General features: G+C 38.3%; 3 protein-coding genes and 1 pseudogene across 3 annotated transcripts; all 4 read left to right on the forward strand.

Moving 5' to 3' along the window:
* The first annotated feature begins 9,292 nt into the window (after positions 1-9,292).
* On the forward strand, positions 9,293-10,231 carry LOC126084272 (olfactory receptor 4F15). Its single transcript, XM_049898707.1, has one exon. The coding sequence runs from the start codon at positions 9,293-9,295 to the stop codon at positions 10,229-10,231; it is 939 nt and encodes a 312-aa protein (XP_049754664.1).
* A 24,065-nt stretch (positions 10,232-34,296) lies between these two features.
* LOC126084201 (olfactory receptor 4F3/4F16/4F29-like) lies at positions 34,297-35,235 on the forward strand. The gene has a single exon (XM_049898521.1). The coding sequence runs from the start codon at positions 34,297-34,299 to the stop codon at positions 35,233-35,235; it is 939 nt and encodes a 312-aa protein (XP_049754478.1).
* A 10,972-nt stretch (positions 35,236-46,207) lies between these two features.
* LOC126084421 (olfactory receptor 4F15-like) lies at positions 46,208-48,412 on the forward strand (annotated as a pseudogene).
* Positions 48,413-65,421: 17,009 nt separating this feature from the next.
* LOC126084122 (olfactory receptor 4F3/4F16/4F29-like) lies at positions 65,422-66,360 on the forward strand. The gene has a single exon (XM_049898383.1). The coding sequence runs from the start codon at positions 65,422-65,424 to the stop codon at positions 66,358-66,360; it is 939 nt and encodes a 312-aa protein (XP_049754340.1).
* The last annotated feature ends 5,729 nt before the right edge of the window (positions 66,361-72,089 follow it).

The raw sequence follows: 72,089 nt of genomic DNA on the forward strand, positions 1-72,089 counted from the left end.
TTATCATAGGCTTGGCCTCTGCACTTATAAAAATCAATTTTGCAAACTTCACATAAATAGTGAAGTACTTGGTTTGTAATTTCTTCACTAGTATGACTTTTTCAGTTGGTAAATGTGATAAATCACTCTACAGGTTTTTCCCTCTGTTGGAGGTACATACCTTAAAACAGCACGTAGCTGAGTTGTATGAGAAAGATCAGGAGTGGAATCTACCAACAAACCAAAATATCGAGCTATACATATTTCACTGAAAATAGTTGATTGAACTTTATCATTATTAAGTTTATTAATTCTTCACATGTTGTTTTAGACATATAGGATGGATTGTTCTTTCCTGCATTACCATATCTTGAGATGTGACCTGCGAAAAATGGGTCAAACTCAGCAACAAGTTCAAGTAAAGGCCCCACATTTCCATTTTGTGGGGACCCAAACACTTTGCTTCTTCCTTGAAAGGATAGTCCACATTAAGAAATTGTTATAAGGACAATAAGCCATTGCAAAATGGCTCTCCAGTACTGACATTCTTCATTAATTTTTGTTTCTAGTTCATGAGTTAAGCCAAAACCACATCTTTAATTTAAATATGACAACACACAATCTCTGTGAATTGAACTGTTTTCATGTTTATCAATCATACTTGAGTTGCACCAATTGCTAAATTCATCCATAGCAAATCAAGAATTAAATGACTTAGGACTGAATAGTTTGCAAACAAAGCAATACACAAAGCCAACTGATGGAGAATAGAGTAGCCACTTCCTCTTATAATTTTCACCATTATCTTTGCGCCTTAGAAATATATTCTGGCAACAGAACTTTGCTTGTTTACCATTCAGAAATTTTTGACACGAATTTTCAAATGCTCCCCTGTGATGCTAACAGTCACTTGGCCCTCTTTAGATCCAATAATTTACATCATTTGAAGAAAAATTATTCCACAAAAGAGGATCTGTATTTCTGTTACTTATGGGGTCTGCAGAGGCAACAATTTCAGATTCACTTTCTACACCATTAGTAATTTTTTTCCTACAGCAAGAAATGGATGCATAATTTGGAACAAATTATGTTATGTTTGTAATGCTATTAGCAACTTCAGCACTAGCAGTGCTAGTACAACGATTCACACCCAATAAACTTGAGCATTCAATGGAAGAAATCTCTTCTGGTTTATTATGTTTAAAAAAGGAAGTTAATTTTGGAATTGTCTTTAGGGACTACAAAATTCTTTTCTTTTAATCTTCTGTGAGGTTTTGTTTTTGAGCTCTACTTGGTTGTTGCCGTTTCATTTTACCTGGACAGAAAATTATGTCACTTTTAAATTTGGTTCTACCATAGCAAATATATTTGAATAATCGAAAATAAATAAAATTATGAAACAAGTAAAATTTATAATATAAAATTTACATTAAAATTTGGACATTAGCACAAAAATTTATATATGAAACTAGTGAGTAAAAAAATTTGATTTGAAACATGTAATTTTTTCTTCAGGTCTGAGATCGTCAAAAGAAATAGTACTTATAAGGCAGTCCGAAATACTTTTATTCGTTTGTCCTATGACGTTTGTTGGCAGGCCCTTCTCAGATCTCCATGACTGGTTTTTGCCTTGAAAAAATACTTAAAACTTGTGCACTTACTTTCCATCCTTTTGTACTGCGTCTGCACAGTTCATACCTGATACCTGGGAGGGCAAGAGTGATCCCAAAGAGCACACTGCAAATAACAACAGTATGCTCAATCGGAAGACATACCTTGGCTCCCTTTGCACTGGACAGGACCAGATACGTCACGGGTCATGTGATTACAGTGCTGCTGGCGCGTTCTTATGTGGAACCATGAGATAGGACTGAATGTGAGTTTACACTCGGTGGATTTGAAATGAAAAGGAAAACATAATTGTTATACAAAATTTATAAAATGTACATTTTATTTCTTTGTGGGATTGTTTAACTCCCATATTCGTAGACGTACCTAATTAAAAAAAAAAAAAAAACTTTTTTTTTTTTCCTAATCAATGTTACAATAACACCACTTCTTGAGAATGAGCAAGGTTGTTTTGTGAGTCATAAAAATATCAATCAATTTCTTAAAAGAAAATCAATCTGAAGGGAAATGAAAAATAAAGTACATTTATATAATTTAACTTTTATTATCTAAGTATTCATTTAATTCATTTCCTAGAGGAATTGTTCAATTTCTTTACACAGAGATATGTAAATGTTCTGATAAAATATAAATGGAATGTTCTGATGAAAGTCTTTTGTTGTTTTCTTTAAGACAAGTTCAGAAACATTCATCGTTGCAAAACAAAAACATATTTTGCACCACAAGCAAATGTTGAATTTTGTGTCCTCTTAATGTGCCTAATACTTTGTTTATTAGCATGTATGGAGTAATGTCAAGCACTGTGTCCCACACAACAGACAATAGAAAATGAAACTCACTCGATATAAAAATGAAAACTTTTCATGTTGGATAAATATTATTTCCAGTATTTTTTGAATGTTTGCTATGTTATTATTATATTAAATTATTACCTACACTATCGACTTAAAAAAATAGATTTTGTAGTTTATTCTTTCATTTGCCTAGTTTGTTTCTGCATGGAGAAAATGGATATTTATTTGGCTTTTCCATATAATTTGCATAAATTCCCTGCAAAGTGAATATTATCAAATTCCTATCCATCATTATCTTCTCATTTATCATGACAAGATTATAAAATGGCAAAAAAAAAAAAAAAAGGCAGAGATTGGTTTTCTTAAAGATTTGTTTTACACACCCCCTATGACCCATTATCTCTGGGAGAAAATTTTCTTGACTAACTGAATTTAGTTTGGCAGTCCCAGGTCACTGTGGCATTTTTGGGTCACTAGCCTCCAGTGTAGTTAATTATTTTTCCTTTTGTGGAAACATTTTATATACCTCTGTGTCCTTGAGATAATTGTGAATAGTTACAGGGCAATAATGGGGATGGAGTTGACAACAGGGGGAAGACATTAAACTAGATAAATGTCAAGGACAAGGAAGCCTTGGGTAACAGTTTGCTTTTTGTACACATTAGCTAAGCTTTGGCATGGGGACAGGAAGGACCGAGGAGGTGGTGGTAAGAAGATACTGAACACAACAGGAGAATGAATATGAATAGTTCTGGATATAGAAAATGAGAATTAACCTTAATTTTTAACTAGAACTTGGAAATGTCTTAGAAATCCAAAGGTGCAACTAAAGATAGATTGCAATCTGGAGTCCGCACCTTGCCTTGGTTCAGGACAGGACTAGGATGCAGGCTGAGTTGATAACAGTACCTAGAGATCTTCAGGAAATTTATTAGCACTGAAAGTAAAGGCAAATATGCTTGTTGTCTTCATAACAAGCTTCTTGTCTGTTTACTTCTATCTTTAGAGAAGAGCAAAAATATAAAGAGAACAAAGTTCATTAAGTACTAGCAATAACTGCAATTTTTAAAAAATAAAACTCCAATTTTGTAGAATCAAGATGGAGAAAGAATGATTGAAAACTTACTTAGAGAAAATAATTCCAGGACTCAAAGTCATCCTAAACTAAAGTAATGTAGTGTCAACTAAAATCAGACGGGAATGGAGATAAAATACAGGAAGCTAAATATGTTATGCGTATATCCAGCAGTCAGTCTTCCTGTTCTTGTTTATGTTTTAAAAATTTTTATTAGAATTTTTTTCTAGGTCACTACAATGAAATGTTTCGTGTGAGATGGAGGTGGTTTGACAAGACTGACAAAGATAAAGGGTAGAAGATGGATCCTATGAGGAAAGGCTAAAATAATTGATGTGATTAAAAGTATAGGGAACAGACAAGTGGTATTTATTTACCAAGTTCAAGGATATTAAACGTTTATCTGAGAAAGTTGCTGACAATTTCTTTGCATCCACAGAAGAAGAATTAAGTGGACATGGACTTAATTGAAATGATGAGAGAGTTCCTTTTATGTAAGGAAGCACTGTTGGACAATTATGTTACTAAAAACAAGAAACGAAGGAAAGGCATGAATTTTCAAACCTTGTAAAGTGAGGAAGAACTGATGTGTTCTGAATGGAAAAATGGAAAAAAAAAAAGGAACTGAATCAGAACATATTTTTAGATCTCTTCCAGCTCAATGATTTTATTATTTGGGGATAATAAGCATCTGTCTTTTTTAAAAAAATTATTATATGTAAGATTCCCATGAATCTATTCCAGTTCCAGTTTCACATAGATCAAGATATTTAAATGATGATTTCAGAAATGCTAAAGATTCTAGATTTGTCACATGTCATAATTGTTTAAGTAGTCTAAACAGATGATGGCTATTATTTGTGTCTGTCATTGTAATGCCTAAGAACGATAGTTAGAATAGATCCAGCGGATTCAAAGCAGAATATCCCCTAATGACAGTGAGCTTAGTAGAGTATGTACTCTTTCCGTGGATGGTCTGGGATGCCACAAGCTGATGAAATACTCATAGCCCAGAGTGTCCTTCTAAAAGCCGTTCAGAGACTATTGCCCAGAGCCATTAGATGGATACTTAAGAAATACGAAGACCTAAGACAGGAGCTGGGTAAGTTTCCAGATCTGCTGATATTTTCTGTTTGTACTACTTCATCTTTCTCATCTCAGTTTTGTAAGGGATCCTAAAGTAGTTAAGGGAATTCTTGGGTGATTCAGATGGTTAATGCACTCGGCTGCTAAGTGAATGGTTGAAGGTTTGAGTCGATCCAGAGGGGCCTTGGAAGAAAGACCTGGTGACCTACTTCTCAAAAAAAAACTCAACCATTGAAAACTCTATGGAGCACAGTTCTGCTCTGAAGCACACAGGGTCTTCATGAGTTGGAATCGGCTCAATGGCAACTGTTTTTTTTTTAAAGAAGTAGATAAATGTTGTCTTTGACCCCATAACTTCCTCTTTTTTCAGCTCTAGCTCTCATTCCCGGGGTTTGCCCCTCTCCTGCAGAGCCCATTTGCTGTCTCCTCCAACAGCCTATCCAAGCTCATCCTCCTTGGGTAATGACTCAGGTTTAAAATGTATCACTTATTTCTTCATCATCAAAACATGCATGCATAAGAGCTAAGGAAAGCCATTGGATAACTTGCTGCAATAGTTTAATAGAGCACCTTTCCCTTAGCAATGTAAGCAAAACTATGAAAAGCAGTATGTTAACCTAAGAGAAAGTGATCCAACGCTGGGTGCTTATAGGAAATATTTTTGGGAACTGGGGTTTTTAAAACTGCCCATCTAAAAAGCTCCTTCTCACTGCCTTCTCTTCCTCTTTTATATGATCTTCCCCTTTAGTTTCCCATCTAAATGATCATATTAGTCTCCTGGTGCATTGGATACTCTAATGCCCCCTTCTCTTGCTTTTTCTTATCTTTCAATCAATTTCTTTCTGATTTTTAAATTTTATTTAACTCCCTTTCCTTTATGTCCATCCTTCCTCTACCTAAGCTCTGTCTCCCTAATTACACAGAACCTCATATATATACATATTTTCAGAATGACCCATTAAATTCTCATCTAATTTTGCTAACACTCTTCTTTATAAATTTATTAATAGATTTATCACCATTTCTTTTGCTATTCTACTTTATCATTTTTTGCTATTCAAATTTCAATTTGGAGGGAGTACCACTGTTATGGAAACCCTGGTGGAGTAGTGGTTAAGTGCTACGGCTGCTAACCAAGAGGTCAGCAGTTCAAACCCACAAGACGCTCCTTGGAAACTCTATGGGGCAGTTCTACTCTGTCCTATAGGGTCGCTAAGAGTCGGAATCAACTCAATGGCACTGGGTTGGGTTACCACTGTTATTCTCATTTTTATAATATAGTCTCATTGTTATTGCTACTTCATGGAAGGCCTTACAAAACTCAGGAGGATTTTTTTCCCCTAGTGATCAGAAGAATTTTTTTTTGGCCTAATTTTTCTTCCCATTCCTAGAGAACTATTGATCAGTTAGTTCTTGACATGGAGGTTTGGTTATAAATCATGAAAGAGTTTACATAATTCTTACTTAAAATTCTTCTGATACCCTTAGAGTCCCATTTAATATATAGTCATTTTCTTATTCCTTTAATTTATTCTATATGCTTGTATGGAATTACTACTAGTGAGAATTTCCAAAATCGATATTCATCCTTTTTGACCTTTATGTTATCTCTAAGGTATAGCATAATGCTAGACAGTTTATAGATGCTCCATAAATATCTGTTGAATAAATGAGTGAATAAGCCAATAATTCTTCCTATCAGCATAGTTTTTTAGTCTTTCTGTCAATAAAAAGAATTATGATGTATAAAATCTTCCCGCAAGTGTTTTATAAAATATTGGGGAAGATAAAACTGATGCATATTTAATAAAAAGCTACTGAAAAATTAAATATGTAGTAAGAACTGCAGATGCAAGAATTCAAAGAAAGAAAGATGTCAGTAAACTGAGGAGAGACTTTCTGAAAATGGAACTTGAACTAGAAGCAAGCAGAATGTTTGAGACTTTCGAAGTATTTGATGAATAATAGAACTTCTTCAAGTGTTTTTACTCTTTCTGGAGAAAGAAGCTCTGCATGTCACAGACCAAAATTGTATTTTCTGTCATGAACGTAGACTCCATGAAGGCATGAGTTCGTGTTAGTGATATATCCCTAACCCTGGAATACTGCCTGACATTCTGGGCACTCAGAAATATTTATTAAATTAATGAACAAAAATAATTCAGAGAACTCCTCAGGAGTCAGTTATATACTTGGCATTACTACTTGTCCAATAACTCATTTGTTGGCTGGTTGTCATAGTGTCCTTATCATTGATGGAGATTAATTGTCTAGGCTTGGTTCTACAGGTAGCTGGAATCGGAAGTCATTTATGTGTGGTTACACAGCAAAAGTCAGGACTTAACTACTGCACTCTTGGTTCCTCCTCCTTTCAGTATCTCTCCCACCTTCCTGACAGGCTATCTAAAATTCCCCTCTGTCAGACTCTTGGCTTAGTTTAAAGATTTTCTTTTTTCCCCTAACATATCTGTTCACATGAAAGAAGGCTGTGGTAGACAGAATAATGGACCCTCAAAAATATCCACATCCTAATTTCTTTACATGGCTAAAGGAATTGTGATTAAGTTAAGGATCTTCAGCTAGAAAGATTATCCTGGATTATCTGGGTCAGCCAATGTAATCGTAAGTATCCTTGTAAGAGGAAGGCAGGAGAGTGAGAGTCAGACAGGAGATGGGAAGATGGAGGCAGAGGTTGGAGTGACACACTTTGAAGAGGGAAGAATGTGCCATGAGCATAGGAATGCAGGTGGCTCTAGAACCTGAAAAGGAACCCACTGCTGTCGAGTTGGACTCATAGTGACTCTATAGGACAGAGTAGAAGTGCCCCATAGGGCTTCTAAGGCTGTAATCTTTACCGAAGCAGACGGTCCAATCTTTCTCTTATGGAGTGGCTTGTGGATTCGAGTCACACACCTTTTGGTTAGCAACCGAGCGCTTAACTACTGCACCATCAGGGATCCCTAGAAAAAAGAGAGAAACAGGTTTTCTCTTACAGCTTCCAGAAGCAACACAGCTCTACTGATACCTTGATTTTAGCCTTTAAGACCCATTTCAGACTTCTTACCTCCAGAACTGTAAGATAATACATTTGTGCTGTTAGAAGCCACTAAGTTTGTGGTAATTTGCTATACCAGCAACAGGAAATGAAACAAAAGCTATTTAATGCAAGCAACTTTCAATGGGAGTCAGGGGTTCTTGGCTCTAGTATAAACTCCGCCACCAACTACTTTTGTAAGAACATAAATTATTTCACTGGTAAAATGTGGATGTTGGACTAAATCAGGAACACTCCATTAAGCAGTGGACTTCTCGATGGTTTATCTCTGACAGTTGTTCTTTATCCTTGAGGAACTATAATCTTGCCTGACCTTCCCAAGCTGGGACCTGGTCACCATTCTTGTCTGAACTTTATAACTCAGTCATCCTTTTCCCCTCAAATATAGACACAGACACTATCTGGCTCTTTTCACCTAATTTTTCATTTCTGCCCCTCTTTTATTCACTGCAAATATACTATCAGAAAAAAAAAGAGAGAAAGAGAGAGACTGCATTTATGTGGCAGAGTTCTTACCTTTGGAGAGGCAATGAGTATAGTAGACTAGAGGAGGTGGTTATATGTCTTAGCTCATCACTCATTTTCTGCAACAAATTGAGATTTTTTTTTGAAAGTGTGTAATGGTTATACAATAAAGTGATTTCTTCCATTTTGAAACACATCAAAAGCCCTTTGTTGACTATTTTCAGTTAATAATTGAGACCCTCATTTTTTTATGACAGAATTTTCTTGTGCATATATTACTTTGTGTGATTAAATAATTAAAAGAATGAGGTGTGGGACCTTGTGATAACCTCTGACTGGCATCACAAAAACATAATATTAATATGAACTCTACTTTTTTCACTCCTGGGTCATTCTTTAATCTCATTAATTTTTTCCTTCATTCGACAAGTATGAAACACTTGTTGAGTGACTGGTGTATGTTAGCCACTATTGATGACTGTGATGGTATTGGGGGCCACCCATATGAGACAGACCTGATGCCTGTACATTTTAGTTGGAGAGATGGACATATATATAATCAGGAGAGGCAGAGTGCAATAAATGCTAACAGTGCAGTGGGAATATTGAGACCTGAGTGGATTTGGAAGATTTCAAAAGAGAGGGAGTATTTGAGCTTTGACAATTTTGTGAGTTAGAGAATAGAATGAGAGAAATTTTGAGGGTTGGAGAAAGAAAGATAAACATTTAAAATGTAATTGAGCAATATAAGTAATGGAACAGAGGCTTCAAAAAATGAATGCTGTGCATGAGTAATTGTGAGGTTTCTCACATGAATGGTTGAAATCACATCCGTTCATATGAAATCACAGTCAAAAGTATTTGAGGATGACCTTGTATGTCATCCAAGTAGAACATACTGGGGAGCAGGAAATAGGAAGTATCTGTATAATATTAGAAGAAAGCAGAATGGCACTAAGTCCAGAGACGGAATTAATTTAATACAAGTAGTTTTGAAAACCATGATGCCATGTGGGAACCAGTTGACCCCACTAAGTAGGAGTCCAGTACACATGTGTGAAGATTGACTGTGTGAAATGTTATCTCATGATAATCGTTTTCATGAACTTAAAACTCTCTTTCTTAAACACTTATGTTTGCCAAGGTAATTTGTTCTCATTTTCTTCCTTCCTTTAGGTAACATGAAAACTGATTGTGGTGTCTGAGGCAATGGATGGAATGAACCACTCTGTAGTATCAGAGTTTGTGTTCCTGGGACTCACCAATTCATGGGAGATCCAGCTTCTCCTTTTTGTTTTTTCGTTTTTGTTCTACTTTGCAAGCATGACGGGAAACCTCATCATTGTGTTCACTGTAACATTGGATGCTAATCTGCACTCCCCCATGTATTTTCTCCTAGCTAACCTCTCAGTCATTGATATGGCATTTTGCTCAATCACAGCTCCAAAAATGATCAGTGATATTTTCAAGAGGCATAAAGCCATCTCTTTTTGGGGATGCATTACCCAGATCTTCTTTAGCCATGTTGTTGGGGGCACTGAGATGGTGCTGCTCATAGCTATGGCCTTTGACAGATATGTGGCCATTTGTAAGCCTCTCCATTACCTGACCATCATGAGCCCACGGATGTGTCTATTTTTTTTAGTCACTTCCTGGACCATTGGCCTTATCCACTCTGTGATTCAACTAGTTTTTGTGGTAGATTTGCCTTTTTGTGGCCCTAATGTATTGGACAGTTTTTACTGTGACCTTCCCCGGTTCCTCAGACTTGCCTGCACAGACACCCAAGAGCTAGAGCTCATGGTCACCATCAATAGTGGGCTCATTTCTGTGGGCTCCTTTGTCTTATTGGTTGTTTCCTACATCTTTATTCTGTTCAATGTTTGGAAACATTCTTCAGGTGGTTCATCCAAGGCCCTTTCCACTCTGTCAGCTCATATTACTGTTGTGATCTTATTCTTTGGGCCACTGATGTTTTTCTACACCTGGCCTTTTGCCACATCACACCTGGATAAGTATCTTGCTATTTTTGATGCAGTTCTCACTCCTTTTCTGAATCCAGTCATCTATACATTGAGGAATAAAGAGATGAAAGTGGCAATGAAGAGACTGTGTAGTAGTCTTGGGCATTACAGAAAAATATCATAAATGGATTGACTAAGAAGACATGGGACCATAGATTTTTCTTGACGCTAGTGGCAAGAAAGACTTTATTTCAATTTCAGGAAATATGCAAGGCTTAGGCCTGTTACATGCCTAGATATTTATTACCTATTAAATTACAATATCTATTTCACCATTCAATTAGAAATGATGTTATTCTTTGAAACCCAGTACATTAGTCCATGCCCTAGGATTGTGCCATGTAATTGAGGAAATAATAATATTTTATCTTTTTTCTTTATTGGGCAGATCATTCTATTAGTAGGCAAACTATGTATTCACATTATTCTTAACTGTTTACTATCTAATTATCTTGATTTTAATTTTTTCTGTTCCCTGTTTTTTTTTTTTTTTTCATCTGTTTGCCTTCCATTGCCCCAGAATCTACACATTTTGTCTCTTTATCTGAATCCTCTATCTGGGAGTCTGGGAAATAATCAATTTTATAATTTAAAGCTGGGATGGATTACCAATACCATTTGTCTTAATCCCCTCAAGGTACCCATGCTGAAATCCAGGAATTGAAAGGTGACTGCAATTTGCTTAAGGGCGTGGAGCCAGGTATCATCAGAGAGAGCCAGAAACCAGGTCTCTGGTTGCCAGGCCAGTGCTCCTTCCCCTAAAATCAAATTTGTGTTCTGAATTGCTGCTTATTTTCCACTGTTACAGCTATTTCTTGTAGGCCTAATTTTGACCTATTTTGAAAACAGATCTTTGTCTTCTCATTTGTGTTCTTTCCTACCATTTAAGTGGCCGTTAGTATTCCACGCTTCTTTATCATTTCCAAATCCTTGTTTACCATACATTTTCTTGTTCAGGTCAGAGCTGAATATTCTACCCATTGCTTTAATTATGACGAAAATGTTTGCAATTCCATTATTAACAGTATTCTTTTATTATACTGGTATTCCCAGTGACCCCAGGTTAAATTCTACTTTTTAGGCCTGAGGTCCCTCAAATATTTACAATTGCTAAGTTTCTTGCTTTTGTGGGAAACACATGTAATTGGTGAATTGCGTAACTCTGCCTAAGACTCACTAATATCTTTATGCCTCTGTCCCAAAAAGATAAAATTTATTTGGCAAATAGAAAATGAAATATTTCCACAATATTTATGAAGGTTTTCTTTCTTCAGGGTTCATGCTGCTTGTTATTTAACATTGTTACTAAAGAACAAAAACAAATCTATCATTAAAATTTCTTCCAGTGAGATGGAGTTATGACCCTCTCTCATCGTTTCTCCCTTAGGAGAGGTAATCATTGATAGCATTCATACTGTACTATTTATGGTCCAGATTTTGTTCTAAATTCCTTGCCTTGAATTTTAAAGTGGATACACTTATTTTCCCCATTTTGCAGAGGAGAAATCTGAGGCACAGAGACATTAAATATATTTAAAGTCTATTAAGTGCTGGGCCTGGATTCAAAGTCTGGGAGCTTGGATAGAGAAACCGTTCATTTAATACATATACTATAGTGTGTCTCTGGAAATAAAAAGAATATCTCCCACACTTGAAAGTAATCCATTTTTGTAGGTCACTCCTATGGGTGACTCCATCAAAAGCCCAGCATTTATGAGTCAATCAGTTTACAAATATTTATTGTGTATGTAATACTGTGGAAACCCTGGTGGCGTAGTGGTTAAGTGCTATGGCTGCTAGCCAAAGGGCCGGCAGTTTGAATCCTCCAGGTGCTCCTTGGAAACTCTATGGGGCAGTTCTACTCTCTCCTATAGGGTCACTATGAGTCGGAATCGACCCGACGGCACTGGGTTTGGTTTTTGGCTTTTTATGTAATACTGTATAATGAAGAATTTGGCAGGTTTTTGTCCCCAGTTCCTGGGAGACAGCCTTTAAACCCTTGGGATTTCCCAAGTGATAGGAGTGTCTTTGTTATTGGTGCCTGGCCCCTCAGACCACACCTGATGGTTTGTGCTAACAAGGTGACTCATGGTGGGCACCTTCATAGCTGACGCCAACAAGATGACTTAGGATAGATGCTGACCAACCAGAAAGGTCAACAGTGTAATTAGAGGTTTGGAACTTTGAGCCATGTGGTATCAAACCTATGGAGAATTTTGAGTGGGACCTAGATCTGGAAAGGGTCCTTCTGCAGCAGACCTAGACGGTATGATAATGGCACTGCTGCTTGGACCATACTACCTGGCATTCCCTCTAGTGTTAGAACAACTGGTGGTGGGAAGAGATAACGTGTGGAGTTTATGGCAAGCACCAACTGGATTATCATACCACAAAGCTCTACAGTTTTGAAGCAACCATTTTCTTAAGGTTTACAGAGTATTTAATATACAATTATTACCAACCCATAAACCATCATATCATACCAAGGACTCCTTTTAAAGCAAAGAAGGTGTGGGACTGAGGACATAACTACTGAACCTACTGGACCTACCACATGCTACACAGCCCAGATGTTGCTTGTCTAATAAAGCAGTGGAATGACTTACTGCAGATGCAGCTGAAGCACCAGCTTGGAGATAATATCTTGAAAGTGGGGTAGCATTCTCCAGGATGCAGTGTCAAGTCACTTCTGACTCATAGCTATCCAAGGTACAACAAAATGAAACACTGCCAGGTTCTGGGCCATCCTCAAAATCATTATTATGCTTGAGCCCATTGTTGCAGACACTGTGTCAATCCACCTTGTTGAAGGACTTCATCTTTTTTGCTGTCCCTCTATTTTACCAAGCGTGATGTCCTTCTATAGGAACTTTTCCCTCCTGATAACATATCCACAGTATGTAAGACTAAGTCAAGTCATCCTTGCTTCTAAAGAGCGTTCTGGCTATGACTTATTCCAAGACAGATTTGTTTGTTCTTTTAGCAAGTCCAAGGTATATTCATTAATCCTGGCCAACATGGTAATTCAGAGGTGTCAGTTTTTTTCTGTCTTCCTTATTCATTCTCCAGCTTTCTCCTGCATATGAGGCATTTGAAAATAGCATGGCTTGAGTCAGGTGCACCTTAGTCTTCAAGGTGACGTCTCTGTTTTTAACACTTTAAAGAGGGCTTTTACAGCCAATTTGCCCAATGCAATGTGCCTTTTGATTTTTTTTCACCTTCCCCTTTTTTTTTTAATTGTGCTTTAAGTGAAAGTTTACAAATCATCTCAGCCTCTCATACAAAAACGTATATACACCTTGCTATGCATTCCTAGTTGCCCTCCCCCTAATGAGACAGCACACTCCTCCTCTCTGCCCTGTATTCCCCGTGTTCACTCAGCCAGCTCCTGTCCCCCTCTGTCTTCTCATCTCACCTCCAGACAGGAGCTGCCCACATAGTCTCATATGTCTACTTGAGCCAAGAAACTCACTTCTCACCAGTATTGTTTTCTGTCTTATAATCCAGTCCAATCCCTGTCTGAAGAGTTGGCTGGGGGAATGACTGCAGTCTTAGGCCAACAGAATGCCTGGGGACCTTGACCTCCAAGGTCCTTCTACTATCAGTCAAACCATTAAGTCTGGCCTTTTTACAAGAATTTGAAGTCTGCATCCCACTGTTCTCCTGCTCCCTCAGGGGTTCTCTGTTGTGTTCCCTGTCAGAGCAGTCATTGGTTATAGCCAGGCACCATCCAGTTCTTCTGGTGTCAGGCTGATGTCGTCTCTGCTTTATATGGCCTTCTGTTGCTCAGGCTCATAATTACCTAGTGTCTTTGGTGTTCTTCATTCTCCTTTGCTCCCGGCGGGTTGAGACCAATTGATGCATCTTAGATAGCCACTTGCTAGTGTTTAAGACCCCAGATGCAACTCACCAAAGTGGGATGCAGAATGTTTTCTTAATAAATTTTGTTACACAAATTGACCTAGATGTCCCCTGAAACCATGGTCCCCAAACCCCTGCCCCTGTTACTCTGGCCTTTGGAGCGTTTGGTTGTATTCAGGAAACTGCTTTTGGTTTAGTCCAGTTGTGCTGATCTCTCCTGTCTTGTATGTTGTCTTTCCCTTCACCTAAAGTAGTTCTTGTCTACTATCTAATTAGTGAGTCCTCCTCTCCCTCTCTCCTACCCTGAAATCATCAAAGAATATTTTTTTCTGTGTTTAAACTATTTCTGGAGTCCTTATAATAGTGGTCTCATACAATATTTGTCCTTTTGCAACTGACTAATTTCACTTAGCCTAACACCTTCCAGATTCTTCCACGTTATGAAATGTTTCACGGATTCATCATTGTTCTTATCCTTGTGTAGTATTCCATTGTGTGAATATACCGTAATTTATTTATCCATTTTTCCGTTGATGCGCACCTTGGTTGCTACATCTTTTTGCTATTGTATACAGTGCTGCAATGAACATGGGTGCGCATATATCTGTTCTTGTGAAGGCTCTTATTTCTCTAGGATATATTCCAAGGAGTGGTATTGCTGGATCGTATGGTAGTTCTATTTCTAGCTTTTTAAGGGAGTGCCAAATTGTTGTTTGTTTCCAAAAACAAGTTTGGAAGTTTCCAAAATGGTTGTGCCATTTTATATTCCCACCAGCAGTGTATAAGTGTTCCAGTCTCTCCACAACTTCTCCAACATTTACTGTTTTTGGATTAATGTCAGCCTCGTTGGAGTGAGATGGAATCTCATTGTAGTTTTGATTTGCATTTCTCTAAAGGCTAATAATCCTGCGCATTTCCTCATGTATCTGTTAGCTACCTGAATGTCTTCTTTGGTGAAGTGCTTGTTCATATCCTTTGCCCGTTTTTTAATTGGGTCGTCTTTTTCTAGTGTGGTTGAGTTTTTGCAGTATCATGTAGATTTTAGAGATCAGATGCTGATTGGAAATGTCATAGCTAAAAACTTTTTCCCAGTCTGTAGGTAATCTTTTTACTCTTTTGGTGAAATCCTTGGATGAGAGTTTTTGCAGTATCATGTAGATTTTAGAGATCAGATGCTGATTGGAAATGTCATAGCTAAAAACTTTTTCCCAGTCTGTAGGTAATCTTTTTACTCTTTTGGTGAAATCCTTGGATGAGCATAGGTGTTTAATTTTTAGGAGCTCCCAGTTACCTAGTTTCACTTCTGGTGTTTGTACATTGTTGGTAATGTTTTGCATACTGTTTATGCCATGTATTAGGGCTCCCAACATTGTCCCTATTTTTTCTTCCATGGTCTTTATCATTTTAGATTTTATATTTGGGTCTTTGATCCATCCTGAGTTCATTTTTGTGCATGGTGTGAGGTATAGGTCTTGTTTCATTTTTTTGCAGATGGATATCCAGTTATGCAAGCACCATTTGTTAAGGAGATTGCCTTTTCCCCATTTAACTGACTTTGGGCTTTTGTCAAATATCAGCTGCTCATATGTGGATGGATATATGTCTGGATTCTGAATTCTGTTCCATTGGTCTATGTATCTGTTTTTGTACCAGTACCAGTACCAGGCTGTTTTGACTACTGTGGCAGTATAGTAGGTTCTAAAATCAGGTAGAATGAGGCGTCCCACTTTGTTCTTCTTTTTCAGTAATGCTTTACTTATCCAGCTCCTCTTTACCTTCCATATGAAGTTGGTGATTTGCTTCTCCATCTCATTAAAAAATGTCGTTGGAATTTGAATGGGAATTGCATTGTTGAGGTATGTTTTTCCACTTACGTAGGTCTCTTTTGGTTTCTTGCAGTAGTGTCTTGTAGTTTTCTTTGTATAGGTCTGTTACAACTCTGGTAAGATTTATCCGTAAGTATTTTATCTTCTTGAGAGCTACTGTAAATGTTATTGATTTGGTGATTTCCTTTCAACGTTCTTTTTGTTGGTGTAGAGGACTGCAACTGATTTTTGTATGTTTATCTGGTATCCTGATACTCTGCTGAACTCTATCAGTTTCAGTAGTTTTCATGAGGATTCTTTAAGGTTTTCTGTGTATAAGATTGTGTCATCTGCAAATAGAGATTCTTTTACTTCTTCTTAACCAATCTGGATGCCCCTTATTTCTTTATCTAGCCTGATTGCTCTGGCTTGGACCTCCAGGACAATGTTGAATAAGAGTGGCAATAAAGGGCACCCTTGTCTGGTTCCCGGTCTCAAGAGGAATCCTTTCAGACTCACTCCATTTAGGATAATGTTGACCGCTGGCTTTGTATAAACGCCCTTTATAATGTTTAGGAATTTTCCTTTTCTTCTTATTTTGCTGAAAGTTTTTATCTTGAATGAGTGTTGAACTTTGTCAAATGCCTTTTCTGCATCACTTGATAAGACCATGTAGTTCTTGTCTTTTTTTTAAAATTTATGTATATGATGGATTACGTTAATTGTTTTTCTACTGTTGAACCATCACTGAATACCTGGTATGAATCCCACCTTGTCACGGTGACTTATTTTTTTGATATGTTGTTGAATTCTATTGACTAGAATTTTGTTGAGGATTTTTGCATATAAGTTCATGAGGGATATAGGTCTGTAATTTTCTTTTTTTTGTGGTGTCTTTAGCTGGTTTTGGTATTAGGGATATGGGGGCTCCATAGAATGAGTTTGGGAGTATTCTGTCCTTTTCTATGCTCTGAAATACCTTTAGTAGCAGTGGTGTTAAATCTTCTCTGAAAGTTTGGTAGAACTCTGCAATGAAGCAGCCAGAGCCCAGGATTTGTTGTTGTTGTTGTAAGTTTTTAAATTACCTCTGTTTGTGTTAGTTTAGGGAGGTAGTGTGTTTCTAGAAATTCATCCATTTCTTCTAGGTTTTCAAATTTGTTAGAGTACAATTTTTTGTAATAATCTGACATGATTCTTTTAATTTCAGTTGGGTCTGTTGTGATATCGCCCATCTCATTTCTTACTGAGGTTATTTGCTTCCTCTACTGTTGCTCTTTTGTCAGTTTGGCCAATGTTTTATAAATTTTGTTAGTTTTTTCAAAGAACCAGCTTTTGATCTTGTTAACTCTTTGAATTGTTTTTCTGTTCTCTATTTTCATTTCATTTAATTCTGCTCTAATTTTAATTATTTGCTTTCTTCTGGTACCTGAGGGGTTCTTTAGTTACTCTTTAGTTACTCTCTTCCTATTTATTCAAGTCGTAGGGATAATTCTTTGATTTTGGACCTTTCTTCTTTTTGGATGTGTGCATTTATTGGTAAGCTTTAGCTGTGTCCCAAAGGTTCTGATAGGAAGTGTTTTCATTCTCATTGGGTTCTATGAATTTCTTTAGTCCATCCTTAATGTCTTCTATAACCCAGTCTTTTTGGAGCAGGGTATTGTTCAGTTTCCAAGTGTTTGATTTCTTTTCCCTTGTTTTTCTGTTATTGGTTTCTGCTTTTATGGTCTCATGGTCAGAGAAGATGCTTTGTAATATTTTGATGTTTTGGATTCTGCTAAGGCTTGCTTTATTACCTAATATGTGGTCTGTTCTATAGAATGTTCCATGTAAACTAGAAAAGAAAGTATACTTGGCTGCTGTTGGGTGGAGTGTTCTGTATATGTCTATGAGGTCAGGCTGTTTGATTGTGTCATTTAGATCTTCTGTGTTTTTATTGAGCTTCTTCCTGGATGTTCTGTCCTTCACCAAAAGTGCTGCGTTGAAGTCTCCTACTATAATTGTAGAGCTGTTTCTCTCACTTTTCAATGTTGTTAGAGTTTGTTTTATATATCTTGCAGCCCTGTCATTGGGTGTGTAAATATTTAATATGGTTATACCCTCTTGGTATATTGTCCCTGTAATCATTATATAGTGTCCTTCCTTGTTCTTTGTGGCAGATTTAACTTTAAAATCTATTTTGTCAGAAATTAGTATTGGCCACACCTGCTCTTTTTTTGATTGTTGTTTGCTTGATATATTTTTTCCATCCTTTGAGTTTTAGTTTGTTTGTGTTTCTAAGTCTAAGGTGTGTCACTTGTAGGCAGCATATAGATGGATCATTTTCTTTTTTTATCCTTCTGCCACTCTCTGTCTCTTTATTGGTGCATTTTGTTCATTTACATTCAGTGTAATTATGGATAGGTATGAATTTTTTATGAATTTAGTGCTGTCATTTTGATTTCTTTTTTGTGTCTTTTTGGCAGTTTCTTTTTCCCACTTAGTTTTTTGTGTTGAGTAGTTTATCTTTATATTATTGTCTTTTCCTCTTATTCATTGTTGTTGATTTTTTTTTCTGCTGAGTCTATTTTTTTTTGTATTTTACTTTGATAAGCAGGATTGTTAGTTTCCTTTGTGGTGACCTTAATGTTTTAAAAAAAATTATTTTTCTAAATTTAAACCTAACTTTTATTTCTTTATATTGCCTTGGCTTCCTCTGCATATAGAAGATCTATGACTACATTTCTTAGTCAGTCTTTATTGTCTTAATGTTGTCTTCTTTTACGTAATGACATTGTTTTTCCCTGGTTTGAGTGTTTTTTTATCTTGATTTATGTTTGTGATTTCCCCATCTGAGTTGACATCTGGTTGCTCTGTCCCATGTTCTAGTCTTGGGTTGATATCTGATACTATTGATTTTCTAACCATGGAACTCCCTTTAGTATTTCTTGTAGTTTTGGTTTGGTTTTTGCAAGTTCCCTGAACTTCTGTTTATTTGGAAATGTCCTAATTTCCCCTTCATATTGGAGAGACAGTTTTGCTGGATATATGATTCTTGGCTGGCAATTTTTTTCCTTCAATGCTTTATATAAGTCATCCCATTGCCTTTTTGCTTGCATGGTATCTGCTGAGTAGTCTGAGCTTATTCTTTTTGACTTTTCTTTGTAGGTGACTTTTTGTTTATCCCTAGCTGCTCTTAAAATTCTCTCTTTATCTTTGGTTGTGGTAAGTTTGGTTATAATATGTTTGGGTGAATTTCTTTTAAGATCTACTTTATGTGAAGTTCGATGAGCATCTTGATCGATAGCATCTCATATTTCACAATATCAGGGAAGTTTTCTGCCAACAAATCTTCAACAATTCTCTGTATTTTCTTTTATCCCTCCCTGTTCTGGTACTCCGATCACTTGTGGGTTATTTCTCTTTATAAGGTCCTACATGATTCTTAGGGTTTCTTCATTTTTTAAATATTACTTTATTTAATTCTTCTTCAAATATATTGGTGCCAAGTGTTTAATCTTCATTCTCACTAATCCTGGCTTCTACTTCCACAATTCTGCTCCTCTGACTTTCGATTGAGTTGTCTAATTCTGTAATTTTATTGTTAATATTCTTTATTTCAGTCTCTCTATGGATTCTTACAGCTTATTTAATTTTTCATTATGTTCTTGAATAACATTTTTTATTTCTTTAACTGCTTCAACTCTGTCTTCTTTGGCTTGTTCTGCATATTGTCTGATCTCCTTCCTGATCTCGTTCCTGATGTCTTGAAGAATTCTGTATACTAATCTTTTGTATTCCTCATCTGGTAATTTCAGGAAGGCACCTTCATCCAGAAGATTCCTTGATTCTTTGAGAGCTTGTTGAAGTGACCACAGTCTGCTTCTTTACGTGATTTGATATTGACTGTTGTCTCTGAGCCATCTATATGTTATTGTGTTAGTTTATTTTCTGTTCACTTACTGTATCCTAGCTTCTTGCTTTGTTTTGTTTTTATATGCCCAAATAGGTTACTTGAGTGATCTAGCTTGGTTATTTTCGCCTTTGAAGCTCTAATGTGCTGTGAACAGAAGGCTAGAGCTGTTATCAAGTATATGAACCTAGAAGTTCATTCACTTTTCTTGAATGGTTTCAGCTCTGGTGTCCAGGTAGTTGGTCATCAAGTGTGTGGTACAGGCTCTGTCCTACAGTTTCAGAGGAGCAGGGGAGATTGGTGTAGGTACAGGCATCTGGTTGCAGCAGGGGATCATGCTCTGAACAAGGCAGTGTGCTGACAAATGTCCCTTGAGTGTCTGTAAGGAAAGTGTGTCCCTGTTCCCTAGAGCACACAGGTGGATTGGTTCTACAGATGGACCATGAGCACCCAGTGCTTTTGGTCGTAAGGACTGGGAGGTACCAGTTATCTTTGGACCCCTGTCACAGGTGACTAGGTGACCTGGGTGGAGCCACGAGTCCTTAGGCCCCTGATGTGGGTAGGTGAGGACCCTGTTTAATAGGCAAAGGAGTGTCAAACATCAAACACCCACCTCTCCACTGCACAGCTGAAATAGTTTCAGTCTGCCAACAAGGGCCTGTTCTCCTGAAATAGGCACACACAAGTCCATGCAGGGGGGAAAGGTATTGAAAGTCTATGGACCGTTTATGTTGGGACAGGAGCTGCTTCTGTTCTGACCTCCTCCGGTTAGTGGAGCTGGCAAATTATCTTTTCCCTCAATTGCAAATTTATTTCTTCTCCAGGCTCTCAACAGGGCCTACCTCAGGACTAGGGAAATCAACAGCCACTGAAGCCAGCTTGGGGGCTGGGGGTGCAGTAAAATATACACAAGAACTTAACTTTTGCTGAAAGCGCCGTTCTTCTCTGGTTCTGGAGGTGTGAGTAGGCTGTTTGACTGGCTGTCTCTTCCTGAGGAAACTGCATCTAGAGTGGTACTGCCAGCCAGTCGCAGTTTCTCCAGGGAATGGTGCCTGTGGGTTCCTGGTGATTCAGGTCTGGCAACTTCTCTGCCTCTGAACCATCTCTCCCCACCCCCCCCCCACTCAGTCTGTTTTCTAACTTTGCTTTTGATGTTCAGGGCTCCCAGCTTGTCGTAAATATAATCATTACACTTGTTTTCTTGGGTCTTTGTTGTACGGGGGATCACTGGAAGCATTTGACTACTCTGCCATCCTTGCCCTGCCTCTTGCTTCCTATTATTGCAAACTTAGATTTACTAGGTTTGGAGGGCCTAGTGTTCCAGGAAGCACAGCTGAAACTGGCCCCTGACTACTTTGAACTTCACATATCACTGAGCCAATGGGCTGGAAAAGTCTTGCCCTTGATTTGTGAGACCTGGTGCACAAGAAAGAATGATAACTCACAAGCCACATGTTCAAATATTTGAAAGTTATAAATTCAGCTAACAAAATCTTAAGTAAAGTATATTCTATCCCTCTAAATTGGTACACATGTGTGATATCTCTATGTCTATCAACTATTTGGCTATCTTGTTTTAAAAATCTTGGAAATACAGTTTTGTGAACTTAGGAATATTTGGAAAGTAAATCCAGAATATCGGGGACTCAGAATATGATCTAGAAGAAGTGGTGTAGGCTCTAGGTGTGCACATCTCTTTGTTCCTTTGAAATCTTTACCCCATTGTTAAGGGCATGACTGGAGAAGGGATAATTTATGGCTCTCTTCAAGAAGGGGATCAGGAGAGAACACTATCTTTCTTGGGTCAAAGATCACTACTGCTTGCTGGGGGTCACAGATCCCAATTACCAGGGGAAATTGTGTTTCTGCTGCACAATAGGGAGAAGGAGTATTAAGTCCAGAACTTGAGGGATTGACTGACATGATTCTAAGTACTCTTCTGCCCAACAATTCTTGTCAATAGAAAAACAGTAAAAGCTCAATATACAAAGGGTCATCTCAGGACTAATATCCTATAAGAATGAAGTCTTGGCCTCCCCACTAGGTAGAGTACCCCGTCCTTGTAGGTAATGATGGATGATAAGATGAAGTGAGGAAAGCTCCGTATCAACATAATCCTCATGTCTATCTACCGAAATGGGTTTATGACAGCTATATCTTGTGTTAATTATTTTGTTTCCCCACCCCCCACCTAATTGACATGAAGAACTTTTATGGTGGCTAATATTTTGGGTTTAGATCATTCTGGAATGGTACAGTAACTAGTTACTCTTGTATAATGCTCAGTTTCTTATACTCCAAGTACTATCTCTCCTGTCTTATTCATCTCTTGGATAAAAGACAAGAGTAGATATAGAGAGTAAAATGATAACTTCTGTTTTCCCCTACAGTCCCACTCAACCATTCTTCATCCAAATTTGTGCCTTAGGAATCTAACATGAATGGGCTGCATAATAGGCTTCCTTATCCTCAGTTTTCTGGTTGATTTGCACAATGTCGAACTCTAGAAGAAATAAAAATGGGGGATGATGGTGAGGAAGGTGGGATCATTTATGTTCATCCCTTCTCTGCAGGATCACAGTGGGCTGGCTGTGTTCTTCTGCAGTGGCTCTCTCGACTAAGCTTTTTGTTTCTAGGTTTTTACAACTGTCCTCTGTCCTGGGAGTGGTAGACTCCCCCTGCTGTTACAAGCCTGGGATAATGCTCCAGACTTTATTCTCCTTCACACTGCCCAGCTTTGTAAATAATCTTATTATTAAGGTCTTATCTTTTTTTTTTTTTTTTTTTATCAATTTACCTAGGTTGAGTGTCCTGTCAGCATCCTGGGTGATACAAGTGTACAAAGTTTATAGTCAAAATCCCTGTTTTCTTGTCTAGCAATCCCACTGCCCCTAAGTACTTACTGAAAAAAGCTTATTGTTTATTTTGATTCGTATGCATTCATAAGCTCAGAAACATACTGCACCTGCACTTTTGCTGTCCAATGTTTCACTCAACAGTATATTTTAGTTATAAAGAGTTTGAAAATGCTTTATGGTGGCTTCAGAGAATTGGAGTGTATGAATGCAACATCAATACTTAAATTTATCATCAATTGGTAAATACTTCAACAGTTTCAGTTTAAGGTCCATTTACTGGAGTGAACTTGTATAAAGCTAAATGTTTTGTGCACAACTGTAATTACTCAATATATGACTGTTTAAAAATTAAGTATTTGTGTATTTTGCCCTACTGTTTAACTACACAAAAGTTAAGCATTTTGGCATCTAGAGATGATTAATACGACTACAACAAAATTATTTTAGTTTTACGTGTTTATTTTCAAATATTACTCCCAATATTTGTAAAATGGCCAGCAAAATGGGACAAAGATATTAAACAGGAAATAGTCCACTCTTATTTTCCTCTCTAGTGCCTTACTAAGAGTTTTTAAAACCTTTGGTTGTTTTGGTCAAACGAAACAAGCGTCTAGGGGCAAAGTCCCTTGACTGCCGAGTTCCTTCTAAACACATGTGTTTCCAGTATCCACTGGTCACTGTCCTGTAGAGCTGTTAACTGGCTTCATTTCCTTCAGTTGCAAGATTCTTTGTGATGCTTTGTGTTAGAGAACAGCAGCAAACCTCAAACTCCGTGAAGATGCTCTACTGTTTATACAGGTAAAATGGAAGGATGGAAATAAAATTAACAATAGGAAGAGTAACTGTAGTGTCATACATGCTTTTGTTATTGGAATTGCTTTGGCCATGAATTGTTTCCTAAAGTGCTTGAGTGTTATCCTCAAGCAGAGCAGACAGCCTCTGGGGTGAGAAATTGAACAGTATAGGAGAATAATTGTGAAAAAGGGCATTGACATACTGGAAAATGTTAACAGACCTTGACTTTTAACTAAAACAATACTTCATCTATGGTAATGTGAAAGGCATTAGAAAATGTCAAATGGCTTTGTAATATTTTGGATTCAATACAGGCTGCGATTAATCATTCTGTTATCGTAACTATATGATTCATTTTCACTCTGTCACTTGATAAACAGGCAAGACACATTGATGACACATGAAAATAAAAAAAAAAAAAAAAACAAGGGTTATTGTATTTTTCTTTCTGTTAGCTTTTCAAGATGACTCCAAAAGAGATGAGGCATGAACTGATCATCTTCTGTGAAAAGGGAAGCAAATTTGTTAGAAACTCATCAAGTGGGTATGATACAGAAGCATCTTATAGAAGCTTAAATAGAATAAAAAGACTTGGAGATAAAAAAAAATCTGAAATAAATATATAAATTCCAGTGTAATGTCATTTTGATATAGGATGTGGAAAATTAAAAACAAAACAAAACTTCTGGGAGATCAAATTAGTTCCCCTACTCTCTTTGGGGCTTTCAACTTTGAGAGTTTTTGTATTAATTTTGTCTCTAAAGTGTAAGCAGAATGTAGAAGGGTTTGAAGAAGTTTGAAGAACACGAATATTTTTTTGGCCAGGGTAGGTGGATGAGACAAAGATCGTAAGAGGCACTATAAAAGGTATTTAGTTTGTTGATTCTTGTAAAGAGAATGCTAAGGGGTGCCCTAGTTTGTTGAGTTTATGTACATAAAAAGTTGAAAATTGCATTAAAAATTACTTATATTGCATACTGTTATAAAAAAATAAATGAAGAGGTGGTCTTAAATTAGGGGAGACAGAATTTTACTTGGATATGAAATTTTTTTTTTTTTTTTTTTTTTATGAAGAAGATTTCGTGACGATTTGAGATAAAATACAGGAAGTTTGAGCTCAGGGAGGTGAAAAATTCTCAATCTTCCTAGACTGAGGAAGAAATTTCTATGAAGTGAATGGTTTAGATTAATACCTTGCTCATCCTGGGAGCTGACTGCTTGATGATTCTATTATGTGGAACCTCAATTACCAGTATTTCCTCCATCTATAAAGGAGTAAATGTGTGGAAGTGTTTCAGGTGATTGATCAATATTACATGGATCGAGAAAATAGGTTAAGCATCATAGAACACAATGAACTAGGCCTTGACTTATACATCATGGATATTTAATTAGTTTGACAAATTACGGACATAATTACATTGTTTAAGAAAAACTATTCCAAACATTCTTTTTTGAGCACAGCCAATCTATGAAAAGGTGTTTTCAGAATATAATCAGCCAGGAGTTTTTCCCTGTGGGCATTTGATAACTTCCAGGTGAGTAAACACCATGTACTTGTCTCCAAGTAGAAACCCTTCTATGACTGCTGCTTAGGCACCTTCTATGTGTCAAATGAATTTAAATCTTTGATGACATAAGCTATGTGAGTTTCTATATTGTCTGACACTTGGTTGTATATTTCTCTTCTTTTTAGTGTAGCTACAACAAAATCTATTCTTGTTTCTGCCTACTTTCTTTTTCAAGTACCCATTTCTCAGTAACTAAAGAATACACAGGAGCCTTGGTGGCACAGTGGTTAAGAGCTCGGCTGTTAACCAAAAAGCAGCAGCTCGAAACCACCAGTTGCTCCTTTGAAACCCTGTGGGATAGTCCTCTCTGTCCTATGGGGTTGCTATGAGTTGAAATTGACTCAATGGCAAAGAATTTGATTTTTGTTTAAAGAGTACTCAAGGAGCCCTGGTGTCATAATGGTTAAGCACTAGGCTGCTAACCCAAAGTTTGGTGGTTCAAACCCGCCCAGTGACTCCCTGGAAAAAAGACCTTGTGACCTGCTCCTGTAAAGGTTATAGCCTAGAAAACCCTATGGTTCTGCTCTGTCATGTGAGGTCACTATGAGATGAAAACTGAGTTGATGGCACCCAACAAGTGCAAAGAATACTTAGTGTGGTCCTAAGAGATTCCATATTTGTATCAACTTCCTCTTTAAATTAACTTTTCTCAAGTTTCCCTTTCGTGGATAGGGATCGACGACACAAAAGGCAAATTTACAGCTAGGAGTATATAACTGATACTTACTGAAAACCTCTGCCAAGAGCTTTAGAACCTAAAAGACACCTCCAGACATAGTACTATAATTTATTTATATTTATAGAATTTCTGGATCTAGAAAGTAATGCAAATTTTATCTCCTAAATAACCTCTCCATCACCCATTTGTCAGTTTGTTGTACTGTGGTGTCATGCATGTTTGTATGATGCTGGAAGCTATGCCACCATTATTTCAAATACCAGCAGGGTAACCCATGGTGGACAGGTTTCAGTGGAGCTTTCAGACTAAGAGAAAGAAGAAAGGCCTGGTGAACTTCTTCTGAATATCATCTAATGAAAACCCTGTGGGTCACAGCAAAGTATTGTCTGATATAATGCTGGAAGATGAGCCCCCTAAGTTGGAAAGCACTACACAGTGGACGGAATAATGGACTCAAACATGCCAGTGATCTTGAAGATGTTGCAAGACGGAGCAACATTTCCTTATGTTGCACATGGCGGTCACTATGAGTTGGAGCAGACTCCAGGCAGTTAAAAATCACAGCAACCTCTTCCAAAAAAAACTGTTGCTGTCAAGTGATTCCCACTCATAGCGACCTTGTGGGACAGAGTAGAACTCCCCCATACAGTTTCCAAGGCTGTAATCATTGGAGAGACTACCGCAAAAGATTTCCACATCTTTCTCTTGAGAAGAGGCTAAAAGGTTTGACCCCTTAGCAGCTGAGCGTTTAGCCACTGTGCCGCCAGAGCTCATAAACAACCTCTGACTTAATTTAAAATATTGTCTTTCTCTTCATCATTATACACATACTTTTCTCATTTCTTCTTTCTTTTCAGTTTTTCATTTTAATCACTTTTATTTTTCTTTCTCTCCATTTCTTCTTCTCTTTCACAATCCCCTATTTCCTATTTTTTCTTCATTCATCAGGCATAGTTTCATAATTTCAGTCATCTTCTAGTTACATCTTCTCCTATTTTTGTTGAATTGTGATATTATAAATATAGTATTTGCTAAACCTGTCACTATTTTAGAGAGCCCTGGTAGTGCAGTAGCTGAGAACTACAGCTGCTAACAAAAAGGTTGGCAGTTTGAATCCACCAGCTTCCCCTGGGAAACCCTATGGGGTAGTTCTACACTGTCGTATAGGGCAGTTATGAGTCAGAATTGACTCAACAGCAAGAGGGTTTTTTCACTATTTTAAGGACCCTGGTGACACAGTGATTAAGCGCTTGTCTGCTAACTGAAAGATTGGCAGTTTGAACCCACCAGCTGCTCTTCGGGAAAAGATGTGACAGTCGACTTTCTTAAAGATGTACAGCCTTGGAAAACTTGTGGGGAAATTCTAATTTGTCCTATAGGGTTGCTAAGAGTTGGAAATGACTTGGTGGTGATGAATTGGGTTTGGTTTTATCACTATTTCAACAGCAATCTAATTTTTATATCTTAGAAAAAAAAATTAGAGGCTACCTTTATTATGTGTGGATCATAATTTCCACACAGTCGAATCCTTTAACCAATTTTTGATAATGTAACATTTCTGGTGTGTTCCCCCTTCCCTTGTTTTTTGTTCTTGGCATTGTGTTAGCAGCTAAGTTTATAAAAAGGATAAGACACATTTCCTTCCTGGAAGCTATATACATGCAAAACTAACCATAATGTTATTTAATAAGTACTGCGTTGGGCATGAATAAAGTGCTATGCATAGGGACATAAAAGAGGAAGGTGTGGATTTTTCTTATGGAGGGAAGTGGGAGTAGGCAAGGGAAATCTAAACATTATAGCATGTAATTTAACTCTATCTTGAGGAATGGATTTTGTTTCTCTTTAGAGACAGAAGAGAAGCAGGTAGATGTGGTAGGAGGAGAAGAAGGGCAAGTATGTTTAAAAACATACAGCCTGTGTAGTGTGCAGCTTTTTCAGGTAATAAACAGTTTTTTTCTGGGTCATGTGGTACAAGAAATGGAGTAGGAGAAATATTGGAAATTAGTTCAGAGAGAACCAGATTCCAAATGGCTTTGAATGCTCTCTATTAGAAGCTTGCAGTCATGTGGAGGCAAAAAGGGCTCATTAAACTATTAATGCTGTCTTAGGTGTGTTTGCATGTGGATAGATGTTTGTTGGAACAGAAAAAAAGCAGAAGGTGAGAATCCCGATGAGGCTTTGCAGTAGCCCTAATGAGGGCCGATGGGAGCAGGGACAGTAAGAAGAGAAAGGAGCAGGGACATGGCACGTGCATTAAATTAAAAAAAAGCATTGTGACATATATCAATGGTTTTAAAAAGTACCAAAATAATATGATTGACACTGTGCATTTTAATTCCAGTTTAACACATGAACATTTGTCATTTGTCTTAATCAGAACTTTAAATATTTTGTAGTAAATTATTACAAATACAATTGAAATCACTGTTTCTATGAAATGCCTCTTTTCCTCCCCAAAGAAAGTCACTGTTCTGAAGTTGCTGGGTATCATTCCTGCTCAACTTTACATTTGTTTTCTGTATACGTATGTATTTATAAATGATACATAATAACTCGATTTTTGAAAAATTTATAAAAATTACAATATATTATTTTATAATTTAATATCTTTCACTTGATATTACATTTTTGAGATTTACCCATGACGAGAAATGTAAATCCAGTTCACTCAATTACTTTCCAAAGAATTCATTCTATTCCATTAATGATAACTTATTTATCTGTTCCTTTATTGTGGACAGATAGATTAATTCCATTATCAGATGCATTTCAGTGGAAAAATGTACTGGATTTGATGACATACATTATTTCACATTCTCATAATAGTTCTGTGAGACATTAATGATTTCCATTTTACAAATGGAAAAAAGGGGCTAACAGATGAAACGCATGTTACCAAAGACCACATATATTGGGTGGCAGGATACGATACATGGTTTTTCAGGTACTGAAATCTATATTCATTTGATTGTACTGTGGAGCTTCTTTGAAAATAGAAAAAAAATAATTGCTAGAAAAAGTGAGTGTGAAAATAAAGATGAATTCAAAGAATGACACAATTATGCACAAGAGTCTATCTTTAGTATCAAATGCCAAATGAGTCTAGAGTCTCTGCATTCGCATCGAGATTGATGGTAAGATCAGTATACCCACCACTAACGTGCTTGAAATGGTAGGCTCAGGCTATTTACTGAGGGCCTGTTACGTATCCAGCACTCTGCTTGGCACTCTGGAGGTTATAAAAAATATGATAGATGGAATTGTTCTATGACTCATTGGGTGCTAATGTTTTCTTTGTTCCTCTTACTCTCCTGTGCTGAGTTTCTTTTGTTTGTGGTTTTGTTTTGTTTTTGTAGGTTTTGTTTTTATTGAGACTTTGTTTTTCTCCTTTATTTTGATGAGTAGGTTTGTTAACTTTGTGGTTGTTTACCTTAAAATTTACCCTCATCTTCCTAGGTTTGAACCAGCCTATGTTTACTTGGTATCATCTTGCCTTCTTCTCCATTAGAAAGTTCTATACCTACACCGTTTATTCCCTCTTTTATTGTTCTGACATTGTCATTTACAGATTAGCCTCTCTGGTTTCCTGTTGCAATTCTATTAGTTTTGGATAGTCCTTGAGAGTTCATTTCCTAGGTTGGTATCTGGCTGGTATAATCTTGCATCCTAGATTCAGACTGTGGTCTGATGTTGTTTGTTCTCAGACTGAAGGACTCCCTTTAATCATTCCTGTAGGTTTGGTTTTAACATATCCCCTTAATTTCTGTTTATCTGGAAGTGTCCTAATTTCATCATCATATTTGAACGAAAGTTTTTCAGGATATATGACTCTTGGTTGGCAATGTTTTTCTTTCAAGGTTTTATGTATGTCATTCCATCGCCTTCTTGCATGCATGGTTTCTTCCAAATAATCAGAGTTTACTCTTACTGTCTCTCCCCTGTATCTGATTTTTTGTTTTTCTTGAGCTGCTCGCAGGATTTTTTTCTTTGTCTTTGGTTTTAGCGAGTGTGATTATGATATACCTTGATGTTTTCTTTTGGGATCTATCCTATATGGGGTTTGCTGAGCTTCTTGGATGGTCACCTTTTCCTCATTCATGATATTCGGAAAGTTTTCTGTCAGCAGTTCTTCAGTGATCCTTTCTGTGTTTTCTGTTTCCTCTTCCTGTTCTGGAACTCTGATAACTTGCAAATTTTTGCTTTTGACTGTATCCCACATAATTCTCAGGGTTTCCTCATTATTCTTTGTTCTTGTTTTCTGATTTCCACTCTAACAGTGTTGTATACAAGTGTTTGTCTTCACTTTCACTGTTCCTGTCTGAAATCTTGTTTATCTTTTGAATTTCTAATTGTTTCTTTTGTATGATTTCTAGCTGTGAATTTATTTTGGCATTTTGTTCCTCTACTATTTTCCTGAATCCTTCTATTTTTTGTCTGTATTTTCCATGAATTTGTCTGCCTTTTCCATAAATTTTTTATTTTCCCTCATTTTTGTCTGTGTTTTGCTTCAACTCTTGGATAGCTCTGAATATTAGAGACTCGAATTTCCTGTCAGGTAGTTCTAGTGCCTTTTCTTCTACTGGAAAGTCATCTGGTGTCTTACCTTGGACAGCTACTGGAACCATCCTTTCCTATTTTTTTTTTTTAATATGTTTTGATATTGTCTGCTATCTTTGGGACATTCAGTAGTTATTTTCTTCATTTCTTGATTGTAGATTTGTTTTGTCTTGGTTTTTCGTTTTATTTGGTTACGTCTGAGCAGGTGGGCTGTGTGTTCTTTGTTGTTTGCTCATCTGTTGTCACAATACTTTCCATCTCCTTGTACAATGGGTGGGGCCAATCACTCAGTTATGGTGCAGCAGGGCAGGTCCAGCTAAAGGGGAGGGGCTGGGATGGTTTTTTTTGTGGCACACACTAGGGCTGACAGGGTAGGCCAGGAATCAGTGTTGGGCAGGTTCTGGGAGGCAATGCCTGTGCTGCTTAGAGGTGTGATGTTCAGCACAAGGTGCAGGTAGGCAGGAAAGAGGAGGGAGGTTGTGATGTGTGGAGCTAGTATGGGTATGTGAAAGAGGAGATAGAAACAGAGGCCAAAAACAAACAAAGGAAAACAAACAAGAAAACCCAAAAAAAGAGTGTAAAGGGAGATCGCCATTGGAGTGGAGAGATGAGAACCAAAGAAATGGAGAGAAGCAAAAAGGAAAAAGAAAAAGAAAAGGGAAAAAGAACAAAAAAAACTAGGTAAAAATTTGGAAAAGAAAAGCCCCCAGGAGTCCCACCAGCACAGCTGCAAAGACCAGGAAAGTCTCCCAGGTTGCAGTATAGCCTGGTTAGAGGGGGTATAGATGTCACACAGCACCAGGTATTCAGGAGGCAGAAAAAGAAGGTAAGTATAGACAGATGAGAACTGAAAAAATGAAGAAAGACAGAAAGGGAAAAAGATAGAAGGAAAAAGAAAAAAAAGCAAGCAAACAAAAAATGCCCCCAGGGATCCTGCCTATGCAGATGCACAGATTGGGCAACTGGCTCCTAGGCTGTGCAGTGCAGCCCCTCTAGAAGGGGCTCCCAAGTGCAAAAAGAGAAAGAAAACAAACAAAACAGAACAAAGCAAAACAAAACAAGCAAAAAAAAAAAAAAAAAGAAAGAAAGAAAACCGCAGGGATCCCACCAGTGTGGTGTTGTGGACTGGGGGAGTGGATCCCCAGTTGAGCAGGGCTTCACAGCCTTTCAAGAAGAAGCAAATATGGCATAAGGATCCAGGTGTTCAAGAGAAAGGAGGGAGAGGTGGTTGGAGGCATGGAAGAAACCAAAGGAGATGGAAAGAAGCAGTACCAGTTCAGGGACCCAGCCAGTCTGGATGGGGTGAATCCAAGGGGCCAGAGGTGGAAGCAGTTGCCTCCTGGCCAAGAGACTGTGGCTGTTGGGAAGCAGAGGAGGCTGAATGGGGAGGGGAAGAAGGGTGGGATTTAGGACAGCATGTATTCCTTGTTACTGGGTGCTCTGTCTCCTGCTAGTAACTTTGTGAAGCTGCTTTCCTGTACTCCCTGTCCGCCAATCTGTGATGTGGGTGGGGTGAATCCAAGTGGCACTGATGCCGTACTTCCCTGCTGGCTGAGCCAACACAGCCAGACAGGAAGCTCAGAGGTAGAGCAGTGGGGAGAGGATGAAGGATGGGAAAGCATATATCACTGGTTACCCAGTGTTGTCTCCTGCTGGGAGCTCCATGAAGCTGCTTTCCCATGCTCCCTGTCAGCTGATCTCCAACAGGAGTCCTGGTTGGCAAATCCATGCTGTGTTAGCTGATAAGGAACCTCGGCACATATGCCTCCTCACTCTCAGTCCTCTGTCAGTTTCTTATTTTATTCAGTGTTTGGCTGAGTTCTTTATCTCTTTATTTGACTCTTCAGGTTCCAGGACTGTCTCAGTTTTGCTTTGTTTTTAGGGTCTTTTCTGTGGAGGGATGGCATGGTACTTCTGTCTATGGTGCCATGTTGGCTGGAAGTCTCTATGACTCATTTGGGTTAAAAATGAAACACTAGAAACAGAAAGAAACTTGAGCTGGAGTAGTTAAGAGTGTTTGCCTGAAGGAGATGAAACTTGAATACGGTCTACAGTGAGGAGACTTCCATGTGGTTAGCTGGAACTTCTTCAGAGATTTCAGTTCCCTCTGAAGAAATAAAGGTGGGGTGGAGCAGAACCAACTGTCATTTTTCTGGTACGTGTCTGTTCAGAAGACAATTTGCTCCAAAAAGGAGTATTCACCTAAACAACTAGTATAAAACCAAATATTTTAGCAAATTGACAAATTTCTCAGGAATGCAGAGGTACATTTATTAATTGATGGAGAGTTGTCAGGCACAGTTAATCATGGAGACTAAACAGCAGTCATCAGTATGTCAATATATGACTGTCATTAGCTATAAAAGGGGCTCATCTTTCTTGAACAATTTCTATCATCCCTCTGCCACAAGTTTTTGTTCAGAGTGAATCTTCTGGGTATAATAGGTAAATGAAAGAAAGTAGGAACCTGGGAAGAGTATTGATCTCGTACTGGTCCCTGGGTGGTGCAAGTGGTTTGTATTTGACTACTAACCTAAAGGTTGGTGGTTCAAACCCACCCACTGCCACCACAGAAGAAAGGACAGGTGATCTGCTTCCATAAAGTTCAGTGCCAAGAAAACCCTATGGAGTAGTTCTACTCTGTAACTCATGGGATTGCCACAAGTCAGAATCAACTCGACGGTAATGTGTTTACTAATTTGGGAGCCTGTGGACATAGGTTCTAATACTAGTTCTAATGTTAAATAAATTTTTGGTCTTTGTCAAGTAACTTAACATATTCAGGTATTTACTGCAAGGAATTGGTTCCCATGATTATGGCAGATGTCAAGTCCGACATTCGTGGGGCAGGCCTGATGGCTAGAAACTCAGGCAGGATTTGATGTTATGACCTTGAAGCAGAAATTCTTCCCTGGGAAACCTCAATTTCTGCTCTGAGGGCTTTGAACTGATTGGATAGGACCCCACTCACATTATCAATGATAATTGCCTTTATTCGAGGTCAACTTATTGGAGATTTTAACCTCAGCTATAAAATATCTACACAGCAAACAACAAGATTAGTGTTTCATTAAACAATTGGGTACTATATCTGCTCCAAAAGACCTCTTTAAAGTGTTAAAAAGGAAAGATGTCACCTTGAAGACTAAGGCGTGCCTGACCCAAGCCATGGTGTTTTCGATCACCTCATATGCATGTGCAATTTGGGCATTGAATAAGGAAGGCTGAAGAAAAATTGATGCCTTTGAATTATGGTGTTGATGAAGAGTTTTGAATATACCATGGACTGCCAAAACCAAACTAAACAAAACAAATCTGTCTTGGAAGAAATACAACCAGAATATTCCTTGAAAGCCAGAATGGAGAGACTCACATAGTCTCACATAGTTTGGACATGTCAGGAGGGACCAGTCTCTGGAGAAGGACATCATGCTTTGTAAAGTTGAGTGTCAGTGAAACAGAGGAAGACTCTCAACAAGATGCACTGACACAGTGGCTGTAACAATGGGATCAAACATAGCAAGGATTGTGATGATGGCACAGGACAGGGCAGTGTTTTGTTCTGTTGTACATAAGGTTGTTATATCCTAGATATTTTGGAGGGCTGGTGGCACAGTGGTTACAAGCTTGGCTGCTAACCAAATGGTCCCCAGTTCAAATTCACTAATTTCTCCTTGGAAACCTCATGGGGCAGTTCTAATCTGTCCTATAGGGTTGCTATGAGTCGGAATGGATTTGTTGACAATGATTTATATTCTAGATGCTTTAAGGTATTTTAGCCTTATGTTATACATAAGACACAAGAAATTGACCATCACAGGTGTTAAATGCAGAGTCAACTTGGTGGTAGAGAGAAGCTCCACATGGCAGCCACCAACTTTTATGTGTGATCACAATGTTAGAGTCCATAAGTATGTTAGGCTGAATATAATGCCTCAGGGTAGATGTTGTTATTAGGTGCTGTCGAGTTGGTTCTGACTCGTAGCAATCCTATGTAAAACAGACAGAAACACTGCTTGGTCCTGCACCACTCTTACTATGCTTGGCCCCATTGTTGCAATCACACTGGAGGTAGGCTTTCATGATTTTGACCTTTATCCTTCTAGTTAATATAATTCTCATAATTTATATTTCTATTCTCCTCTTTTAGGTAGTTCTGCTCGCAAAGCAAATGGATGGAACAAATCACTCTGTGGTGTCAGAGTTTGTGTTCCTGGGACTGTCCAATTCCTGGGAGAAACAACTTGTCCTCTTTGTGTTCTTCTCCATGTTTTATGTGGCAAGCCTGATGGGAAACTCCCTCATTATGCTCACTGTGAATTCTGACCCTCACTTACACTCCCCCATGTACTTCCTGTTGGCCAATCTCTCCTTCATTGACCTGGGTGTCTCTTTTGTCGCTTCCCCCAAGATGATTTATGACCTTTTCAGAAAGCGCAAAGTCATCTCCTTTAGTGGCTGCATTGCTCAGATCTTCTTTATCCACATCATTGGTGGTGCAGAGATGGTGCTGCTCATAGCCATGGCCTTTGACAGATATGTGGCCATTTGTAAGCCTCTCCACTACCTGACCATCATGAGCCCACGAATATGCATCTCCTTTTTATTGTCAGCCTGGACGATTGGCCTTATTCACTCTGTGGTTCAATTGGCTTTTGTAGTAAACTTACCCTTCTGTGGCCCCAATGTGTTGGACAGCTTTTACTGTGACCTTCCTCGCTTCATCAAACTGGCCTGCACAGACATCTACTGGCTGGAATTCATGGTCATGGCCAACAGTGGATTCATCTCTGTGGGTTCCTTCTTCATACTGATCATTTCCTATATCGTCATCATTGTCACTGTTCAGAAACACTCTTCAGCTGGTTTATCCAAGGCTCTGTCCACACTTTTAGCTCATATTACTGTGGTAGTTTTGTTCTTTGGTCCTTTCATATTCTTCTATACATGGCCGTCTTCATCCACACACTTGGATAAATTTCTGGCCATCTTTGATGCAGTTCTCACCTCCTTCCTAAATCCAATCATCTACACATTAAGGAATCAAGAAATGAAGGTAGCAATGTGGAGAGCATGCAGACAGCTAGTGAGTTACAGGAAGATCTCTTAAGTTATGGACTGTATTGTGAAGACTCCTCATTGACTACTGAAGCTGTATTGTTGTTGGTCAAACTCGCAGAGAAGCTTCTCTTTGCCCTACATTTTTTTGATTATCTTCACAATGTTGTCAAGCCTTTTGCTTCTTTCACTTAGGAATGAGTGACATTCACTTCCAAAATTTGAGAAGCAGTTCTGTGTAAAATATTTATGAACCAAAGATGATAATAATTCTGTGCTTTAATTCCTAAGGAATAATAGTTGTAAGAAGTAATTAATAGAAATACAAAAGAAGGCAGGTTTCTTTAAGGCCTTCAGAACAGGGCGACATCTCCCTCTCTCTTTTCTTAAATAGCCATCTGTGTCACAAGCAGAAATTCCTGGTAACACTAAATGGAGAATTTGCTAATAGAGTATTGAACTCAATCCTTTAACTGTAATCTTCTGCTTGTCCTACCCCACCCCACTTTGGGTCTCTTCCAGGGCTGTGCAAGGAGGGCAGAACCCTTAAGAGCTCAGACATAGGAGTCTAATGAGTACATACCTTGATACAAACCGTGTGAGGTGTTCTTGGAATACAAAGGAAAACTAGGAACACTCCATGGTCTTTTCCTCTAATCACCAGTATGCTACTTAAACCCATTACATTTTCCTTTTTCCTGCTCTTTCCTCCTCTTCCTTCTTCCTTACCCTTACTTCCTTCCTTCCTTCATAATAAGGAAATAGTTAGTAGACTTTTCTATTTCCCTCTGCTGTTTCAGATTTCATTTCCTTTCCTTCTTCCCATTTCTTTTCTCCTTTCATTCTTCCCTCCTTCCCCTTCATCCCCTCTAAACTCCCTGTATTCCTACCCTTTTTATAGTTATTAACACTGGCAATCAGCAGGCTTCTTCTAATGGACTTGTGTGTGTTGGTCACAAGGCCTCAGTTGTGGAGTGCAAGTGAGGGGGAGTGGCTAAGTAGTAAGGGGAGAGTCACGTAAAGCAGTGGCTTACACACTTTGTGACAGTGACCCACAGTAAGGCATATAGTGTATTATCTCCCTCCCCACAAACTTACAAAACCTGAACAAAGTTTCACATAAAAATACTGGTCTTTATAAAACTTTCCCTTCTTTTTTTTGCTTTCCTTTTCTCTTTCCTTCACTTCTTAATAACTCTGGTCACCACTCATTCAACTGAAGGCACTGTTGGGCAAGTACATAAATTATATACTGTTTCTTTTTGCTTTATGGTGGGTAAAAAGACAAGCAAGTTAGAAAACAGTTTCTAACTTAGAGAAAATGAATTTGTCGGGCTAAATGACTGAGGGGCTCAGTAGGTAAAAGCAAATGTTGAACTCCATGAAAAATTCCCTGCATTACATACTTATGATGGAATATTCTGTTTCTCAACTCGAAGCAGCCCTTCTGCATTTGCTATGGTCTACTCAATCTCTCTGGTCTCCTTCTCCATTTTATTATTTTTCTGAATTAAGAGTCTGATCCTGAGAAAGCAAATCAAGAGAGTTATCAGCAGTGATTGGCCACTTGTATGATGTGGTAGTGTAAGTATTATAGCTGTCTGAGGGCAGGAATTGTGGTAGCATAGCTACCTATTAACTGAGTGACAATATAATAACATAATAAACATAGCAGAAGAAATTTTATCTCTTTCATAGGTAATTAACTATTTTATTTAAATAATAAAGTACATAAAGTCAGATAAAGCTCAAAATATTATTTTGTGAGCTACAGAATCTCTGCTAACTAGGAAGATTACACAGAAGGTAAAGAATAACATTTACTGCCTCTAATTAAGAGCAGGATAAAAACACTAAGATATATGTGTTATGCTATTATAACAGAGGGAAACCAAGTCTTGATTTAATATGATTTTTGGCACCAAAGCATTCCTAAGATTTTAGTAAAATAAACCCATTAAATTTTGCCAAAATTTTAACACATTTCATTAGTTCTTTTCAAATTCATTATTCGAAGTTACTATAAACCAAAACCAGTTTTTGTTGATTCTGATTCATGGTGATCCCATATATATTAGAGTAGAACAGTACTCTATAGGATTTTGAATGATTAATTTTTTGGAAGTAGAATACCAGGTCTTTATTTCAAGATGCCTCTGAGTGAACTCAAACTGCCAACCTTTCATTTAGCCTCCAAGGACATTAAATGCTTGCACCACCCAGGGACACTAAACCAAAGCGAATAGAATTTTCTTCCTGAAAATCTTCTATAGCTTTCTATATCCATCCATTTTTCTCTTTCAGTATCCACTCCCACATTCTGCAGTAACCAGGCTTTTTATCTTAAGATAAGTCTATTCTTTTTTCTTTGATAGAAAAACCAGATCCTATTACTTTGCATACTTAGTCATATTTTTTGGCTACTACTGGGTACTGGGTGTTAATGCTAGTTTACAGACAATGTTCCTCTGCTTTCATAAGGTTTTCACTGGCTAATGCTTTTCAGAAGTAGACTTTCGGGTCCTTCTTCCTAGTCTGTCTTAGTCTGGAAGCTCAACTGAAACCTGTCCTCCATGTGTGACCCTGCTGGTATCTGAATACCAGTGGCATAGCTTCCAGCATCACAGCAACACACAAGCCCTCACAGTACGACAAACTAGCAGTGGAACATTGTCTGATATAGTGCTGGAAGATGAGCCCCCCAGGTTGGAAGGCACTCAAAAGATGACTGGAGAAGAGCAGCCTCCTCAAAGTAGAGCCGACCTTAACGACGTGGATGGAGTAAAGCTTTTGGAACCTTCATTTGCTGATGTGGCATGACTCAAAATGAGAAGAAACCTCTACAAACATCCGTTAATAATCGGAACCTGGAATGTACAAAGTATGAATCTAGGAAAATTGGAAATGGTCAAAAATGAAATGGAACACATAAACATCGATATCCTAGGCATTAGTGAGCTGAAATGGACTGGCATTGGCCATTTTGAATAGAACAATCATATAGTCTACTATGCTAGGAATGACAACTCGAAGAGGAATGGTGTTGCATTCATTGTCGAAAAGAATGTTTCAAGATCTATCCTGAAGTACAACGCTGTCAGTGATAGGATAATATCCATACGCCTATAAAGAAGACCAGTTAATTCGACTATTATTCAAATTTACGCACCAACCACTAGGGCCAAAGATGAAGAAATAGAAGATTTTTATCAGCTACTGTAGTCTGAAATTGATCGAACATGCAATCAAGATGCATTGATAATTACTGGCGATTGGAATGTGAAAGTTGGAAACAAAGAAGAAGCATCAGTAGTTGGAAAATATGGCATTGGTGATTGAAACAATGCTGGAGATCGAATGATAGAATTTTGCAAGACCAATGACTTCTTCATTGCAAATACCTTCTTTCACCAACATAAACAGCGACTATACACATGGACCTCCCCAGATGGAACACACAGAAATCAAATTGACTACACCTGTGGAAAGATACGATGGAGAAGCTCAATATCATCAGTCAGAAAAAGGCCAGGGGCCGACTGTGGAAGAGACCATCAATTGCTCATATGCAAGTTCAAGCTGAAACTGAAGAAAATCAGAGCAAGTCCACAACAGTCAAAATATGATCTTGAGTATATGCCACCTGAATTCAGAGACCATCTGAAAAATAGATTTGACACATTGAACACTAGTGGCCGCAGACCAGACGAGTTGTGGAATGACATCAAGGACATCATCCATGAAGAAAGCAAGAGGTCACTGAAAAGACAGAAAAGAAAGAAAAGACCAAGATGGATGTCAGAGGAGACTCTGAAACTTGCTCTTGAGCATCCAGCAGCTAAAACAAAAGGAAGAATTGATGAAGTAAGAGAACTGAACAGAAGATTTCGAAGGGCCTCTGGAGAAGACAAAGTAAAGTATTATAATGACATGTGCAAAGAGCTGGAGATGGAAAACCAAAAGGGAAGAACACGCTTGGCGTTTCTCAAGCTGAAAGAACTGAAGAAAAAAATTCAAGCCTCGAGCTGCAATAATGAAGGATTCCATGGGGAAAATATTAAACGATGCAGGAAGCATCAAAAGAAGATGGAAGAAATACACAAAGTCATTATACCAAAAAGAATTAGTTGATATTCAACCATTTCAAGAGGTGGCATATGATCAGGAACCGGTGGTACTGAAGGAAGAAATCCAAGCTGCTCTGAAGGCATTGGCAAAAAACAAGGCTCCAGGAACTGATGGAATATCAATTGAGATGTTTCAACAAACAGATGCAGCGCTGGAGGTGCTCACGCGTCTATGCCAAGAAATATGGAAGACAGCTTCCTGGCCAACTGACTTGAAGAGATACATATTTATGCCTATTCCCAAGAAAGGTGATCCAACCGAATGTGAAATTATAGAACAATATCATTAATATCACAGGCAAGCAAAATTTTTCTGAAGATCATTCAAAAACAGCTGTAGCAGTATATCCACAGGGCACAGCCAGAAATTCAGGGTGGTTTCAGAAGAGAACGTGGAACCAGGGGTATCACAGCTGATTTCACATGGATCCTGGCTGAAAGCAGAGAATACCAGAAGGATGTTTACCTGTGTTTTACTGACTATGCAAAGGCATTCAGCTGTGTAGATCATAACAAACTATGGATAACACTGTGAAGAATGGGAATTCCAGAAGACTTAATTGTGCTCATGAAGGACCTTTACATAGATCAAGAGGCAGTTGTTCGGACAGAACAAGGGGATACTGATTGGTTTAAAGTCAGGAAAGGTGTGAGTTAGAGTTGTATTCTTTCACCATACCTATTTAATCTGTATGCTGAACAAATAATACAAGAAGCTGGACTATATGAAGAAGAATGGGGCATCAGGATTGGAGGAAGACTCATTAACAACCTGTGTTATGCAGATGACACAACCTTGCTTGCTGAAAGTGAAGAGGACTTGAAGCACTTACTAATGAAGATCAAAGACCACAGACTCAACATAAAGAAAACAAAAATCCTCACAAGTGGACCAATGAGCAACATCATGATAAACGGAGAAAAGATTGAAGTTGTCAAGGATTTCATTTTACTTGGATCCACAATCAACAGCCATGGAAGCAGCAGTCAAAAAATCAAAAGACACATTGCATTGGGTAAATCTGCTGCAAAGGACCTCTTCAAAGTGTTGAAGAGAAAAGATGTCACCCTGAAGACTGAGGTGCCCCTGACCCAAGCCATGGTATTTTCAATAGCATCATATGCATATGAAAGCTGGACAATGAATAAGGAAGACCGAAGAAGAGTTGACACCTTTGAATTGTGGTTTTGGCGAAGAATATCAAATATACCATGTACTGCCAAAAGAACAAACAAATCTGTTAGAGGAAGTACAACCAGAATACTCCTTAGAAGGAACAATGGTGAGACTGCATCTTACATTCTTTGGACATGTTGTCAGGAGGGATCAGTCCCTGGAGAAGGACATCATGCTTGGCAGAGTACAGGGTTACCGGAAAAGAGGAAGACCCTCAACAAGGTAGATTGACACAGTGGCTGCAACAATGAGCTCAAGCAGAACAATGATTGTAAGGATGGTGCACTACCAGGCAGTGTTTTGTTCTGTTGTGCATAGGGTCACTACGAGTCGGAACCCACCTGACGGCACCTAAAAACAAAAAAACAACATTAATTCTAGTATAGTCTAAATCACCTATATTAATCAGGACTTAACTAATGTAACTAGCTTGACAGATCAGATGTCGTTTGAACTAAAATGAATGATATTTTGAGAAGTGTAAAAATAGAGAAAGATAATTTCTGGTTGAAGTTCCAGAAGCAGATAAGTCATTTTGTCATAAGAATAGTCTTCTTTACCAAATCAATATCATTTACAGTAGCCCCCAAGAAGATAAAATACTTAGGAATAAACCTTACCAGAGATGTAAAAGACTTATACAAAGTAAACTAGAAAACATTTCTGCAAGAAACCAAAAGAGACCTACATAAGTGGAAAAACATACCTTGGTCATGGACAGGAAGACTTAACATTATAAAAATGTCTGTTTTACCAAAAGCGATCTACAGATTTAATATAATCCCCATTCAAATTCCAACAACATTTTTTAATGAGATGGAGAAACAAATCACCAACTTCGTATGGAAGGAAAGAGGCCCCGGATAAGTGAAGCATTACTGAAAAAGAACAAAGTGGGAGTCTCCTTACTCTACCTGATTTTAGAAACTGTTATACCACCACAATAGTCAAAACAGCCTGGTACTGGTACAACAACAGACACATAGACCAATGGAAAAGAAATGAGAATCCAGACATAAATCCATCCACCTATGAGCGGTTGAAATTTGACAAAGGCTCCAAAACAGTTAAATGGGGGAAAAGATAGTCTTTTTAACAAATGGTATTGGCATAACTGGATAGCCATCTGCAAAAAAAATGAAGCTAGACCCATACCTCACTCCATGCACAAAAACGAGCTCAAAATGGATCAAAGACCTAAATATAAAATCTAAAACGATAAAGATCATGGAAGAAAAGATAGGGACAATGTTCGGAGCCCTAATATATGGCATAAACAGTAAACATTAACAGTGCAGAAGAAAAACTAGATAACTGGGAGCTCCTGAAAATCAAACACCTATGCTCATCCAAAGACTTCCAAAAGAGTAAAAAGATTACCTACAGACTGAGAAAAAGTTTTTAACTATGACATTTCTGATCAGCATCTGATCTCTAAAATCTACATGATACTGCAAAAACTCGACTACAAAAAGACAAATAACCCAAATAAAAAATGGACAAAAGATATGAATAGGCATTTCAGTAAAGAAGACATTCAGGTAGCTAACAGATACATGAGGAAATGATCACGATCATTAGCCATTAGAAAAATGCAAATCAAAACTACAGTGAGATTTCGTCTCACTGCAACAAGGCTGGCATTGATGAAAAAAACACAAAATAATAAATTTTCAAGAGGCTGTGGAAAGATTGGAACATTTACACACTGCTAGTGGGAATGTAAAATGGTACAACCACTTCAGAAATCGGTTGTGTGCGTCCTTCAAAAGTTAGAAATAGAACTACCATATGATCCAGTAATACCACTCCTTGGAATATATCCCAGAAAAATAAGAGGCTTTACACAAACAGATATATGCACACCCATGTTTATTGCGGCACTGTTTACGATAGCAAAAAGATGGAAGCAACCAAGGTGCCCATCGACAGATGAATGGATAAATATATTATGGTATATTCACACAATGGAATACTAAGGATTGATAAAGAACAGTGATGAATCTGTGAAACATTTCATAACACGGAGGAACCTGGAAGGCATTATGCTGAGTGAAATTAGTCAGTTGCAAAAGGACAACTATTATATAAGACCACTATTATAAGAACTCGAGAAATAGTTCAAACAGAGAAGAAAATATTCTTTGATGGTTACGAGGGGGGAGGGAGGGAGGGGGAATTCACTAATTAGATAGTAGATAAGAACTACTTTAAGTGACAGGAAAGACAACAAAATAATACAGGGGAGGTCAGCACAACTGGACTAAACCAAAAGCAAAGAAGTTTCCTGAATAAACTGAATGCTTCGATGGCCAGTGTAGGATGGGCAGGGGTTTGGGGACCATGTTTTCAGGGGACATCTAAGTCAATTTGGCATAATAAAATGTATTAAGAAAACATTCTGCATCCCACTTTGGAGAGTGACGTCTGGGGTCTTAAATGCTAGCAAGCAGCCATCTAAGATGCATCAGTTGGTCTCAACCCGCCTAGATCAAAGGAGGATGAAGAACACCAAGGACACAATGTAATTAGGAGCACAAGAGACAGAAAGGGCCACATAAACCAGAGACTACATCAGCCTGAGACCAGAAGAACTAGATGGTGCCTGTCTACAACCAATAACTGCCCTGACAGGGAACACAACAGAGAACCCCTGATGGAGCAGTAGAGCAGTGGGATGCAGACCCCAAATTCTCATAAAAAGACCAGACTTAATGGTCTGACTGAGACTAGAAAGAACCCAGTGATCATGGCCTCCAGACCATCTGTTGGCCTAGGACAGGAACCATTCCCAAAGCCACTCTTCAGGCATGGATTGGACTGGACAATGGGTTGGAGAGGGATGCTGGTGAGGAGTGAGCTTCTCGGATCAAGTGGACATTTGAGATTACATTGGCACCTCCTGTCTAGAGGGAGTTAGAAGCTGGTGAAATGGACAGGAAAAGAGGGAGTGGAGGGAAGGAGCATGCTGTTTCATCAGGGGGAGAGTAACTGGGAGTATGTAGCAAGGTGTATATCAGTTTTTGTGTGAGAGACTGGCTTGACTTGTAAACTTTCACTGAAAGCAATAAAAATTATAAACAAAAAAAAAATCCACTCTAGCTGTGTATGGGAATAAAAAAATAGAGAGGTATAATATAACATATGTGTCTTGCAATATGTGACAAAAACAATTATAAAGCAGAGCACAGTATGTGAAGATGTCCAGCACCAGTATTAATTTAACTGAAGCACCATTTCATCGAGTTTGTGTGTTTTTAGCCTGGGTGTCCTGTTTAGTTCAGGTTAAGTGAAGTTGAATAGTGACTAAGAAAAATTGAAGGTGAGAATGATGTTCTTGATTTTCCAAGCATGTAAACGCATTACCACATGTATTGATATTCCAATATCATTACTGTGCAGTTGTTAGATGCAAAGACATTGCTGTTCACATAAAAATAAAGACCTAGAACAAAAGAGCTATTGACGTATATCAAATATATCAAAATCTAAAGTTTAATATACCAAGCCATTATGCCTCTATCAATATTTCAAAAAAATAGTAGAACACATAAAAACTGATTTCTTTATATTATTTTAAATATTTAGCATTTTATAATAATTCCGTATTAGAGAAAGAGAATATATTTTTTAAAGTTTCACCTAGTTAATAAAATTACACTTCGTAAAATACAGTAGTATAAAAATATAGTTAATATGTTGCATTTATTGCTTGAAATAATTATACCAAATTATTGTTTTCCTGGTTCTTGTTTGTTAAACTGAGATTAAACTTTCTTAAAAGTGAAAAAAAAAAAAAAAAAGAATAGTCTTCTTTGTTTGTCTAGTATATGTGGTTGGTTATTACTCCTCCAGGGAGAGAGAATGGTTAACATGGATCATACTGATATAGTAACTTAACATCAAATGCTATTCATCTGTGGTTTTCTATCGAGTACACCATCTGTATCAGTTCATTCCTGTTAGCAAGGCCACATGTCAACTCATTTAATGTCATATATAACTACAGCATTAGAGGCCAGAAGGATGTTATTTAATTTTTGTGAAATTTTTAAGTGATATTTGACTCTCATAATTTACTTTTTATATAGGGTATTAATATAACACTATTAATATGAGTTATCTCATTTTCTTCCTTTAGCTAACATTAGAGTGAACCTACCAAATAAGCCACTGAAGACAGCCAACCATCCATTAGTGTCTGAATTTGTGTTCCCGTTGTTGTTAGGTGCCATCAAATCGGCTCCGACTCATACCAACCCTAGGTAAAACAGAAGGAAACACTGCCCTGTCCTGTACCACACTCACAGTTGTTGTTAAGCTTGAGCTTATTGTTGCAGCCACTGTGTCAATCCATCTCGTCGAGGGTCTTCCTCTTTTTCGCTGACCCTCTGATTTACCAAGCATTATGTCCTTCTCCTGGGACTGGTCCTCATGATACCATGTCCAAAGTATACGAGACAAAGTCTCACCATCATTGCTTCCAAGGCACATTTTTGCTGTACTGTTTATTATTCTGGCCGTTCCTGGTATATTCAATATTCGTTGCCAACACCATAATTCAAAGACATCAAGTCTGTTTTGGTCTTCCTTATTCACTGTCCAGATTTTGTAATCATATGAGGCAATTGAAATACCATAGCTTGGGTGGTGGCGCCTTAGTCTTCAAAGTTACATCCTTGCTTTTTATCACTTTAAAGATGCTTTTTTGCAGCAGATTTTCCAAATGCAATACATCATTTCATTTCTTGACTGCTGCTTCTAAGCGGATCCAGATAAAATGAAGTCCTTGAGAGCTTCAATATTTTCTCCATTTATCATGATGTTGTAAATCGGTCCAGTAGGATTTTTGTTTTCTTTATGTGGAGGTACAATCCATACTGAAGGCTGTAGTTTTTGATCTTCATCAGTAAGTACATCAAGTCTTCTTCATTTTCAGCAAGTAAGGATTTGTTATATATATATCGTAGGTTGTTAATGACTCTTTTCCAATACTGGTGCAGCGTTCTTCTTGATATAGGCCAACTTCTTGGATTATTTGCCCAACATACAGATTGAATAAGTATGGTAAAAGGAAACAGCCTTCGCACAGCTTTCTTGGCTTTAAAACACACAGTAAACGCTTGTACTGTTCGAACAACTGCCTCCTGATCTATGTATAGGTTCCTTATGAACACACTTAAGTGTTCTGGTATTCCCATTCTTCGCAATATTATCCATAATTTGCTATGATTCATGCAGTTGAATGCCTTTGCATATTCAATAAAACACAGGTAAACATGTTTCTGGTATTCTCTGCTTTCATCCAAAATTCATTTGACATAAGCGATAATATCTCTTGTTCTATGTCTTCTTCTGAATCCGGCTTGAATTTCTGGCAGTTACCTGTCGATATACTGCTGCAACCTCTTTTGAATGATTTTCAGCATAATTTTACTTGTGTGTAATATTAATGATATTGTTTGATGATGTTCACATTCTGTTGGATCACCTTTCTCTGGAATGGGCTCAAATATGGATTTCCAGTCAGCTGACCAGGCATCTGTCTTCCAAATTTCTTGGCATAGACTCAAGAGCACCTCTAGTGCTGCATCCATTTGTTGAAACATCTCAATTGGATTTTTGTCAATCCTAGAGCCTTGTTTACACTAATGTCTTCAGTGCAGCTTGGACTTCTTCCTTCAGTACCATTGGTTCTTGATCATAGGTTACCTCCTGAAATGGTTGAATGTCGACCGGTTATTTTTGGTGCCGTGGCTCTGTGTATTTCTTCCATCTTCTTTTGATGATTCCTGCATCATTCAATATTTTTCCCTGTAGAATCCTTCAACATTGCAACTAGAAGCTTGAATTTTTTCTTCAATTCTTTCAGCTTGAGAAATGCCGAGAGTGTTCTACCCTTTTGATTTTCTAACCCCAGGTCTTTCACATTTCCTCCTAATATTTTATTTTGTCTTCTTGTGCCCTCCGGCCTTGTTCTGACTGATGATATTGAGCTTCTGCATCATCTCTTTCTACAGACGTAGTCAATTTGATTCCTGTGTATTCCATTCAGCGAGGTCCATGTGTATAGTTGCCATTTATGTTGTTGAAAAAAGATATTTCCAATGAAGAAATCATCATTCTTGGAAAATTCTATCATGAGATCGCCAGTGTCATCTCTATCACCAAGGCTGTATTTTCCAACAACTGGTCCTTCTTTGTTTCCAGTGTTTGCATTCCAATCACTGGTAATTATCAATGTTACCTCGTTGCATGTTTGATCAATTTGAAGCTTCAGAAGTTGATAAAAACCTTGAATTTTTCATCTTTGACCTTAGTGGTTGGTTGATAAATTTGAATAATAGTTGTGTTAAATAGTCTTCCTTGTAGGCATATGGCTATTTTCCTATCACTGACAGCGTTGTACTTCAGGATAGATCTTGTAATATTCTTTTTGACAATGTATGCGACACCATTTCTCTTCAATTTATCATTCCTGGCACCGTAGACTACCTGATCGTCCCATTCAAAATGGCCAATACCTGTCCATTTCAGCTCACTAATGCCTAGGATATTGATCTTTATGCATTTCATTTCTTCTTTGATGGCTTCCAATTTTCCTAGATTCATGCTTTGTATATTGTACGTTTTGATTATTAATGGGTGTTTGCAGGTGTTTCTTCTCATTTTGAGTCATGTCACATCAGAAAATGAAGATCCTGAAAGCTTGACTCCCTCAAGTCATTAAGGTTGGTTATGCTTTGAGTAGGCATCTCTTCCCCAGTCGTATTTTCAGTGTCTTCCAACATCTGGGTCTCATTTTCCCACGTTATATTAGACAATGTTCTACTGCTATTCATAAGGTTTTCACTGACCAATTTTTTCAGAATTAGACCACCATGTTCTTTTTCCTAGTCTATCTTAGTCTGGAAGCTCCACTGAAACCTGCCCACCAATGGTGACCCTACTGTTAATTGAAATACTGGTGGCAAAGCTTCCAGTATTACAGCAACATGCAAGCTATCACAGTGTGACAAACTGCCAGATGCATGTTAGTTGCGGTCCTGGAACTCTCCAACTTCTGGGAGATCTAGTCACTTCTTTTTTGCTTTTCTTCTTTTTTCTATATGTCCATTATGATGGGAAACTTCCTCATGGTGGTCACTGTGACTGATAACTCTTACAGTCCTCCATGTGTTTTTTACTGGCCAACCTTTCTATCATTGACATATTTTGCTCAATTGCAGCACCCAGGATGATCTTTTTCAGAAGAGAAAAGTCATCTCCTTTGGGGGTTGTATAGCTCATATCTTCTTTAGCCATGCTTTTGGGGGCACTAAGGTGGTGTTGCTCATAGCCATGGTGTTTGACAGATATGTGGCCAATTGTAAGCCTTTCCATTACCTGATCATCTTGAACCCACAAATGTGTCTATTTTTTTAGTCACTTTCTGGATCTTTGGCCTTATCCACTCAGTGGTCCAACTAGTTTTTGTGGTAGATTTGCCTTTTTGTGACTCTAGTGTATCAGACAGTTTTTACTGTGACCTCCCCCAGCTCCTCAGACTTGCCTGCAAAGTGCTCAAGAGCTAGATTTCATGGTCACCATCAATAGTGGACTCATATCTATGGGCTCCTTTGTCTTATTCTTTACTTCCTACATCTTAACTCTGTTCACTTTTGGAAACATTCTTCAGGTGGTTCATCCAAGGTCCTTTCCATTCTGTCAACTCGTATTACTGTTGTGGTGGTGTTCTTTGGGCCACTGATGCTTTTCTACACCTGGCTTCTGCCACACCACACCTGGATAAGTATCTTGCTATTTTTGATGCAGTTCTCACTCCTTTTCTGAATCCAGCCATCTACACATTGAGGAATAAAGAGATGAAAGTGGCAATGAAGAGACTGTGTGGTTGTCCTGTGCATTACAAAAAGATCTCATGAAAGGATTGACTATGAAGATATGGAACTATAGATCCTCCCTCATGCTCGTGGCAGAAAAGACATAAATTTCAGTTTCAGGAAACACTCAAGACGTAAAAAAAAAAAAAATTTTTTTTTTTTTAGTTTTTGACTTAGGTCATGTTATATGCCTAGATGGATAGATATCTATTTAATAGATGTTAGACATCTATTATCTACTAAATTATGATATTTATTTCATCATTCAATTAGAAATGATGTTATTCTTTGACATTCAGTACATCAAAGAGTTACAAACCAAACCATGTGTTCTTAGTAACACTTTTAACTAGCCCATGCCATAGGAGAATCAGAAAAAAACAAACTCATTGCTGTTGAGTCAATTCTAACTCATAGCGACCCCATAGGAGAGTGCCCTGTGATTAAGGAAATGATAACATTTTATCTTTTTTTCCTGTATTGGGCAGATCTTTCTATTGGTAGGCAAACTATGTATTCACATTATTCTTAGTCTGTTTACTACCTAAATATCCTGATTTTAATTTTCTTTTGTTCTCTATGGGTTGTTTTCTCTATCTTTTAGCCTTCCATTGTCCCTGAATCTACGTATTTTGCCTCTTTATCTGAGTCCTCTGTCTGGGAGTCTGTGAAATTGTTAATCAATTTTATAATTTAAAGCTAGGATGGATCACCAATATCATTTGTCTTAATGCCCTCAAGGTACACATACTACAATCCAGGAATTGAGGGATGACTACAATTTGCCCAAGGGCACAGGCTAGTTACCATTAGAGAGAGGCAGACCCTAGAAACCAGGTGTCTTGTTGCCAGTCCAGTGCTCTTTCCCTTTCAAATCAATTTTGTGCTCTGAATTTCTGTTTGTTTTCCACTTTTCCAGGGATTTCTTGTAGGCCTAGTTTTGACTCTAGAAAAACAGATCTTCATCCTCTAATTAGCATTTCACACTTCATTATTATTTCTAAATTATTGTCTACTAGATATTTTCTTCAGGACCTACCAAAGCTGAATTTTCTACACGTTTCTTTAGTTATGACGAAAATGTTTACAATTCCATTATTAAACAGTATTCTTTCACTACAGTGGTATTCACGGTGACCCTGCTTAAATTCTACTTTATACGCCTGAAGTCCCTCAAATACTTAAAAAAAAAAAAAACAACTTCTTGCTTTCATGGGGAACACGTATAATTGGGGAATTGTGTGACTCTACTTACATGAGAGGCTCTGGTGGCGCAGTGGTTAAGAGATCGGGTACTCCTTGGAAACCCTATGGGGCAGTTCTGCCTAAGTAAGACTCACTAATGTCTTCATGCCTCTTTCCCAGAAGGATATAATTTAAATGCTTTGGCAAATAGAAAATGAAATACTTCCAAAATATTTATGAAAATTTTCTTTCTCCAGTGTTCGTGCAGCTTGTTGTTTAACATTGTCACTAAAGAACAAAAATAAACCTGTCATTAAAATTTCTTCCAATGAGGTGATGGAGTTATGATTATCTCTCATCATTTCTCCCTTAGGAGAGGTAATAATTGATAGCACTCATATTGTCCATTTTATGGTCCAGATATTGTTCTAAGTTCTTTGCCTTGAATTTTGGAATGGATACTCTTATCATCCCCATTTTACAGAGGAGAAATCTGAGGCACAGAGACATTAAATACATTTAAGGACTACTTTTTGACTCAAAAACTGGCAGCTTGGATCAGGAATCTGTTCTTTTAATACTTGCTGTATACTGCATTTCACCTGAAAATCCCTTTTTGTAGGCCACTCCTCTGGGTGACTCCCTTAGAAGCTCAGCACTTGTGGGTCAGTTTGCAAATATTTATTGTGTATGTAATACTGTGTAATGAAGAATTTGGCTGGCTTTTGTCCCCACTTCCTGGAGGTAGCCACTAAGCCCTTTGGATCTCCTGAGCGATAGGAGTGTCTTTGTTATTCCTGCTGGGCCTCTCAGATCACACCTGATAGTTTATGCTAACAAGGTGACTCATGGTGGGCACCTCCACAATTTATGCTAACAGGATAACTTAGGATAGAGGCTGGCGAACCAGAAAGACCAACCATGTAATTAGACGTTTGGAGCTTAGAACCACGTAGTATAAGCACTATGGGGAATTTTGAGTGTGGCCCATATCTGGAAAGTGTTCTTTTTCTGTATGAAAATGGCCCTGTTGCTTGGACCATACTACCTGGCATTACCTGTGGTTTTAGAACAACTGAATGTGGTAGGAGATAAGATGTGGAGTTTATGAAAAGCGCCAATGGGATAATCATATAGCAAACCTCTACAGTTCTGGGGCAACCATCTTCCTTAGCTTTACAGAGTATTTAATATACCAATACTGCCATCCCATATAACTACACATGAAACCAAAGACTCATTTTAAAGCAAAAGAGTTGTGTTAGTGAGCATATGACTACGAATCTAGTGGACCTATCACATATTACACAACCCAGATGCTGCTGGTCTAATAAAGCAATGGACTGACTTACTGCAGGTGCAGCTGAAGCACCAGCTTGGAGAAAATATCTTGAGAGTGGGCGCCACTGTCTAGGATGCAGAATCTACTCTAAATCAAAAACTATTTTATGGCACTATTTTACACAGCATACATGGATCTAGGAACCAAAGGATGGTTGTGGAATTTGAGTTTTCCGTCCATGCAACTTGGGCACTGTGGGAAATTCTGATTTCCACAATAAGATGAAATATTTCTAGCAGGGGTACAGAAAGGGTCGGGTTAAATTTTAGTCCAAGGCTATTTCCCAGGATATTCAGGCTTCTTTTTGCCCAGGGAAAATAGGCAAGAAGGGGAATTATCATCCTGGCAGGGGTAATTGATTGATCATTAGGAGGAAGTAAGGCTGCTGTTACACGGTGTGAGTAGAGAGGATACTGTTCTCTACCCAGTGGATCCACATGGGTGACTTTTAGTACCCCATGAGTGGAAGTTGACTCAGTGGCAACGAGTTTGGTGTTTTGTTTTCACTTAACCAGTTTTGATGGTAAATAGACAAGTGCAGCAGCCATGGCCTGATAAGGGAATATTAAACATGGTTTTGGAGTGATCATGGCTGAGGGTTAGATTGCTTTACCAGGTGAGCTATCCAATGTAGACAGTTGTGGTTGGGGAATCTAGAATGTATACTAGAGAATGGGTAGTAGTATCAGTTGTGGTCTCAAGACCCACTTCAGGGGCAGGTGTTGTAATTCATCCCCGTAGCTTTCCTCTGATAAGATTTCCCTAGGATAAGAGGTGCACCACAGTCCTGAAGGAGCTGCTCTCAGAAGGCCAATGAAGCTAGTAATTGCAAGTGGTTTAAGGGGTGGATGTCATGCATGCTCTGCTGTGCTACTTTCTTCACAATAGAAAGATTTATCCCTCCAAATGCTGAGAGCTGTTGGCTGACATTAATCATCAGTCAGCCTTCTTTGGGAATTGCCTTGGCTAAAGAGAGCTGCCTTACCCAAGGCCATGCCCCCTTTCAGTGATGGTTTGCATCCAATGATTGGTTACAACCCAACCGAAGACGATTCTAAGGGGTCGTCCCAGGGTTAGAGCTCCCTACAGGATTGGCTGAGGTTCTTGTAAATGTACTGCTTCTTCACTTCTCCCTCTGTGAAATGCTGCTTAATTCTCCAAATAGTACTGATCGTGACGTTGTTGTGGCTAGGTGCTGTTGAGTCTGTTCCAACTCACAGAGACCCTATGTACAACAGAACAAAATACTATCTGGTTCTGTACCATCCTCACTATCGTTGTTATGTTTGAGCCCGTTGTTGCAGCCACTTTGTCAATCCATCTTGTTGAAGGTCTTTGTCTTTTATGCTGACCCTCTCTTTACCAAGCATGATGTCCTTCTCCAGGGACTGATCCCTTCTGATAACTTGTCCAAAATATGTGAGATGTAGTCTCGCCATCTGTGTTAGTCATCTAGTGCTACTATAACAGAAATACCACAAGTGGGCAGCTTTAACAAAGAGAAATTTATTCTCTTACAGCCTAGTAGGTTAGAAGTCCAAATTCAGGGCATTGTCTCCAGGGAAAGTCTTTCTTTCTCTGTCGACTCTGGAGGAGGGTCCTTGTCCTCAATTCTTGCCCTGGTCGAGGAGTTTCTCAGGTGCAGAGACCCTGGATTCAAAGGGCGTGATCTGCTCCCAGTGCTGCTTTTTTGGTAGTATGAGGCCCCCAACTCTCTGCTTACTTTCTTTTCTTTTTATCTCTTCAGATATAAAAGGTGGTGCAGGCCACACCTCAGGGAAACTCCCTTTACATTGGATCAGAGATGTGACCTGGTAAGGGTGTTTCAATCCCACCCTAATCCTCTTTAACATAAAATTAGAATCACAAAATGGAGGACACCCACAGAATACTGGGAATCATGGCCTAACCAACTTGATACATGCAGTTTTGGGGGGACGTAATTCAATCCATGACACCGTCCTTACTTCTAAGGAGCATTTCGGTTGTACTTTTTCTAAAACAGTTGTTTGTTCTTTTGGCAGTCTGTGGTATATTCATTATTCTTTGTCAACACCATAATTCAAAGGCATCAATTCTTCTTCAGCCTTCCTTATTCATTGACCAGCTTTCACATGCATATGAGGCAATTGAAAACACCATGGCTTGGTTCAGGTGCACCCTGCTTAGTCTTCAAGGTGACATCTTTGCTTTTCAATATTTTAAAGAGGTCTTTTGCAGCAGATTTGCCCAATGCAATAAGTCTTTTGATTTTTTGACTGCTGCTTCCATGGATGTTGATTGTGGATCTAAGTAAAATGAAATCCAGAGGACTCCAATCTTTTCTTCATTTATCATGACTTTGCTGATAGCACCACGTAATAAACTTCCTGTATACTCTTCTCAGTCTCAGAGTCTATTTCCCAACGATCCCAACATTTGACATAACTTTCCCGATCCCTCTCATATTATTTTCAGGGAACAGTCTCGAGGATTTTGGTATCACACAGAATATCACGTTGGCCCATTACACTGATGAAATTATGCTATTTAAATATCGTGAGCTAAAAGTAGCAAGTACCCTAGCTGTCTTAGTAAGACCTTTGTGTGTCTTATGATTAGAGATGAATCCTGCAGAAGTTAAGGGGTCTACAACATTAGTGAAGTCTATGAATGGTTCGGAGCATCTCAGGATACCTATTCTAAAGTTGCTGCACCTTACAACACCCACCATAGAGAAAGAGGTCCAATTCTTGATAAATTTATTTGAATTGTGGGGGCAACACTTACCATGCCTGTTTGTTGCCACAAATATTTGTTAATTTACAAGGCTATAAGTTTTGAATTGAATCTGGAACAAGAAAAGCCCAGTAGCCAGTTGCAAAGAAGAAATAACCTGCATGAGCAGTTGGCTCAGACACCCATGGTCTCCTACTGCATCACCTCTTCTGTCTCTTCCAACATGTGCAATTCTTGATCACCAAAAACAGTGGAGGAGAAAACATAGGCTAGTTTAAGAAAGAATTTGCATGTTATGTTGGCAGGAGCTGGAAGTGAATAGCCACTGTATTAAACTCAATTCGAAAATTGCTCTAAAGGATGGTGGTGAAGGAAAACCCTGCTAATGGAAAGAACTTCAGAAAATACTTTCAGTTGTACATTTCTTTTGGAAAATGTGATAGCTTTAGATACAGACGTATGCTACTCCTTGGGCAAGGCTACTGGTTTGGTTGATTGATCAGATCCTAAGAAAAACAAGACTCTCAAATTATTGACACGGAGTTCTGGGGAGGCCTGTGTAGCTGGACTTCTCAAAAAGGGCACAGAGAATAGAGATATTCATGCCAATGTAAAAGCCCATTAGAGGTTATTCACAGTACACGGATAAGATGATGCCCCCCTGTGGATATCAGGCAACCTCTTTACCCACCTATCCTAGCACTGCTAAATAGGTCTACAAAAAATGGGTATGGCAGTATAGATAAAGTCTCCCCATAAAGGATCAACAAAAAGATTTCCTCTCATGGAGGTGATCAGGCTACCACCACTCCTGAATGCCTAAGCTGCCAAAATAAAAATGAATGCTCAGCCCCATTTGGTAACATACATCACCATATTTTGAGGGCCCTAGCCTAGCTGTCTACCGTGTGAATAGAGTTAAAGCCTTCTATTATGGAGGGTTTTGAGACTTCTCTTCATATATATATATATATGTGTATATATATATATATATATATGTATTCTGGATGTTTAACTGTCTTTCCTACCTATAGTGATCTGCGAGAACCACCATTCATGGGCATAGAGAATGCCTTTCTTGCCATATCTATTGCTATTATATCACATATGATATTGCCTTTGGACATATTTTTATAGGAAATAAAGTGTAACGGTAGGCTCACATCCACACACTTCCCTGTACTTCCTCATGCTCCATCACTCAGAAACAACTAACTTGATAGAGTGATGGAATGGTCTGCTGAATGCTCAGTTTTTGTACAAACTGTGAGAGAAACCCATAGTATGTTTGGGATGCTGTCCTATTGGATGCGGTATATACCTTAAACCAGTTGCAATACATTGTATCATCTCTCACATAGCCACAGTGCGTGAATCCAAGGTGGACGAAGTCACACTATCAGGCCAAATAATCTGTGGGGAAAAATTTTGCTTCCTATTCGTGCAAACTGAGATTTAGTAGGTTTGGAGGTCCTGGTGTTCCAGGGAGCACAGCCCAGACTAGCCCCTGACTACTTTGAACTTCACATGTCACTGAACCAACAGGCATGAAAGACCTGTCCCTGAAATTTGTGGGGCCTGGTCACCGGTAAAAATGTAAGCTCACAAGCCATATGATGAAATATTTGAAAGTTAAAAATTAAGCTGTCAAAATCTTAATAGAGTGTGTTCTATCTCTCTAAACTGGTACTTATGTGTAATAACTATATACCATCTATCTGTCTATCAAGTTATAAAAATCTTAGAAATACAGACTTGTGGACTTGGGAATATTTGGAAAGTAATTCCTGGATCCCACTGGAAACCCTGGTGGCCTAGTGGTTAAGTACTATGGCTGCTAACCAAAAGGTCAGCAGTTCAAATCTGCCATGTGCTCCTTGGAAATTCTGTGGGGCAGTTCTATTCTGTCCTATAAGGTTGTTATGAGGCCGACTCAACTGCAAAGGGTTTTTTTTTTGGGGGGGGGCGACTTAGAATATGGTCTAGAAGGCATCATAGGCTGTAGGTGTGTATGTCTCTTTGATCCCTTGAAATCTTTACCCCGTGGTGAAGGCCATGACTGGTGAAGGGCTAATTTAGTGTTTTTTTCCCACTCAAAGAAGTGGCTCAGAGCAGAGAACCCTCTTGCTTGGGTCAAAGATCAGTAGTGCTTGCTGGGGTCACAGATTCCAATTAGCAGGGGAAATTGGGTTTCTGCTACACCATAGGGAGAATGAGTATTACCTCCAGAGCTCAGGGGATTAACTGGGGTGAGTCGAAGTACTTTTCTGCCCAACAATTCTTGTCAATGGAAAATAGAAACAGCTCAATAAAAAAAGAGTCATCTCAGGACTAATATCGTGTAAGAATGAAGTCTCGGTCTCCCCACTAGGTAGAGTACCCTGTCTGTGAAGAATGATGGAGGATAAGATGAAGTGAAGGAAATTCTGTTATCAATATAAGCTTCATGTCTATCTACAAAAATGGGGTTATGACAGCTATGTTTTGTGTTAATTAATTATTTTTGTCTTCCTCTGCCTCCCTTCCCCTGTGTAATTGACATGAAGAACACTGGTGGTGGCTAATATTTTGGGTTTAGATCATTATGCAACAGTACAGTAGCTAGTTACTCTTCTATAATGCTCAATTTCTTCTACTCCAAACAGTATCTCTGCTGTCTATTCATCTCCTGGATAAAAGACAAGAGTAGATATAGAGAGTAAAAGGATAACTTCTGTTTGTCCCTATGGTCTCATTCAACCATTCTGTACCCAAACTTAAGCTTTAGGATTCAGACTTTAATGGGCAGCATTAATAGGCATCCTTGTCCTCAGTTTTCTGACTGATTTGGTCAATGTGGCACACTAGCAAGAAATCGAAACAAGGGATGATGATGAGGAAGATGAGGTCATTTATGTTCTTCCTTTCTCTGTAGGATCACAGTGGGCTGGCTGTGTTCTTCTGCAGTGGCCCTCTCCACTCAGCTCTTCATTTCTCGGTTTTTACAACTGTCCTCTCTCCTATGAGTGGTAGACTCCTCCTGCTGTTACTAACCCAGGATAGTCCTCCAGCCTTTGTTCTCTGTCACACTGCCCCAGGTTTGTAAATATTCTCATTGTTAAGCTCTTCTCTTTATCTAATTTGAGTGTCCTGGCAGCATTTTAGCTGGTACAAGTATACAAAGTTTACACTTTTTCTCGCCTAACCCCAGTACTTATTGAAAAAGTTTTTTGTTTATTTCTTTTTATACACTTGTATTTAAAAGCTTAGAAACATACTACTCATGCTCTTTTGCTATCCTATGTTTCACTCACCAGTATACTTTAACTATAGAGTCTGAAAATGCTTTATAGTGGCTTCAGAGAATTTGGGTGTATGGGCGTAACATAAATAATTTATCATCAATTGGTAAATACTTCAGTAATTTCAGTTTTAAGGTCTACTCACTGGGGTGAACGATGAAGCTAAATCTTCATGTACAACCATAATTCCTCAATACACCATTGATCAAAAATGAAGTATTTGTGTGCTTTTTCCTACTATTTAACTATGTAAAAGTTAAACATATTGACTTCTAGAGATGATAAATATGAGTGTGACATTATTATTTTTATTTGTCCATTTTAAAATATTACTTCTAATATTTGTAAAATGGCAAACAAAATGGCACAAAGATATTAAACAGAAAATATTCCACTCTCATTTTCCTCTTCCTCTCTAGTGCCTTATTATGAGCTTTTAGAACCTTTGATTGTTTTGGTCAAACCATGCAGGTCTCTAGGGCCAAAGTCTCTGGACCTCAGAGCTCCTTCTAAACTCATGTCTTTGCAATATCGCTTGGTCGTTGTCCTGGAGAGCTGTTAATTGGCTTCATTTCCTTCAATTGCAAGATTCTTTCCGACAGTTTGTGTTAAGAGAACGCAGGCAAACCTCATACTCCATGAAGATGCTCTACTCTTTATACAGGTAAAATGGAAGGATGGAAATAAAATTAACAATAGGAAGAGTACATGCTTCTGTTGTTGGAACTGCCATGGACAAGGATCATCTCCTAATGGGCTTTAGTGTTATCCTGAAGCAGGACAGACAGCCGATGTGGTAAGGAATTGAATAGTATAGGAGAATAATTGTGAAAAATTGCTAGAAAATGTTAGCTGACCTTGGCTTTTAACTAAAACAATACCTTTTCTATGGTAATGTGAGACATTAGAAAATGTCAAACGACTTTGTAATGTTTTGGATTCAGTACAGGCTGCGATTAATCACTCTGTTACTGGTAATGATTATATGATTGATTCTCACTCTGCCACTTGGTAAATAGGCAAGACACATTGATGGCACATAAAAATAAAAAAATGAAAAAATAAGGGTTATTGTATTTTTCCGTTACCTTTTCAAGGCAACTCCAAAAGAGATGAGGCACAAACTGATCATTTCCTGTGAAAAGGGAAGTAAATTTTATTAGAAAGTCATCAGGTGGGTAAGCTGGAGAAACACAGAATCCTGAATAGAAGTAAAAGGCCTAGAGATAAAAAAATCTGAAAAAAATACATAAATTCCAATATCATATGTAAAACCAAAAACAAAACAAAACATCCAGGAGACAATATCGGTCCCCCTGCTCTCTTGGGTGCTTTAGACTTGGAGAGTTTTTGTATTAATTTTGTGTTTAAATGTAAGTAGAATGAAGAAAGTTTTGAAGAAGGTTGAGAAATGCATTTTTTTTTTTTTTTTGGCTGGTGGTAGGTGGATGAGAAGGAAATATAAAAGATATTTGTTGATTCTTGTAAAAAGAATGCTAAGTGGTGCCTTAGTTTGTTGAGTTTATGTACATAAAAAGTTATTTGGAAGGAATATTGGAAATTATTTGTATTAATACAGCCACAAAAATAAAAGAAGACGTGGTCTTAAATTAGAGGAGGCAGGATTTTACTTGAATATAAAGAAGGCTTTGTGACAATTTGAAAGATAAGATGCAGGAGATTTGAGCTGAGGGAGGTGTTAAATTTTCCAATCTTAGATTGAGGAAGAAATTTCTGTGAAGTAAACGGTTGAGATTAATATCTTGTTCAAACTAGGAGATGACTGATGATTCTATTATGTGGAACCTCAATTACCAATATTTGTTTCATCTGCAAAGGAATAATTGTGTGGAAGTCTTTCAGAGGATTGATCAATACTATAGGGATCAAGAAAATGAACTAAACACAATAGAACATGAAGAGCTCGGCCTTGTGTTATACACCATGGATAGTCAATTAGTTTAAAAAATGATGGACATAATTATTTTGTTCAAGACAACCTATTCTAAAACTTTCTTTTTTGAGCACAGTCAATCTATGAGAAGGTTTTTTTCAGAACATAGTCAGCAAGGGGTTTTTCCCTGTGTGTAATTGATAACTTCCAGGTGAATAAACATCATATCCCAGTTTCCAAGTAGAAATCCCTCTGTGACTGTTGCTTGGGCTTGAGCGCACCTACTATGCATCGAGTGTATTTAAAACTTTGATGACCTAAGCTACATGAGTTTCTATATTGTCTGAGACCTGGCTGTATATTTCTGTTCATTTTAGTATAAAGCAAAAAAACTCATTGCCATTCATTGGATTTCAACTCATAGTAGCCGTACAGGACAGAGTAGAACTGCCCCGTAAGGCTTCCAAGGAGTGGCTGGTGGATTCAAACTGTTAACCTTTTGGTTAGCAGTTGAGCTCTTAACCACTGTGTAACCAGCTAGTACAAAAATTATTCTTGATTGTACCTACTTTATTTTTCTAGTACCGGTTTTTGGGTAACTAAAGGATACTCAGGAGCCCTGGTGGCATTGTGGTTAAGAGATTGGCTGCTAACTGAAAGGTTGGCAGCTCGAATCCACCAGTTGCTCCTTGGAAATCCTATGAGGGTAGTTTTACTTTGTCCTATAGGGTCACTCTGAGTCAGAATCAACTCAATGGCAACGGGTTTGTTTTTTGTTTAAAGAATATTCAAGGAGCCCTGGTAGTACAACAGTTAAGCACTAGGCAACTAACATGAAGGTTGGTGGTTTGCTCACCCAGTGGCCCCCTGGGAGCAAGACTTGGTGATCTGCTCCCATAAAGATTACAGTCTAGAAAACCCTATGGTTCTACTCTGTCACATGGAGTCAGTATGAGTCAAAAATCGACCTGATGGCACCCAAAGACAAAAACAAAGAATACTCAGTATGGTCTTAAAAGGTTCCATGTTTATACTTCTTTCCTCGTTAAAATCACTTTTCTCAAACTTCCAGTTCCTATGTCGTGGATAAAGACATGAGATGCAAAAAGCAAATCAATTCACAGTGAAGACTATATAATGGTAAAGACTTACTGAGATCCTCTGACAAGAGCTTTTGCACTTAAAAGACACCTGCAGGCAAAGTACTGTAATCTGTTTATAGAATTTCTAAAGAGTGAATCTAGGATGTAAATCAAATTTTATCTTCTAAACAACCTCTCCACCACCCATTTGTCAGTTTGCTGTACTGTGGTAGCATGTGTGCATCTATGATGCTGGAAGATATACTACCTTTATTTCAAATACCAGCAGGGTCACCTGTGGCAGACAGGTTTCAGTGGAGCTTTCAGACTGAGACAGACTAAGAAAAAAGGCCTGGTGAACTTCTGAATATCATCCAATGAAAACCCTGTGGATCACAACAAAATATTGTCTGATATGGTGCTGAAAGATGAGCTCCATACGTTGGAAGACACTACACAATGGCTGCAACAATGGACTCAAACATGCCAATAATCTTGGTGATGATGAAAGATGGGGCAACATTTTGTTGTGTTGTACATGGGGGTCACTAAGAGTTGGAGCCAACTCCAGGCAGCTAAAAACAACAAACTCTTCCAAGAAAACCTTTGTATCTAGTTAATTTCCACTCATAGTGACCCTGTAGGACAGAGTAGAGCTGTCCCATAAGGTTTCCAAGGCTGTAATCTTTGGCAAGATCACCACAAAAGACTGCCACAACTTTCTCCTAATGAGAGGCCGGTGGGTTGGAATCCCGGATTTTTCACTTAGCAGCTGAGCACTTAGCCACCTTGCCACCAGAACTCCTAAACAACCTCTTACTTACTTGAAAATATTGTCTTTCTCTTTGTCATTATACACATAATTTCCTCATTTTTTCTTTCTTTTCAGTTTTTCATTTTAATTGCTTTTATTTTTTTCTTTCTCCCCAATTCTTCTTCTCTTTCACAGTCCCCTGTTTTCTCTTTACAACTCTACCCAGTTTCTTCATTCATCAGGCGTAGTTTTATAAATTCAGTCATCTTCTAGTTTCACCCTGTCCTATTTTTTTTGAAGTGTGATATTATAAATGCATTGTTTGCTACACCTAATCTATTTTGGAAACCCTGGTGGCCTAATAGTTAAGTGCTACAGCTGCTAACCAAAAGGTCGGCAGTTCAAACCTACCAGGTTTTCCTTGGAAATTCTTTGGGGCAGTTCTAGTCTCTTCTATAGGGTCTCTATGAGTTGGAATTGGCTCGTCAGGATTGGGTTGGGTAATCACTATTTTAGAGGGAGGGCTGGTGGCGCAAAGGCTAAGAGCTGTGGTTGCTAACCAAAAGGTCAGCTGTTGGAACCCATCAGCTGCTCCTTGGTAACTCTATGGGGTAGTTCTACTCTGTCCTGTAGGGTCACAATGAGTCAGAATCAACGGGAAAGCAAAGGGGTTTTTATCACTATTTTAAGAAGCCTAGTGGCACGGTGGCTAATTAAACACTTGGGTGCTAACTGAAAGATTGGCAATTTGAACACACCAGCTGCTCCTCAGGAAAAGATATGGTAGCCTACTTCCTTAAAGATTTACAGTCTTACCACATGAAGCAATTCTACTCTGTCCTATAGTGTTGCTATGAGTGAGAATCGACTTGACTGCAATGGGTTTGGTTTGGTTTTATCACTGTTTCAATAGCAATCTGATTTTTATATATTACCAAACCAAAGCCAAACCCAGTGCCATCAAGTCGATTCCGACTTATAGCGACCCTATATCTTAGAGGCTACTTTATTATGTCTGGATCATGATTTACACACAATTGAACCCTTTAACCAATTTTGATGAATGTACCATTTTTTGTATATCCCCCTCCCCTTGTTTTTTGTTCTTAGCATTGTGTTAGCAGCTGAGTTTATAAAGATGGATAGTACACTGTTCCTTTCCTAGAGCTATATACATATAAAACTAACTGTAATGTTACGTGATAAGTACTACTTTGGGAATGAATAAAGTACTATGAACAGGAGCATAGAAGAGGAAGGTGTGGATTCTTCTTATGGAGGGAAGTGGGAGTAGGGAAGGGAAATCTAAGCATTATATGTGTTATTGATTGTGTGCTTACATGGCTAGGATATGATTCCCAGTATTAAGTGATTTCCCACAATTTTGTCACCTGATGTGATTTTCCTATGTGTTATAAATCCTACCTCTATGACGTTATTGAGTCAGGATTCAAGACAGTTATGTTAATGAGGCAGGACTCAATCGACAAGATTAGGTTGTGTCTTAAATCAATCTCTTTTGAGATATGAAAGAGAGAAGCAAGCAGAGAGGCTTGGAGACCTCATACCACCAAAACAAGAGCCAGGAGAATAGAGTGTCCTCTGGACCCAGGGTTCCTGTGCTGAGAAGCAACTCAACCTGGGAAGATTGATGACAAAGATTTTCTTCCAGAGCCAATAGAGGGAGAAAGCCTTCCCCGGAGCTGGTGCCCTGAATTCGGACTTCTAGCCTCCTGGACTGTGAGAGAATACATTTCTCTTTGTTAAAGCCATCCACTTGTGGTATTTCTGTTACAGCAGCATTAGATAACTAAGACAGCAGGTAATTTAACTCCATCTTGAAGAATGGATATCATTTCTCTTCCAGAAAGAGAAGAGCAGTAGGTAGATGTGGTAGAAGGGGAAGAAGGATGATTATGTATAAAAGCACAGAACCTGTGTAGTGTGCAGCATTTTCAGGTAGTTAACAGGTTTTTCTGGGTCACGTGATACAAGAAATGGAGTAAGAGAATTGTTGAAAAGTAGTTCAGAAAGAACTAGATTCCAAATGGGTTTGAATGCTGTGCTAGAAGCTTGTAGTCATGTGGAGGAAAAAGAACCCTTTAAAATATTAACAATACCTCAGATCTGTTTGCATGTGGATATATGTTTGTTGGAATAGAAAAAAAGTAGGAGAGAATCCTGATGAGCAGCCTTAATGAGGGCTGATGAGAGCAGGGAGAGTGAGAAGAGAAAGGAGCAGGTACATGGCATGTGCATTAAATTAACAAAAGCATTGTGACATGTAATAGTGATTTCAAAAAAGTGCCACTATGATTGATACTGTGCACTTTATTTTCAGATTTAACACATGAACATTTTTCTTTCATTTTAACCAGAACTTTAAGTGCTTTGTAGTAAATTATTACAGATACAATTGAAATCACTGTTCCTATCAAATTCCCCACTGTCCTTCCCCAAAGAAAAAGTCACTATTCTGAAGTTTTTGGGTCTCATTCCTGTTCAACTTTGCATACATTTACTACATATATTTATGAATAATAACTATTCTTTTAATAATTAAAAATTATAATATATAATATAATTTTATAATTTGATATTTTTCATTCGATATTACATTTTCGAGATTTATCCATGATGAGAAATGTAAATCCCGTTCACTCAGATTGCTTTCCAAATAATTCATTCCAATAAATTAATACATGATAATTTATTTATCTATCCCTTTACTGTGGACAGACAGGTTAATTCCATTACCGGGTGCATTTCAGAGGAAGAATTTTCTGGATTTAATTAAATACACTCTTTCACATTCTCATAATAGCTCTGTAAGACATTAACCATTTCCATTTACAGATGGGAAGAATGGCTGACAGACCAAATAAATGGCTGTTGCCCAACACCACCAAGTATTGGGTGACAGGATGTGACATATGGTTTTTCATTATACCATGCAGCTTCTTTAAAAATAATTGCTAGCAGTTGCTGCAAGTGTGAAAAGAGAGATGGATTCAAAGAATGACACAGTCACACACAGTATCAAATTCTGGATGAGTCTAGAGTCTCTGCATCCACAGTGAAATTGATGATAAGATCAGTATACCGTGGTTCCAATGGTAGATTCAAGCTGTTTACTGAGGACCTGTTATATACTCTGCTTTGCACTCTGGAGGTTATAAAGAAATATGATAGATGGAATAACTCTATGATTCATTTGGGTTAAAAATGAAACAATAGAAAGAGGAAACAATTTGAGTTGGAGTGGTTAAGAGTGACTTCCTGAAGGAGGTGAAACTTGAATACGGACCACATTGAGGAAACTCCCGTGTGGTTAACTGGAACTTCTTTGGAGATTTCAGTTCTATCTGGAGAAATAAAGGTTGAGTGGAACAGATGCAGCTGGCATTTTCTGGTATGAGTTTGTTCTGGAGACCATTTGCTCCAAAAAGGGGGATTCACCCAAACAATTGGTATAAAAAGCAAAATGTTTTAGCAAAGTGCCAGGTTTCTCAGGAAAACTGATTTACACTGATTAATTGACAGATGTCAGGGACCTTAATCATGAAGGCTAAGCAGTCATTGATATGTCAATATATGACAGTCATTCTCTCTATAAGAGGGCTCATCTTTCTTGAACAATTTCTGTCATCACTCTGCCACTCATTTTTGTTCAGACTGAATCTTCGGGGAATTACAGGTAAATGAAAGAAAGAAGGAAATTGGGAAGTGTATTGATCTTATAAAAGTCCTTGGGTGGCACAAATGGCTTGTACTTGTCTACTAACCTAAAGGTTGGCAGTTCAAACCCACCCACTGGTGCCGCAGAAGAAAATCCAGGTGATCTGCTTTCATAAAGATCACTGCCAAGAAAACCCCATGGAGAAGTTCTACTCTGTAACTCAAGGGGTTGCCACAAGTCAGAATCTACTTGATGGCAATGGGTTTACTAATCTTGGAGTCAGTGGACCTGAGTTCTAATACTAGCTCTAACATTAAATAAATTTATGGTCCTGGTTATGTTATTTAACATTACTTGGGAATTGCCTCACATGATTGTGGGTGTTGCAAGTCTGACATTTGTATGGTAGGCTTGTAGGCTAGAAAATCAGACAGGCCTTGATGTATAAATTCTTCTCTGGAAAACCTCAATTTCTGCTTAATACCTTCAACAGATTGGATGACAACTCACGTTATCAATGGTAATTGCCTTTGTTCAAAGTCAGCTGATTGATGATTTTAACCACATCTACAAAATACCATCACAGCAACAACAATACTAGTACTTCATTAAATAATTGGGTACAATAACCTGGAAGTTTCAGGGTGTTATAGGCTTATGTTATATACGTAAGGTCTCCTTTAGTCAGCACCAACTCAATGGCAACTAACAACAACAGACAGATAAATTGACACAACAAATTAACCATCACAGGTATTAAATGCAGAGTTAACTGGGTGGTAGAGAGGAGCTCCACATGGCAGCCACCAACTTCTCTGGGTGATCAAATATTAGGGTCCATGAGCATACACAGATGTAATGCCAGAGTGCAGATGTTGTTGTTAGTGGCTGTCAGTTTGGTTCCAACTCATGGTGACTCTATGTACAAGAGAAGGAAACACTGCCCAGTCCTGCACCATTCTCACAATTGTTGCTATGTTTGAGCCCATTACTGCAGCCACTGTCGAGATAGGCTTTCATAATTTTTACTTTTGTTCTTCTAGTATATTAATATAATTCTTATAATTTATATTTCTTTCTATCTCCCTCTTTCAGGTAGCACTGCTGGCAAAGCCAATGGATGGAGCAAATTACTCCATGGTGTCAGAGTTTGTGTTTCTGGGACTCTCCAATTTCTGGGAGATCCAACTTGCCCTCTTTGTGTTCTCCTCCATGTTTTATGTGGCAAGCTTGGTGGGAAACTCCCTCATTATACTCACTGTGACTTCCGATCCTCACTTACACTCCCCCATGTACTTCCTGTTGGCCAATCTCTCCTTCATTGACCTGGGTGTCTCTTCTGTCTCTTCTCCCAAGATGATTTATGACCTTTTCAGAAAGCACAGAGTCATCTCCTTTAGTGGCTGCATTGCTCAGATCTTCTTCATCCATGTCATTGGTGGTGTGGAAATGGTGCTGCTCATAGCCATGGCCTTTGACAGATATGTGGCCATTTGTAAGCCTCTCCATTACCTGACCATCATGAGCCCACAAATATGCATCTCTTTTTTAGTGTCAGCCTGGACAATTGGCCTTATCCACTCTGTGGTTCAATTGGTTTTTGTAGTAAACTTACCCTTCTTTGGCCCCAATGTGTTGGACAGCTTTTACTGTGACCTTCCTCGCTTCATCAAACTGGCCTGCACAGACACCTACCGGCTGGAGTTCATGGTCACAGCCAACAGTGGATTCATCTCTGTGGGTGCCTTCTTTATACTCATCATTTCCTATATCTTCATCATTCTCACTGTTCAGAAACACTCTTCAGCTGGTTTATCCAAGGCTCTGTCCACACTTTCAGCTCATATCTCTGTGGTAGTTTTGTTTTTTGGTCCTTTGATATTCTTCTATACATGGCCTTCAACGTCCACACACCTGGATAAGTTTCTGGCCATCTTTGATGCAGTTCTCACCCCTTTCCTGAATCCAATCATTTACACATTCAGGAATCAAGAAATGAAGGTGGCAATGTGGAGAGTATGCAGACAGCTAGTGAGTTACAGGAAGATCTCTTAAGGGATGGACTGTATTATGAGGACTCCTCATTGACTACTGGAGTTCTATTGCTGATGGTCAAACTCACAGAGAAGCTTCTCTTTGCCCTACATTGGGTTGATTACCTTGACACTGTTATGAAGTCGTTTGCTGCTTTCACTTAGGAATGAGTGACATTCACTTCTAAAATTTGAGAAGGAGTTCCATAGGAAGTGTTTATGAACCAAAGATGATAATAATCCTGTGCCTTAATTCTCATGGAATAATACTTATAAGAAGTAATTAGTAGAAATACAAAAGAGGACAGGCTTCTTTAAGGCCTTCAGAACAGGGAGACCTCTCCCTCTCTTTCTCTTTTCTTAGACAGCCATTTGTTTCACAGCAGAAATTCCCAGCAGTCCTGAATGGAGAATTTGCTAATAGAGTATTGAACTGAATCCTTTAACTGTAATCCGCTGCTTGCCCTACCCCACCCCACTTTGGGTCTCTTCCAGGGCTGTGCAAGGAGGGCAGAACCTTTAAGAGCTCACACATAGGAGTCCAATGAGTACATACCTTGATACAAACCATGTGAGATGTTCTTGGAATACAAAGGAGAACTAGAAACACTCCATGGTCTTTTCGTCTGATCAGCAGTATGCTACTTAAACCTATTACATTTTCCTTTTCCTCCTCTTCCTGTTCCTTCTTTCTTACCCTGAGTTAGGAGGCTTTTCTATTTCCCTCCACCAATTCGGATTTCATTCCTTTTCCTTCTTCCCATTCCCCCTTTCGGTTTTTCCCTTTCCCTGTTATCTCCTTTCCCTTCTTCCTCTCTAACCTCCCTGTATTCCTGCCCTTTTAAATTGCTCTATCATAGTTGTTAATGCTGTCTATTGGAAGGCTCTTTGTTCTAATGGACTTGCGTGTGTTGGTAACAAGGCCTCAGTCGTGATGTGTGAGTGAGGGGAGAGTGGCTAAGTGGTAAGTGGAGAGTCACATAAAATAGTGGCTTTCACACTTTGTGACAGTGACCCACAGTAAGGAATATAGTATGTATCTCCTTCCTGGAAAACATACTCAACCTGAACACAATTTCATATAACAATACTGGTCTTTATGAAATTTTCTCTTCATTTTTATTTTTCCTTTACTTTTCTTCATCTTTCCTTCTCTCCTTAAAAACTCTGGTCTCCACGCATTCAATGGAAGGTACTGTTGGGCAAGTGCGTGAATTATATCTTGTTTCTCTTTGCTTTAGTGTAGGTAAAGTGATAAGCAGGTTAGAAACCAGTCAGTTGCTAACTTAGAGAAAATGCATTTGTTGGGCTAGATGATTGAGGGGCTCAGTAGGTAAAAGCAAATGTTGAATTCCTTGATAAATGCCCTGCAGGACATACTGATGATGCAATGTTCTGTTTATTCGTACTAAGCAGCAACTCTGCATTCGCTATGGTCTATTCAACCTCTTTGGTTTTCTTATCCATTTCATTATTTTTCTGAATTTAGAGTCTGGTCTTGGGAAAACAAATCAAAAGAATTATCAGAAATGACTTTTCACTTGAATGAAATGGTAGTGTAATATTACAGGTGTCTGAGAGCAATGGTTATGGCATAATTACCTCTTAACTTGAGGGACAATACAATATCTTAAAATAAACATAAAAAATAAACATAGCAGAAGGAATTTTATCTCGTTCATAGATAATTTATTTTATTAAAAAAATAAAGCACAAAATATAATTCATGTGAGCTCCAGAATCTCTGATAACTAGGAAGATTACATTGAAGGTAATGACTGGCATTTATTTCTTCTTATTAAGACCAGAATAAGTACACCAAGGTAAATATGTCATGCTATTACAACAGAGATAAAACCCAGTCTTGATTTAATATGATTCTTGGCACTGAAGCATCCCTAAGATTTTAATAAAATAAAACCATCACAGCTAAGTTGTATAAATTTTGTCAAAATTTTACTGCATTTCATTGCTTCTTTTGAAATTCATCCCTTGAAGCTACTGTCAACCAAAAACAGTTGCTGTCGAGCTGATCCTGATTCATGGCAACCTCATGGGTATCAGGGTAGAACTGTACTCTACAGGGTTTTCAATGAGTAATTTTCCAGAAGTAAATTGCCAGGTCTTTTTTTTCCTTTTGAGGCACCTCTGTGAACTTGAACTGCCAACCTTTTGTTTAGGATCCAAGTGCATTAACTGTTGGCGCCATCCAGGGGCTCTGCTGTTGTTTGCTTCCATGGAGTTGGTTCCAACTCATAGCAATCCTGTGTAAAACACCAACTCTAAGCCAAGAAAAATAGAATTTTCTTCCTGAAAACTTTCTATAACTCTCTGTATCTATTCATTTTTCTCTTTTACTCTCTACTCCTACGTTCTGCAATAACCAGACACTTTGTCTTAGGATAAAACTTCTGCTTTTTTTTCCCCTTTGATAAGCAAAACCAGATACTATTACCTTACATACTCAGTCATATTTCTTGGCTACTATTACTTCTAGTTTAGTCTCCATCAATTATATTAATTATGACTTTTACCTAAATCAGCTAACTTCTATTTTACACAGAACTTGAAGGTTGGCAATTGAGAATTGTCTGTCATATATAATTATTTTAGTAGAACAGCTAAACACATGAGCACTCAAAAGATAACCCCCTACAGCCACACACATCCTCTTCATGACTTAAAGGCAGTAAAGGTTATTTTTAAAGTTGTAAAAATGAATATAGTCACTAACATGATCCTTAGATATGGATACTCTATGTAGGTATAAGTAAAGGGATACAAAGACACACGCACACCATAATCAATGTTTCAATCTTATTTAAAAAGTAATTAGCTGTATTTAACTATGAGTCGGAATCCACTCGACAGCGCTGGGTTTGGTTTTTTTGGTTTTAACACTAAACCAAGGTTTTAAAATAACAAAGGGCTTTTGTTAAATGTAACAAAGAAGTTATGACTAAGGGGGCTCCCTACTGAACTGTCAGAATTTTAATTCAAATTGTTTGAAAACATACTCATATTTTTCATAATCGTAAATGCTTGTTTTATGCTCAGTAGTGATAAAATCAGAGAGAAGACATACACTATTTTATAAAAATTACTATCAAATTGTCCAGATTGTCTAAAAATTTATTTGATTATGTGGATTTGAATTCTTTCATATAAATGTTTCTGAGCTTGCAATTTGAATGAGAATTTTTGTTTCTGAAAAAGTTAACACATTTAAAATGTTAGAAGTTCAATTTTGGGGGAATTATTAGGTTTATGTCAGCACTTACTAGTCTCTATAAACTAATCCTAACGGAACTCTTTTATTTTGAGGCTTTATATCTAATTTATTAGTATCTCCTTATTAGGAAAATATTTCACTCACATAATGAGAGGAAAAGGCTTTTCTATTACAGAAACACACTTCCAACAAAGCTCTTAGGTTCAGCTCTACAATTGCAGTTATAATTCAAAAGTAAACTCAGATTTTGAAAAATATCAGAGGGAGAGACAGATAAACAACAACTTACACCACATCTAAAAATGTTCTTCTATTTCCAGGGGAAAAAGACATATTTTTACACAATAGATAAAAGTGAAAAACAAAACTAAGAAACTAATTTCTCATGGAAAGAAAATAGATTCCATGCATCCCAACAAAAGTTGCCAAATGGTCAGATCTTGAACCAAATTTGTAATCTTTGCTGCTACTTATAAAGAATAAGGAGTCCTGGGAGTGCAGTGACTAAGAGCTAAGGCTGCTAACCAAAAGGTTGGTGGTTTGAATCCATCAATTGCTCCTTGGAAACCCTGTGAGGAAGTTCTACTCTATCTTATAGAGTAGCTATGAGTCAGAATCCACTCAATGGCAAGGAGTTTGGGTTTTTCTTTTTTAATAAAGAATAAGGTATTGGCCATGTTCAAACTAGAATCAGAACTAAACTTGACCACAAACCTGGAAAAAAAACAAAACAAACAAATAAAAACCCATAAACTTCCCCTCCCCCCAATACAGAAAAACAAAAGCAAACAAAAAACAGAGATGAGAGAGTCAGTGATGGTAAAGTTTTATTGCTACTTGGGATTCAATACAAGAACCAGGAGATGAGCCTGGATTTAAATAACCTCATGAGGTACACTGCTTGGAAACAGTTTAATTGGCTCCAGAAGGTGAGTCCACTTTGGATATCTTGATGGGAACGCCAAAACTGTCAAAGTATAATATTCAAAAATATAAAAACACAGTTAATACAGAAAGAAATCACCTGTCAATTACTTACTGAACTCATTCAGAGAACAGCAAGATGGTAAACACCCCCCGCAAAAAAAAAAAAAAAAAACCCAGTGCTGTCGATTCCACCTCATAGTGACCCTATAGCACAGAGTAGAGCGGCCCCATAGAGTTTCCAAGGAGCTCCTGGTGGATTCAAACCGCCGACCCTTATAGGTTACAGGTTACAGCTGTAGCACTTAACCACTATACCACCAATTAAGTTTGGGTGGAATAAATATCTAAGACTGAGGGGATCTCCCAAAGAATGCTCTTAAGACCTCTTGGTTTCACAAGTTCTATGCATCTGGCTTGAGCCAGTGTTTCATAATTTTTTGAAGCACAGTGACCACATCAGATCTTTTAAGAGTCAAACCCAGAAGAGTCAGATTTTTCTTCTTATTTACAAAAATGCTCACCCACTGATTTACCAATCAAGACCCAAAAGATCTGTTAATTAAATAAATATTTATTAGATATTTTAAAATTTCTAAAATATAGAGTCAGTCTATATTTTAAGACATTTAAGATGTTTAAATTAAAGAAGCAGTCAATATGAATAATAGTATCTTTACTATTAATCAAAGAAATCCAAATTAAAACCATTCTTTAGGCTGAAAAGCCTGTATGATTTATGGAAGATTTATTATGTATAAGGCCTGGGTTTGAAAGTTCTGCAGGTGCGTGTCATACTGAAAATTGCAGTCTAGGAACCTGGTCCAAGTGACGTGGCAGTTAGAGCAGTGGCGTCACTAGGGTTGGTGTCACTCAGTGCTATAACTCATGGTGTCACAACCTCCTGTCCATGGACCTCCTTCCTACCAGACCTTACAGAATCTTTAGTAAAACGTTTTGTATCGGTCTCTCCTTTCTGTGCGTGCTCAAGCCAGGGTGGAGGGATCGATCCGAAAGGGCCAAGCACAGCCTGAGCCTGCCCTAAGTCTGGGCCTGTGTGACTCCTCAATGCCTTCCCACTGCCGGTGGCCAGGAAACAGGGAGCCAGGTGGCTTGCGAGCTACGGTAGCGGGTGGAGCCTGAGCCACAAGGCAGTGACCAATTAGGCTGCACTAGTGACACTTATAACCCGCCAGGCGCTCCTTGGAAACTCTGTGGGACAGTTCTACTCTGTCCTATAGGGTCGGTATGAGTTGGAATTGATTCGACTGCACTGGGTTTTTGGTTTAGGGACACTTATAAAAAAAATAAATTTCTGCTGAAATTTTGCCCCAGAATTTTATGGACAGCCATTTTGGTGTCACCCCCTCTGAAAGTGTCACCTGGTTCGGCCATATCACCTCACCCTCCTAGTGATGCCACTGAGTTAGCACGTAGGTTCGTTGGTGTTCCCAGGTTCATAGGCATGCCAGTCTTAGAATGATGATACTGGCCCCTCTGATTCAGTAGTTCAGCACCCTACTGGTCATAGAATCCACCAACCCAGCACAAAGAAAGATGCCACTAAGCTGGATGTGTTTACTTAGTAATCTTAG

Source organism: Elephas maximus, chromosome 10 (assembly GCF_024166365.1).
Source record: "Elephas maximus indicus isolate mEleMax1 chromosome 10, mEleMax1 primary haplotype, whole genome shotgun sequence".
In the NCBI taxonomy this organism is placed as follows: domain Eukaryota; kingdom Metazoa; phylum Chordata; class Mammalia; order Proboscidea; family Elephantidae; genus Elephas; species Elephas maximus.

What these genes read in the sequence shown, in the direction of transcription:
- LOC126084272 (XM_049898707.1), top strand. Translation starts at nt 9,293, where the DNA reads ATGGATGGAATGAACCACTCTGTAGTATCAGAGTTTGTGTTCCTGGGA.
- LOC126084201 (XM_049898521.1), top strand. Translation starts at nt 34,297, where the DNA reads ATGGATGGAACAAATCACTCTGTGGTGTCAGAGTTTGTGTTCCTGGGA.
- LOC126084122 (XM_049898383.1), top strand. Translation starts at nt 65,422, where the DNA reads ATGGATGGAGCAAATTACTCCATGGTGTCAGAGTTTGTGTTTCTGGGA.